Source organism: Alosa alosa, chromosome 15 (assembly GCF_017589495.1).
Source record: "Alosa alosa isolate M-15738 ecotype Scorff River chromosome 15, AALO_Geno_1.1, whole genome shotgun sequence".
NCBI classification, from domain to species: Eukaryota; Metazoa; Chordata; class Actinopteri; order Clupeiformes; family Clupeidae; genus Alosa; species Alosa alosa.
This window is the reverse complement of record NC_063203.1, coordinates 2,203,119-2,275,207: the sequence shown is the minus strand read 5'-3', so window position 1 is coordinate 2,275,207 and position 72,089 is coordinate 2,203,119. Positions and strand designations below refer to the sequence as shown.

The 72,089-nt window shown below is 41.7% G+C and overlaps 1 protein-coding gene and 2 long non-coding RNA genes across 4 annotated transcripts; all 3 read left to right on the top strand.

Annotated features, from left to right (window-relative positions):
- The first annotated feature begins 707 nt into the window (after positions 1-707).
- On the top strand, positions 708-2,011 carry LOC125308043. The gene is made up of 3 exons (XR_007195820.1): positions 708-825; positions 1,304-1,370; positions 1,968-2,011. It is a non-coding gene; the product is annotated as an uncharacterized LOC125308043 (long non-coding RNA).
- Positions 2,012-2,021: 10 nt separating this feature from the next.
- Positions 2,022-2,680, top strand: LOC125308042. The gene is made up of 2 exons (XR_007195819.1): positions 2,022-2,053; positions 2,563-2,680. It is a non-coding gene; the product is annotated as an uncharacterized LOC125308042 (long non-coding RNA).
- A 14,134-nt stretch (positions 2,681-16,814) lies between these two features.
- On the top strand, positions 16,815-42,419 carry zmp:0000000529 (WD repeat-containing protein 20). 2 transcript variants are annotated; one of them, XM_048264196.1, is made up of 4 exons: positions 16,815-17,271; positions 36,372-36,554; positions 38,686-40,065; positions 40,764-42,419. In XM_048264196.1, exons 1-4 carry the CDS (start codon positions 16,891-16,893, stop codon positions 40,821-40,823), a joined length of 2,004 nt encoding a protein of 667 aa, XP_048120153.1. In that variant the 5' UTR covers positions 16,815-16,890; the 3' UTR covers positions 40,824-42,419. The 2 variants fall into 2 exon arrangements, with proteins under 2 accessions (XP_048120153.1, XP_048120154.1); XM_048264197.1 differs by lacking the exon at positions 36,372-36,554.
- The last annotated feature ends 29,670 nt before the right edge of the window (positions 42,420-72,089 follow it).

The window sequence follows — 72,089 nt, the reverse complement described above, 5'->3', positions numbered from 1 at the left end:
AATTAACATGCTAGTTAGCATAACTACAAAAAATCATTAGCTAGGTTAGCTAAGTCACATGGTTAGCATACTTAGCATTTTAAAATTGTTAGCATGCTAGTTAGTATAACTACTAAAAATGATAAGCTAAGTTAGGTAAGTCACATGGTTAGCATAATTAACATGCTAGTTAGCATAGTTAGCATAACTACAAAAAATCATTAGCTAGGTTAGCTAAGTCACATGGTTAGCATACTTAGCATTTTAAAATTGTTAGCATGCTAGTTAGTATAACTACTAAAAATGATAAGCTAAGTTAGGTAAGTCACATGGTTAGCATTGTTAGCATTGTTAGCTAGCATTGTTAGCATAGTTATCATTTTTGACAAAACTTTTAGAAAACATTAGCTAAGTTAGCTAAGTAACATGGTTAGCATAGTTAACATTCTTAGCATTCTAGGTATTTTAGCATAACTGCTATAAATCATTAGTCACATAGTTAGCATTACCCAGCTAACACAGTTACGTGGCGGTTACGTAACTTTATGACCAAACATCCCAGATAGCAGTAGACTCCGGACAGACTCCGCCTTCAAACTGGCAAATCCGTGTAACTGTCACCTCTGTTTTACTGTCGTGATGGAGACATTGACCCGGATCAGACACCAGGGGCGGGAAGCACAGTCACAACTGATCACGACCAGCCGTCGTGAAACGCATGGCGAATTTTTAGTTCTACGATTTCGTCGACTGCCTTACTGCAGCCAGAGCTGAGTTAGACGTTAACGGAGGCGGTTGGTGAACACGAGAGCTAGTGAAAAGAAGAGTTTGTTTGATTTGTTTCAGGTAAGCCTATTTGCTTCAACTATATTAGAATGAAATACATTATTTTTGCTTTCATATAATGTTAATGGATCCTGTTGACGTTTACGCTACTTTAAACTGATCTTGGACAATTAGCTAACGTTAGCTTTTGGGGTAAGCAAGGGTTAATGAAATGTTAATTTTAGCCATGTACAAATTAATTTAGCAACGCTTTTTATCCGAAGCGACTTAATTTGGTCAATTTACTTGTTACTTCAGGGCTAGTCTCCCTTAGAGCAACTTAGGCTGAGATTTTAACTCACAATTTCCAGGCTAGCATGCTAGCCTGATTCCTTAACGCTACCGCATCCTCTGTAAGCCAGAAAATAATTGAGTTGTGTTCTATGTAGTGAGATACGTGTTTGTATGTTAAAATAATGATTTTATACAGTTAGCAGTCTAGGCGTGTATCCAAGTATCAAATGAATCATGCCTTCTCCCTCCGCCCCCGTCTCTTCAGCCCCAGGACTGAGGCGTTCAGGTGGCGTGACTGGCGTGCCCTGTCTGCAATCCTCCCTTTCAGTAAGGTAAGTGATAAGTCTTGTAGCACTGTTTAGCCTATGTTTCTGACATTTAAAATTCAAAAACCAAAATATATTACATAAAGGTGTTATCAGGGATTAAAATTCTCCTTTGTAATGACGGACAATCGTCATTTGGAAATTAATCCCGGTGGTGCACTCAGAATCAAAGATAACGTTCTCTCTAAAAGCTGAACGTGGAACGCTGGATACATATTTCACTCTAGAATCTTTCGCCCTCAGCGTGCGCCATCTTGACTACATAGCGGGAGGGAGCATTTTCAAACTCGTGGTAATCGTGGTTGAGAAAACTGAAGCAGCAGCAATGGAAAACACTTTACAGAGTTACAATCTAGTTATAACATAAACAGTGACAGATTCTTTGTAGTGCTGCAGCGATTAGTCGACTTATTCGACGTATTCCACCATGAAAATTTACAGAGCCGTATAGACCGGTTTCAGGTCCCTAACAATGGAACGAATTGGGATGTTGGCGAGTTATTTATGTTGTGAGATACGTGTTAGTATGTTAAAATAACGATTTTATACTGTCAGACGGGTATCCAAGTATCGAATGAATCATGCCTTCTCCCTCCTCCCCAGTCTCTTCAGCCCCAGGACCGCAGGCGTTGAGGTGGCGTGAATTCTTATAACACTGTGCCCTGTCTGCAATCCTGCCTTTCAGTAAGGTAAGTGTAAGTCTTGTAGCACTGTTTAGCCTATGTTTCTGACATTTAAAACTCAAAAACCAAAATATATTACATAAAGGTGTTATCAGGATTAAAATTCTCGTTCGTATGACGGACAATCGTCATTTGGAAATTCGAGTCCCCGGTGATGCACTCATAATCAAAGATAACTGTCTCTCTAAAAGCTGAATGTGGAACGCTGTTTTTTTGCTTAAATTGTTTGAACAGGGATAGAAATAGACGTTCCACTTTGTCTTCTAATTTGTACCCTCCATTTTCACATTTTTCAAATTTTCTTGTTCCAAGACTAAGACTTGTCATCTTTCTCAAACAAGATTTTTACATTTCCAATCTAGTGGAAGCATTACACACTGCATCACAAATCATTCATTCTCAAATTCAACTCAAATCATTAACTATCTTGATAATGTTGAGTAATGTCATTTTTGTAAAGGAAGCATTAGCCAAGGATTGTCATGTGTGCTGATTTGCCTTTCTTGTCTCAACAGGGGCAGTAAGGACAAGATCCACCCACCACCCAGTGCATGCTACATATGTGTGTGTAATAAATTGAGAGGGAAAGTGTGTGTGATAAATGAAATTTAATAAAGTAAGTAAAATTTTGAATTTGTGCTTCTTTTCTGAAATACATTAGTACAAGGTTTTGATTTTTAGATAATTTATTCCAAGATGTTGATAATTTAACACTCAATATACATGATCAAACTACTGGCTACTGAGTTCAACTAGGGGTATTGGATGTTACTGTTTAAAAAGCTTTATTAGTAATCCTTTATACATTTGACAATCTTAACTTTTTAAAGCTTGAAATTCTGAACAAATACTGTAACTCCTTGATTTGTTAGTGACATTGACTATATAGTACAAATGGGTGCCAGACGTAAAATGAGCTGGTCCGCATTTGGCCCAAATAAGGGCCGCAATCGGCACTATCGAATACTCATCTGATCTGGATCTGGCCCAGATCATTATGATAAAGTGCACATTTGGCCCAAATAAGGGCCGCAATCGCCACTATCGAACACTCATCTGGTCCGGATCTGGCCCAGATCATTATGATAAAGTGCACATTTGGCCCAAATAAGGGCCGCAATCGCCACTATCGAACACTTATCTGGTCCGGATCTGGCCCAGATCATGACGATAATTTGCACATTTGGCCCGGATCCGCCAAATAAAAAACACATCCGGTTCAGAGCCGTCCCAGAGCTGGGCCAGATCATGAAAACGGATGCGGAACGGTATTGGCCCGTTGTGCCAAAAGACACCGGCCCAGGTCCGTTTTGAAGGTGGATCTGGGCCGGATCCGGGCCAAATACATTTTGCTATCTGGGATCCGTTGCCGCAACGTAAGTTCTAACGTTGCCAATATGTGCGGGTGAAAGACGTGATTACGTTGCCGCAACATATCTTGGCAACGTTTCTCGTACGTAACCGTCACGTTGCGGCAACCAAAAGACATACTGGCGACATTGTAGCAACCTTCTTGAAAAAGGTTGCCATAATGTCGCCAGCACGTTAGGGCGGATCTGCATGTGCAGTCCTCATTTGCCCTTTATAGAATCCACAAAATCTAGTTGTCTGAAAATAGACAAGCCACATTCATATACCTGCATTTGGCTAGTGGCTGTTGCTAATGTTGACCCCAAGCCTATTCAAGACAACTGTACTAACAAATATCAATTTATTATGACTGCCACGCAGCGAAGCAGGTGCGGTCAGAGTGAGAGTTCTCATTTGCCCTTAATAGAACCCACAAAATCTAGTTGAGAGAGCCTAGACAAGCCACATTCATGTTTTACCTGCATTTGGACTGATGGCTGTTGCTAATGTTGAGCCTATTCAAAAGAAAAGACTGCTGTACACTAACAAATATTATATTTTATTTAAAAAAAAAATCAATTTTGCGGATGGTCTTCCACCTGCCGTTCCCAGATAGCAGACTTTCTGGCAGCACTTTGGCATACATCTGGCGATTTTGGGCTTTATTTTGGCAGACCAAAACTTTTGGCTTCAATTTGGCATGATTATGGGCAGCCATAACAGATAAGAAGGCGCCAGTAGTGTATGGCTGAATTATGGCATATTTCTGGCCAACCGTAGCGTTAGATTAAGAGCGGGGACAGCATCTGATGACGCATACGGGCTGTTTGGCATGTTTATGGACAGCCAGAAGATGGGCGAACAGCGGGACAGAGTTTTGGCATGTTTCTGGCTAACCAAAAGACAGCAAAGACCGGGAATTTTCAAACTTTCTACTCGGACAAGACCCAGCCTAGCCCCCAGTTCGACCAGCAATCGCAGTTGAGGTATGTATTATGTCTCCATTCATCTTTTAACTTTTAAATTCAGGAAAATGTATTCAATAACCTTGGTCAAGCAACTGTACAGCCTACTTTTTAAACATGTTAAACACATTTACATGTTATTAATTTACTCGTAGTAACATTGGATTTGCTGTTATTGTTGTGAGACAGTTAGAAGCTAACGTTAGCCGTTCCCATGATACTGTTAACGTTAGATGTTCCCACAACGATATTCCTGCAGCTCTTGTAGCCTGTTATGGTTAATAAGGATTAGATAATTAGAACAAGAAATAGCAAATACCTGCCTATTACGAAACAAGATTGTGGTTTAGAGAGGTAATTGAGCCGATAGCCAGGGTTAGCGGGGAGCTCCCAGTTAGCTATATTGCCAGTTTTGTGGGCCTCTTACAGACACAAAATGCAATTGAAATTTCGGTGCAACATGAACAACAAGATGCATTTAACGTTGAGCCCCTAGGGATCAATAAAGTATCTATCTATCTATCTATACTGTATATCTATCTATCTATTTTTATCTCATACATTGCGAAGAAATCGTTTAAATTCAAAGTTTGTACTGTCACCGACCTATGTTCCTATGGTTTCTTCGCAATGTATTCATTGAGTTAAATGTTTCTTCGCAATGTATTCATGAGTTAAAAACGCATCTTGTTGTCACGTAAGGCCCTGTTCATGTTGCACCTCTGTTAAGAGGCACAAAGACACTCCAGATCATGCCCCTAAAACGTTGTTTTTGTACCCCCCTTTCACTGCAGTTAAACTAATCATGGTTTCCGGTTGTTTTCTGTTTTGTTCTTAGTGCAGTCAGCACCCAGCCCCCCAGCCATCCAGCCGCCCAGCACCCAGTTTCACAGCTACCCAGCCATCCAGCACCCCAGCCGCCCAACTGTCCAGCCACAGGCACCAGCCATCCAGCACCCAGATACCCAGCCAGCCACCCAGCTACCCAGCTGTCCAGCCACAGGCACCCAGCCATCCACCACCCCAGCTACCCAGCCATCCAGCACCCAGCTACCCAGCCATCCAGCACCCTACCAAAACATATAATAAAGCATAATGAAATGTATGTAATTTTCCTGTGTTTTTTAACAGATACATACGCATATATAATGTACAACATAATTTAAGTATATAGTGAACCTAGACTAACCATTACATTATCAGCAATTAAGTCACAATTACCAGCAATAAAGTCATACAGACAGCTGAATAAATTAAAATAAATAATACAAATAAATAATAATAAAAAAATAATAATAAATACATAATTTCTATGTAAAAGCAAACATGTGGCACAATTATGGTATCATTTAGGGTCAGTTATGGCTACGTTTTTGGCTGGATTATGGGATTTAGGATTCTTTTTGGGACATTTAAGGCTATAGTTTGGAAATCCAAAATTGGTTTTGGGTGAGCTTTGGCCTACTTTTGGTTGATTTTGGCATGCCAAATTTGGGCCATTTAGGGCCCATACATCCACCCAGAGCTTTACCAAAATGGCAAGCCAGTTTTGGGCCAAATCTGAGCCATAATAATTTTGCTATCTGGGTAACGTTAAGTTAATTTAAGAATTTGCGAACATTATCATATAGAACTACAACGTATAAACGCTAACATTGAAACTAAATAGCTCAACTTAACTTACCTTAGATGACGATGTCAATATAAACACAATAAAATAAACGAACTACAATATATATATATATATATATATATACACACATACACTAAAAATACAAAATATACACTAAAAATATTACAAAATGAAACTTAACTATTAAACTAATAATACACTAATAATAATAATAATAATAATAAACTTAATATCTAATGCTAATACTAATAATAACTCTATCTATCACGCTTCTTCTCTGTCTCTCGTCTCTGTCTCTTCTCCTGTCTCAAAACCCACAAAGGCATCTTCGGTAGTACTGGGTATTTAAACGGGCTATATTGCGCGAGACATGCAATGCCTGGTTCTATAGACCCTTTCATCAATAAAAACAAAAACAATGCTTGAACGTTCTATTTGGGCCCCAATCTACTTCCTCTGCATTAAGATAACATATGGAATGTTAAAAAGGAAGTCTTGTGGGGCCAACTATGATGCTGATAATGGAACTCTCTTGAAAGGGTCCATACACGAATCCGACGAGCGTTCTGTGTAGGCTGCCAACTTATGGCGACGCCATTACTGAGATGTTACTGGTATGTAAACAAACCTCCGTGATAACGCACCCTCGATGACTGCTACAGCCAGGCAGTATGGCTTGTTCCCGCGGTCTTCCTGTTTTAGTGTTTTCCGTAATTATCGCGTATTTTAATACTGTCTTAGCCTAGTTCATGGGCATGCACCGAGTGATTATTTGATTAGCCAACAACGTGTATTTTAATATGTAACGTTTGGGTGGCACTGTTCATGAAAATAAATCTGAACCGTTCAGTTCGCTTGTCTCTATAGAAGCTAGGGGCATGTGTGCATCGTACGCTTTTGACGGTTCATGGCGTAATGTAGCCTCATGCCCATATGTGACCCCTAGACAGTTTTTTCCCCTTTCGCGTGAAAGCGGAGGTGTGGAGTGCTGCGGCTCACGTGAAAAATGGCAAGTGGGAGAGATAATGAAAGGCAGCACGGAGTTGGAGGATGCACCAGCGTCGCATTAGTCTGGTGTATGAACATTTTGGATTTGATTTTACCTATGATGACCGCGGAAAGAAAACTCTAGATAGAACTGCGACTGTGTGCAAGCATTGTGCAACATTCAGTAGCCTATGCTATACAGGCCCGGTGTGGCTAATCGGGAGTTATGGGAGGGTGGGCAGGTCTGAATATCGTGAGCAAATATTGTTTCTGAAGTTCATTTGCGGTGCCCTCACGGCTTAAACACACGTGGGAAAACTGAACAATCCAACCAGCAGACTGTGATAAGAGAGCCAACTATGCTGCTTAATTTTCAATATTTACCAGACAGTGTTACAAATGTATTTTAATGCAAAATTAGTATGAAATGCTGTTCAACTGAAGTCAGGGTAATGTCATGTTTCCAACTTGAAGTTTATTTTTCCTCTTGGTGGGGTATAGCTCAGGTTGTTGGTTGGTCTGAGATACAAATTGTTCAACAAAGGGATGGGCATGTCCTCCTTTAGTGTTGTCAAAGGGGCCAGGAAGTGAAAATAGAGACAGGGTTGTGTGTTGTCCTTTTTGACATCGACAGCTGTAGTAGTACTGAACGATTCAATTGGTCTGGGGAGGATGTGGTCTATGCTGGAGTGGTTGATATCTGTCTCTTGTGAGGGATTTTTTTTACATGTGTTTATAATGGGGTCATAAATTATAACAAAAGAATTACAACAAAACAATAAACAAATACAATAAAACAAACTGGAAATGGAGCCATCGACTTTGTAAGTGCATGCACATAAATGCGCAAAATAAGATTTAGGTAAGCATAGACAATCGTTTCTTAATCTAATGTTACATCGAAAAGGCAAGCTTGCATTAACAATGTTTGCACAGGCTACAGAGGGCAGCATGGAGGTTACTTAGTCACTCCTCACATCTGGTGCAGCTGTGAGCTACAGGCATAAAAACAATACCTATTTGTCAAACCCAGCTAGCTAGACACAATTGTTCTTGTATAGCTTTTTCATTTCGCTTGATATTTTACTCAACTGTTTCTCAGCATATGGTATGTTTGTGTTAACAGAAAGTATTAAGACATTCTTACCTTTTTTTTTTTGTCCTTTTCCAGAGACTGAACTGAAGATGCTGGGATCCACCATTTTGGAGATGACTGGAGGCAAAAGGACATCTTGACAACCCTGACTCAGCTGCAACTGCAAAACCAGCCCCCCTGCGGCTTCAGGACAACTTCAGCTTGATAGAAAACTGGGGGGCAGTTACCTTTTGGGTCTATTAGTGTTTCCCTGTCCCTTGTGCCTTGTGAATCACCGTTTTAAATGGGAGATGCCGACCACCGTCTTTGTCGTTTCAGATAATATTTTAAAATAGCCCCTTACATAGTTCTGTTAATTGGGCAAACTGTCCGTCGTGAGGGTGTGATTAGTAAATTATATACCCATGGCTGTATTTCATTTGTGCTGCACCTCAAGCTTTGTCCATACGGCCACCAGCTTGTTCAATACATCTCTTGTCAGGACATTGTCTATGTTTTGTGTGCGATGCTCCTGCGAAGGCCTTTGTGAAGAATGTAAGGCTTTGCACAGGCTATTATGGGTGTGACTGAAGAGAATTGTCTTAAGAACATAAATGCCCCCTGTCAATGGTAGCACCCCGCTTTTAGATTTGCCCATAAACATGATCAGAGCATTTCCCAATGATTACATGCACGTAGCAGTGTGGCTATGAACATTCTTGTAAGTCCAGCATTGGTCGAGCAACACTGGAGATATGCTGCTGTTCTCCTCAGATTTTTTGTTGAGAGAGGCCGAGAACTTTATGGTAACCAGTGTCTTGTCTACAGCGTCCACTCAATGTTGCACATTACGGAGGATGCCGTGACTTTTGTAGGATTGGACAATTGTAGCGTTTTCAAATTTGAGAATTGTCTTAAATGCCCCCTGTCAATGGTAGCACCCCGCTTTTGGATTTGCCCATAAACATAATCACAGCATTTCCCATCGATTACATGCACGTAGCAGTGTGGAGACAGGGAAGGAGGACAAAGGGAAGCGGATCATAGTTAAACCCAAAAAGTTTACTCACAACGGTATGTATTTCAGAAGACATGCAGCTACTGGCCACTCAATAACCCCACACATAGGTCAAATGAAAGAGTCCTACATGACCCCAAGACATGGCTTAAAAGGCCAGTCTGAATATTTTCCTCGTCCGGTGTGTTAATGGGCGGCAAAAACATCCTTGTGACCTGCAGTAACTTAGGGCCTCCATACACTATAGTAGGCTACTTTTGCAGTCTGACACTAATTTCCATATATAGTCATACTGAAGTCTTACTGGAGTCACTGCATGTTTCAGCCTTTTTGCAGTTGTACAGTGTAAGGTAGCAGTTGTGGCTATCTGACCAGTTTTAAGATTGTCTTTTCCTAGTCTTGACTAGGGATGCACCGAATCCAGATTTTTGGGGTTCGGCCGAATACCGAATCCACTGGTTAGGATTCTGCCGAAACCGAATAACGAATCCTACTCCATCCTCAGTCCATTAACACTGCTGCATTTTGGCTGCTGTCTGTAGATTCCTTCATGCACAACGCGTATTCTTTCCTGTCCTTTTCCTGGACTCCTGGAGTGTTAAAAGTGCATGCAGCAATTCTAAACAATTTGTAAACATGTAACACTGTTATTTACATTCCAATATGATTCTGTTCAGTTGGGAAAAAAACAGAAAAAAAAGAGAAGAAACAAGTTCAACATTCGAAGACTTCCCTTCCTCCAGCACCCCAGACAGGACTATCCACTCCACGGCCTAGTAGTTCATATCTAAGTTCACAGCCTAGCCCACAGCACCCCCCTCAACAATACGCTTCACGACCTGCGACTGATGACGGTAAAGTTATGCAAGGGAGTGATGGTGAAAAACAAATACCAATAATTGTATAGAAGTCAAGACTACTAAGGTTCGAAACAAAAACAAATAACCTAAATTCTTATCTTGTACTTTCTGTAGATGACTCGCTTCCATCTTCACCTTGTGACCTGGAATAACTTAGGGCCTCCATACACTATATTACTTTCGCAGTGTGACACTAATTTCCATATATAGTCATACTGAAATCTTGGGAGTCTTACTGGAGTCGCTGCATGTTTCAGCCTTTTTGCAGTTGTACAGTGTAAGGTAGCAGTTGTGGCCATCTGACCAGTTTTAAGATGGTCTTGACCTTGTGACACACATCCCTTCCAGCTTCGCTCGCAGACCGAGAGATCCTAAAGAGCTGGAGAGATGGAAGGCAACGGAATATAGGCAATTTATGTTGTATACAGGAAAGATTGTGCTGAAGGGGGTCCTTAAAGATGATATTTTTTTTCAGCCACTTCATGACATTCAGTGTGGCGATGAACGTTCTCGTAAGCCCAGCATTGGTAGAGAAACACTGGAGATATATACTGATTTTTTGTTTAGAGAGGCCGAGACCTTTATGGTAACCAGTACTGAAATTCAAGATCAATGACACTGTTTTGAAGTGGATCCCAAAAGACAACCTGAATTAAAGTGCAATCAAGATTCCTGTTAGGGAAAAAAGTATCTCCATGGCCATTCTTCATGACATTGCAGTATGTTGTCATTTGTGCTCTCATCAGAGTATTATCATTGCAATTGTATTATCTAATGCAGACACAATAATTCTTTACTGTATCAAATTAACGTCTGTTTTTGTAGGTATATGTATACTATTGTGGAGTTTTTGGGAGAAAAGACTTGGTATTGTTGCCAGTAATTTGATAACGAGGGAGATCTAAGTCAAAATTGCGCTAGACAGCATTAACATTAGTTTGGATTGGATTCTGATTAGCAGTCACTGTTGTAGTACTCTACACCTCAGGCTCTCCAAGGCCTTCATGCTCTGTACTGGTTGACCAATGCCTACCCTGCAATGTGGTTTGTTAGTACACATCACTTGAATCTGAAACGCATGAAATGTACTTCAAATGTTTGAATAGAAAGAATTTGGTCGTTTCGGATAATATTTTGAAATAGCCCCTTACGTAGTTCTGTTAATTGGGCAAAATGTCCAGCGTGAGAGTGATTAGTAAATGATATACCCATGGCTGTATTTAATTTGTGCTGCACCTCAAGCCTTGTCCATACAGCCACCAGCTTGTTCAACGCATTTCTTGTAAGGCTATTATTCCTAGTCTACCTGTTCAAGTGGAGGCATTTGATGGGTTAACTTACTTTCTATGCAGTGCTACTCTGCTACTGTGTGTTTTGTTGGAGGTTCTGTGGAAAATTGTGTAAAAGGCTTAGCTTGACCTACTGTAGGTCAGCAGGCTATCGCCTTGGACCATGGAGAGTTTTAGGGTGTACAAGTATGTTTATGCTGTGTAGTCATCTTTTTTTGGTGGTCTTGGTTCTTTGTAAAATAGAAACTTTTTTTTTTATTTTGCCCTCTGTGTGGGCTTGTTGAATGACCAGTAGCTGTCCTCTGAAATGACCAGAACAAAACAAAAAAAACTCACAACAGCATTGGTGTTTTGCAGAACTTGCATAGAATTTGTGACATGATTGACATAAAGGTTTTTAGCATGTATTCAACATTAGTCGGAGTACTAAAATTCAAGATCATGGCATTTTGTTTCAGCCACCTCAAGACAGTCAATCAAGATGGGGAAAATAATCTTCATGGCCATTCTTCATGACATTGCAGTATGTTGTCATTTGTGCGCTCATCAGTGTATTATTGCAATTCTTTTATACAGACACAATAATTCTTTACTGTATCAAATTAACTTGCAACATTGTACCATAACGGTAACCCTGGGAAAGCTACTGTGGAGTTACAGCAAGCACAAACTCAGGCCGAACTGAAACAACTTGAAGAGTGCCTTAAAAACAGACCAACCAAAAAAAAATGGTAAATGTGCAAATAATAGTGAAGTAACGTTAGGATTGAGGAATGCGCCAATGGAGTATGGTAAGCAGAAGTCAAATTGTTCTAATTTTGAATCGCCGCGAATGCTGTGAGGTCTTCATGACATTGCAGTATGTTGTCATGTGTGCCAGGGTTCCTACGCAGTATGGAAAAATATGGAATTTGATTTTAGTAATTTCCAGGTCTGGATAAGTATGGAAAAAAGAAACAAGGGTTTGGAGAAATATTTGTGTTTCCAGACTATTGCATTTGCAGTACTAATCACTTCACTCAGGTCATAATGAACCATTCCTACTGTTGTGTAGCTTAACTGTCAGTCCCCATCGTCAAGATACAACTATGATGCAACTAAAAATGACCAAGCTAAATGAACGAATATTAAGTTTTATTTTTTTAATTCACTTCAGTTGTCCATACCTTTTGTTTTCACCGAGTTATCCCAAACCAGAAGTGGCCGCAATGTCGAGAATATGGTCAGAAAAATCTAACGAGAAGTTTGGAAATTTGAGTATGGAATTTTGAAATGGAAAATGTGTAGGAACCCTGTTTGTGCTCTCAACAGAGTTATCATTGCAATTCTAATGGACAAAATAATTCTTTACTGTATCAAATTAACTTCTATGTTTTTGATTGTATTTGAATGTATAGTATTTGTATAGTTTTTGGCAGTCACTGTTTTAGCTACTCTCCACCTCATGCTCTGTACTGGTTGACCAATGCCTACCCTGCAATGTAGTTTGACACATCACTTGAATATGTGAAATGCATGAATTTTACTTCAAATGTTTTAATAGAAAGAATTGTCATTGTGATTTATTTATGTGGTTCCTGTATATGCATTTAAAATAAATGCTTCATCAATTCAGTATATAAATTTGTCATTGCTATTTTTTTCAACTGGGTCAGTTTGTGGAACTGAGAATTGTTATGTAGTTTTGGATTAATCCTACAGTAGTTGAGCACAAATATTTTCTGTGGGAATTGAGTCATCTCTAGGTAGTGAATAAACAACACAGTGGGTAATTGTTTTTGGCTGGAAGATAGTTTGACTTAGAAAAAAATCTGTTTATAGCATGTTAACCTGGTTTTCCTGTGCTGTCTGAAGGTGGGCCCTTTATTGTCACTATGGAAATATAAATTCTACACTAGAAATTGTCATACATATCTTGCATAGCATTCAAACTAATATTTGTGCTGGACACGGAAACAGCCTTTCTTACTTGTATGGTGTAATTCTGAAGTTTGACGTATCGCGGTAAGTAAATGACCACAACCTGTCGCCGCAACATTGCGCAAGTGGCAATGTTAGCAAATTACCAAGCCACTACGTTGCGGCAACGTAATTTGTTTACTTAATGGCAACTTCCTGTAGGCAACGTTGTGGAAACGTCACTTACACTACCAAAAGGCAACGTTATCAAAATTACCAAGCCACTACGTTGCGGCAACGTAATTTGTTTACTTAATGGCAACTTCCTGCCACAACGTTGCCAGAAAGTAATGTCGCCATGACCAAATGGCAACTTATAGGCAACGTTGCCATTTGGTCGTGTGTTAGCTGGGTAGTCACATAGTTAGCATTGTTAACATAGTTAACAGCATTAGCATTATTAACATTTTAAAAAAAAACTGACTGCTAGAAAACATTAGCTAAAATAACTTAGTTAAGTAACTTGGTTAGCATTATTAACTTTGTTAACATAGTTAGCATAACTGCTAGCAAACATTAGAGCCATTCCAACTGTCAGTTATCGTCAACTATCTACCTAAATAATTTAACCATTTAAACTATCCACCTATTTAACTGTTCAGCCATTCCAACTACATTAAACCTCATCTACCTAGCAACCAATTTAGTTTTTTTTTACTCTGTATGATATTTCACATCATATTTTTGCATTTTCATGCACTGTATTTCCTTCAGGAAACGTGCGTTCTGCGTTTAATGCGGCTTCAACCGTTTAATGTAGAAACTTCATTCAAACTGTATTACATAGGTCTTACTTAGGACAGGTGTGGAATGAATTTTTCATATTTGTAACTTTTATACTTTTTGAACTATTAATTAAAAACTATTAAAAATTTCCCCATAGACTTAACATTGGCGATTATGGCATCACAATAGGGCACTTAGAATCCTATGACAAGTGTTCCGGCCAGAGCCATATGGTTCCGGCCACCTCCAGCAACTGTCTGTCTCAGGCTTTAAGCATACAATCTGGCTCTCTTAAGACTACAGATCCTGTTCAACTGTTTCCTCTGCCCACAACTGTTTCAAAATAAAAGTCTCCACTACAATAATTCCCTATTAAATAATTTAACCATTTAAGCTATCCAACTATTTAACTGTTCAACTATTCTAACTGTCAGTTATCATCAACTATGCCTCTAGCCTACAGTACTATATTAAACCACCACCTACCTAGCAACCAATTTAGCAACCATTAAAATTAGGCATCTATGTCAGTTGCCATAGCAACCAACATGATCATACTAGCAAACCACTGTAGTAACTCCTTTATTTCTGATAGTAGCCACCATGGACACCCTAGCAACAACCTAGAAACGACTTCAAGTACCCTAGCAACAGCCTAGCAACCACATTCACAGTTAAAACCTAGCAACCAGCATAGCAACCACCATACTACTCTACTACTCTAGCAACAGTCAGTTGTCATCAACTTTGACTCCCGTCAACTGTTTCCTCTGCTCACAACTGTTTCAAAATAAAACTCCTCACTACAATAATTCCATTTTAAATAATTTAACCATTTTAACTATCCAACTATTGTTCAGCCTTTCAAACTGTCAGTCGTCATCAACTATGACTCCTGCCAACTGTTTCCTCTGCCCACAACTGTTTCAAAATAAAAGTCATCACTACAACAATTCTATATTATTTTTTTTACCATTTTAACTATCCAACTATTTAACTGTTCAGCCTTTCAAACTGTCAGTTGTCATCAACTATGACTCCCGCCAACTGTTTCCTCTGCCCACAACTGTTTCAAAATAAAAGTACTCACTACAATAATTCCCTATTAAATAACCTGACCATTTTCACTATCCAACTATTTAACTGTTCAGCCATTCCAACTGTCAGTCGTCATCAACTACAACTCCCGCCAACTGTTCCCTCTGTCCTCAACTTCAACTTCAAAATAAGTCCTCAATACAATAATTCCCTATTAAATAATTTAACCATTTAAACTATCCAACTTTTTTAATGTTCAACTATTCCAACTGTCAGTTGTCCTCAACTACAACTCCCCACCAAACTTTTTTCTCTATCTGACCTCCATCTTTTTACTTGGATTAGATTTTAAACAATATTCAACAATATTTTATTCAGCAGCCATTTTTCCATTTTCATGCACTCGTAATTCCCAGGAATTACATTCTCTAGTTCTATTTGTCCTGCATACAGTAGGCTACACTTATTCTTACTACACTTACTGTATACAGTAATGTTACTGTTACCACACTGCACATAGCTATACTGTAGGCATATCTGTCTATGGTTAATACTAAATATCCATATTTTTGTTTTTCTTATAATATATTCTGTTAATACACTGCATATATCTATATTGTTCTTACTGTACTACTCTTATAATGTTACTGATACTACACTGCACATATCTGTAGGCTACATGTTGTTCATAAGACATAGCCATATTTATAGTCTACTACATAGGCCTAGTAATAATAGAAGCACTTTTATTTGCACTGCAAAAAGGCTCACCAGAAGTTGTCCGTTATGGACGTTTATACCTGGTTGCTACAGTTACATTTACACCTGGAATGGCCAGACTGGTATTTCAGGAATAATGTGGGATCTATTGGAATAAAACTGCATATTTGGGGCAGCCGTGGCCCACTGGTTAGCACTCTGGACTTGTAACCGGAGGGTTGCCGGTTCGAGCCCTGACCAGTGGGCCGCGACGAGCCCCGACGCAGTGAAGTGCACTTGAGCAAGGCACCCAACCCCTCGCTGCTCCCCGAGCGCCGCCGTCTTAGCAGGCAGCTCACTGCGCCGGGATTAGTGTGTGCTTCACCTCACTGTGTGTTCACTGTGTGTTCACTGTGTGCTGTTTCACTAATTCACCGATTGGGTTAAATGCAGAGACCAAATTTCCCTCACGGGATCAAAAAAGTATATATACTATACTTATTTGTTAACATGTACATTATTGTAATGGAGAATAGTAGGGGAAAATTTCATGATGATGTCATTGACCCCAAAATGGCTCCACGTTTGAAATTAAACCTTATCTGTCGATTATATGTGGAAACTTTTATGCTTTATATTAGTCATAAAATGCACAATTGTTATGCTTATCAGCCGCAGCATGATGAGAGCAAAAATGATGATGTCCTTCTAGGCTAAGCCTATTGGCTAATGGTCCAACTCCACAGTAGGCCTACCATAGACATGTCTATGAGGCCTACCACACAGCCACCCAATTCGTCTCCTATTGAAAAACATGTTTTAAGTTTAAAGCTCGCCTGTTCACAAGAAAACACGGAAAATAAACTAACCTGCAAAGTAGGTCCAGACTCAGCCCAGTATCTTTTGACTGATCCTCGAGTTGGCGATCATCTGACCAGCATAATGATGTGCAGCAGTTAGTGAAAAGTGGGCGTTGTACGCCTGCTAGTGGTCACGGGAAACACGATTCAGCATCTTGTACGTGAAGCTCAGATCAATCAGTGCACGGATTCCACTATGGAATCAGAAAACCACAGAATTAATGCGAAACAATCAAATGAACTGCGAACAAATTGCTCGTGACAGTCAGCGTCGCCGCTTTTGTCTCCAGACGGATCCCAAAAGCTCCATTTCCATTGTAGTTTTTAATAATTATTTCCAGGTCAGAGGATCGGAGTTTCCTGTGCGGCTTGTTTGTACTGAAGATGGCCGGTGATGGAGGCGCACTTAAGGATATCAATGAGATTAAATCGCAATTCAGGACCAGAGAGGGCTTTTACAAACTGCTAACTCTTTCAGATTCCCAACAAAGGGGCGGTCTACCTCGGGGTCCAACAGCAAGTGCCACGGTGGGCCCTGGGTCAGGACCGGGTTCAATACCCGGTGGTGGTGTTGGACTAGTGCAGGGGCCCGGGGCTGCCTCTTCTTCCAATGCCGCAGCCAACTCCTCTCCAGCGGGTTTCCTTCCTCCTGTGCGGGTCTCTATGGTGAAGCTTCAGCCTGAAGACCCTAGCGAAGATTCAGAGCGTGTGTGTTTCAATATCGGCAGGGAACTTTATTTTTACACTTACACAAACATCAAAAAGGTGAGATGATGAATGAGCATCTATTATGCATGTTTACTAGGAAGCCTATTCGTGTCATGGAGGCTAAACAGCTTGCTAACTAGCCAGCTAGCACTAGCGTTATCGTCCTCAGCTATTATTTAACCACCGGACTCTATGTTTTGCCAGTTGTTTTGCCTTTATTACTACTAAAAAAAAAATACTTTAAGTGGAATGATCTGATCACGGATTCCCTACTTCCACCATCCCTGCAACCTTTGTCAGCTGCACCTGCTGATGCTGTAATGTTAATAAGCCTAGCCAAGATACTGTGCAAGCCTGATGCTGTGCAAGAACACAATTAGTAATGCATTAACTTCTAATCTGGAATAAGCCAAACCCATTAAACACAGCAAAGCATAGCAACCAGAAAATATTTGATGAGCTAGGTTGTCAGATGATGTATGGTCTGGATTTCGTATCTTATCTAAGATCTTATGTTAATAGGGGTACAGCACACTGCTTGGACTTTTCCTTTTGAATTTTAACCTATTGTGTTATTGTGAGGAAAAGCTTGAGAGCAAGGAAGAGTTAGCCTATATGGTTGAGTGTTGTGGATTCATTAAAATCCCTGAATCCATTTCACGCATCCCTCCCACACAGGGCTGCCAACTTTGACCAACTGTTCAGCCACTCCCACCCCAGAGAGAGAGAGAGATATAGATAGATGGAACTATAGACTAGCAAAGACATATTAACAAGGAGTGTATTGTGATGGGGCTGGGTATACAGTAGCATATACCACTGTCACACAATGTGCGTAGTGTTGGTGGTAAGTTTCCCATAATAATACATTATGCAGAAAACTTCTCACTCAACAACTCGAGAACAGTCTGAACTCTGCTAAGGGCACCCGAATGCCCAGCAGCAGCCCTGAACCTCAGGACCTACTGTCTGAGTCAAATCTTTTTGTGTTTCACTTGAGAAGACTCCAAATTCTCTCTCTCCTCTTCCTTTCTCTCTGCCCTCATTGGATGGCCCAACTCATGTTAAACTGCCTATTCCTCTCCCTCTGCTGCCTCCCTTCTAGGGCTGAACGATTTTGGAAAATAATCTAATTGCAATTGCACAGTTCAATACGCATGCATGCAAATTAACTATTTTGTTCTTATCACGACAAAGTCAATTGCAAAGACAAAACTCTTTAAACAGGCAAAGTTATCAGCAGTTAGCAGCATGCATGCAATGTGTAGGTTCATTTACCTGTCATGTCACAGTTAATGTAAAATTCATTAACTGTGACATGAAATGTTTTCGCTGCCAACCCCCTTCGATATCACAAATGTCCCCTCTGTCACTGCACTCTAGTAAACAAAGTTACCAGCACAGGTGAATGGCTGCTGTGTAGCGTAAACAGTTGTGAGAATTTTAAATAGTTTTAATAGTCAGCTGATGATGTTAACAAAGTTTCCAGCGAGAGTTGCAGGGGAATTAAGAGAAAGAAATGAACTAGAATCAGGGACATGGCAGGTACAGCAAAAAAGTAATGAAGAGGTTTATTTTCAACCGAAGTAGCTCTGCTTAGACCTTTCTTGACACTTAGCTGATCCTCATGTTTAAGGTTTTTGCTTCATCAGCGGTGAACAGAGTCGGTGGCGCATCGGTAAGCACAAGTATAAATGCGCTTTGGTGACATCACATATTGTGCAATGTAATCGCAGCCTCTACAGTTAGAAAATCATGTTTCATCATATCTCGATATTACCTCAAATGCAATTAATTGTTCAGCCCTACTCCCTTCTGAATAACAAGTCTAAATAGCAAGTTCATCAGTTACAGTATAATAGGCTATGTTGGGTTATGTTGATGAAAAAGCCTAATCAATTCTTTACTAATTCAAAGAGTATGCTAGACAAATCCCTCAGATTGTCTTCTCATGCGGCATGGACTATTTAATGCGGTGGCAGGGGAAAATGGACTGCATATTAAGAAAACATGCAAATAGAAAAAGCAACTTAAGAAAACATCTTCACTGATTTGACAATCGATGAAAACATAGCTTAGAAAACGCGTTGCAAATTCACAACACAAACACATTGGAAGTGTTTCCAGAGGATACTTAAAAGTGACACACATCTGGACACGCTAACCTATTTAACCCTGTGGTTGTTGTGAGAACTCCTTTTGATGCCAATCTGTAAGCAGTCACGTTAGACCTAGCTTCATACCATAGTGCAGCAGTTCTGTAGTCTGAATTCTTGCTGTTAGCAGAGGGATAACAACCGAAAGCCGAATGCTGACATTTTCCCGTATTTTGAGTTAGAAACCTGGGAAATCTCTCTTATTTTCAAAGCTCAATGTTGACAGGTATGGAAGATGAAAATTAAGTTGCATGTGTTTCCTTTATAAGCAGCCTGTTTGCCCTTGTCTGCCACAGTAATTTGGCCATGTGTATGCACTAGCATTACAGTAGTCAAAACTTTTACAGAACAAAACTTTTTTAGAATATCAGAATACTTTGTGGAAATATGCTTGATTTTCAAAAATACACATTTCATCTCATCATTTGATCATATGGACAGTTAACAGACATTTGGTGTTGTTGCTGAGCTTCTTTATTGGCATACACTACCATTCAAAAGTTTGGAGTCACTTCCAAATGTCCTTGTTTTCATCATTAATGTTGTAAATGACTGTTCTAGAAAGAAATGGCTGATCTTTAATGCAATATCTACATAAATATACAGATGCCCATTATCAGCAACCATTCATCCAATGTTCCAAAGGCACATTCTGTTTACTAATCTGATATAATTTTAAAAGGCTAACTTTTGTTGCATTTCTCAAATCATTTATAACGTTTGCACAACAGTGCATTTCTCAAACTTTACCACATAGTGGGTTACCTGCAAAAGTGTGTGTCTTGCACTAAATGCTTAGTTTATGTCTCAAAAGCAAGTGTCAATGAAACTGTGCAATCAGAATGACAAATCAGGTTTCGAGGCCCAGTATACTTGTGTATGCAAGGAATTTGGTCTCTGCATTTATCCCATCCGTGAATTAGTGAACACACAGAGCACACGGTGAACACACAGTGAGGTGAAGCACACACTAACCTGGAGCAGTGAGCTGCCTTGCTACAGCGACGCTCGGGGAGCAGTGAGGGATTAGGTGCAGACCAGTGGGCCACGGTGAGGGTTACTAGGGTGTCGCTAGGGCAGTGTTTCTCAAACTTTTTTTTCTGGGGACCCACTTTTTAAAAATGACACTCCTTAGAGCAGTGGTTCTCAAACGTTTTCTTTCATTCCCCACTTTGATCAAGGGGGCATTCTCGAGCCCCACCTGTCCCTCATCGCTCTAAGAAAGTGTGTGAAACTGTGAAACTGTTTGGGAAATATTTTTGAAATAAACTTTGCAGGGATGTGATGTAGGCCTACTGTTTAATACATGGGATCACAAGAGTGGCTCCAGCGATTTAAACTCAGAAATCTCAAAGGCATAATACTGTCGCGATCGAGCCCTGTCCCATACCTCAAGTTTTTTTGGTGAATGCAGTAATCTTATTTGCTAGGTGAGGTAGGTGCTTGTCTTTGCCTTGTAACTGGACATTTAACTCATGTATCGCTAAGATGTATCAAATATATCGCTAAGATAGGCCAGCTTCATCAAGAAATGTTTATTAGTGAACGTGCTTCCAGATTCAAACATGCGCTCTTCCTCCAAGAAGAGGCGACTCAGAGCTCAAACATGCGCGACAGCACTTTACCTCGGGAAAGCCACCTTGCCTCGCTGTGAAACAGTACAGCTTTTTGGTCAGCTACCATCTCTTCGCAAAGTGCGGAGAATAGACGCGCTTTTAAGGGCCGGGTTTTGATGAAATTCATCACTCTCACAACAACGTTCAAAATCTCATGTAGGTCTAACTAAGCTGCCTTGACACGAGCACTTCCCTATGAATAACACAGTGCGTCCATTGTGCATCGGGTGCTACCCGGGCCTAGGCTACAAATACGTCACGTCAGTTCGCAGACCCACCTGACATGTCTCCATGTGATCCACAGAGAAACGCTGCACTAGGGTAATTAGGATGGTTGCTAGGGTACATATGGTGGTTGCTATGCCAAATAAAGCAGTTGCTATGCTGGTTGTTAGGGTAATCATGTTGGTTGCTATGGTGGTTGCTAGGTTGTTGCTAGAGAAATTAAGATGGTTGTAGGGTACAAATGGTGGTTGCTATGCTAAATAACATGGAAGCTATGGTGATTGTTAGGGTTAAAGCCAAACCAGGTCATGTAAAAAGTGAAGCGCTGTCACATCTTTTTTTAAAGCCAATCCTTGCCAATCCATGTTTATACCGGTGTGTACATGGTCTACTGTGGATCTTCAAAGATTCGCTTTGGGCTGTGAATCTCTATATTAATTGTGTTTATTGTGTGTTTCCAAGGGCATGGAACTCTGCTTCATCCAAGGATTCCAACGGTACCTCATTTTTGAAAATCGGACACACAAGTCAAAAGCACACACCTTCACAGACAGACAGCCCATCCCAGCCCATCTTCATAATTGACCTTTTACGAAGTCCCGCCCCCCTTAGTTACTGTTGCTAAGTCTGACAGCCTCATACCAGAGTAGACTAGTACTTCAATGGTAGTTGTAAGCCTGTCTGTAAAAGTTACAACCCAAGAGGCTCTTTTACAGAGCCACAGACCTGATTTCATTTAGAATCCGTTTAACAACTCCATTATGACATGGAGACGCATGTATAAAAATTAATATCTAGTTTTTTTGGGTGACAAACTTAGATGGGGGGGCCAGTGGGACTCACTGATATAGCTAGCTGTGCTAGATAGACTTGCATGCATATTACAAGGACACTGGGTCATGTCATGTAAGGTACTGAAAATAAATGGAAACATAGTCTACATTGTAGAGCGACTTAAATTTACTTAATTTATGGTGAATAAATGTTACACTACTGTGCATAGCCCCATGCTTTTCTGACGAGGCGATGCTAGCACTTTAGTAGCGGTTAGCTAACTATGTTAGTCTCCTCTAAGTGACAATCATATTATACACAGTGCTGAGAACAATAAACATCCTTGTTTATCTTACTTACATTGAGTTGACTGTGACTTAATCCACAGATTAGAGGTCTGCGCCGGATTGATTTTTCAGTCCCGCACCCGCCCGCTCCTGCAATATTCTGTCCCGCTCCCGCATTAATGTGTCATTTTTAGTCCCGCTCCCGCCCGCTAAAGCCCGCATGCAGGAGGGATAGCCTATTCAGTTTTTCTTTCTGTCACGAAAGGAGCACACACACCTGAGAAAGACTCCAGATGTCAGTTTCTTGGTTCTTAATGTAGGCTGACAACTGAAGTAGGCCTAGTCTGGTGCCCTCTTCCTGTCATGCTTTCGATTTCGAGTTTTGACAATGAGCAGCAGGAACAAATTGAACCCACGTAAACGACAATATAGGCCTGCTATCCGTCAGTTATGCTTAAACCCCGTTTTTTAATGCTGCCTAACAGAACATCCAGCTGAACTATAGTTATGAACACTACTTTAATCATTTCCATATTTAATTTGGAGTGCAGTGAATCATCGATTTGTCCCGCAAACGCACCTCTCTTATCCTGCCCGCTCCCGCAAAGAGCTTTCAAAAGCTCTTTTGCGTCGGGACCCGTGGGTCCCGCGGGTCTACTGCGGGAGTGCAGACCTCTACCACAGATGTGGTGGAACACTTTCATTATGGTTTGCTAAGGAGTAACCCTTTTCTTAAAATAGGGGAGAGCTGAGAGGAGAGAATTTAATCTAATTTAACATATCAAAAAAGAGCATAATCAAGATTGAAAGCCATTATTCTGTGTATCGGTGTTGCGTTAATCCCACACATGTCGTTTGGCCTTCCTTTTTCGCGTACATCACTATACAATCCCATAAAACCGAAAAAAAAATCATGGCTCCCAATGCTATTCTATGGAGCCGGTGAAGCTGTCGGAGTTTGTCTGCATGTACTGTCAGCTACTGGACTACCATTGGCTCATCCACGTTCGATGGGCGGGACCTGCGATAGGTCAATTAGGCAGCTGCCAGATGGCTTAGAATTCTGCCAGGTGTTCGCAATCAAGACTTTTGCAGAGTGGTGATGTCATAATGGCGCCAGCATTCCGCCATTGATTTCAATGGGGCCAAAAAACGAAAAACGAAAAATCCACAACGCAAGTCCACTAACAATAAACAAATAAAGTAAGCCTAAGAAGAACAATAGTGGGCTTGCTTGATCAAGTCCACTAACAAGCGATTCAGTTTAAAAGGAAGCCGACTTGTTCAATTTGTTGTACTACTTTTTTGGTCCCGTCCATGATAATGGTGGCAGTTAGCTTTTTTACAGAAAGAAAACAAAGGTGTGGGAGCCATTAGCTATTGTTGATGTTGTGGTGGTGGTCTACACTAGAGGGCAGTGTGCTTGTGTTACAGTAGCTAGGTCATAGGTCACGGTGGCACAGGCGCACCAGGTAATTAATTCACAGGTGTAGCGGGTGGGTAATGATGCTAGGGTGGCGGGGAGATCGCACGGTTTTTAACGCTGGCACGCCACAGCTAGATTAGCCCTCACATTTGCATATCTGAACTGTGTAATCTACATTCGCTATTAAATGGGAACACCACCCAAAGGATTCTAAACGTTGTGGACTTCAACTTTATTCGAAGTGGACAGGCCTATAGCGCGTCAGAAACAGGATCTAGCCCTCACCCTGCCGAGTGTCTGATTTGTGTTAAGACAGTCACTAAAAAAGGCTTTTACAGCATTGTGCAAAGGAAAATTGACAGTAAAATGTACAGTAACACATAGGAATCACCTATTGCAGCGGTCCCCAACCACCGGGCCGTAGCCTACGACATGAGTTTTTAAAAAATGCATGCAAACTAAACTCAATTTAATTTGCAATAATGTAACGTTTTTACATGGCATAGGCCTATATGCAGTTGTTTGTTTGCACGCATGTTTGCATTTTGCAAGGTCTATGTTCTTACGTCTGTCTGTCTCGCCTTCAACACTTTGCCTTCAGCGCTGCGCAGCCTCAGGTGAGCTCACTTCACTTGATTAGTTCTTGGCGAACGGTAGTGTCACACGAAGTTAGCTAAACTGCTATAATAAGCAACAAAAAACAAGCATCTTTAGCAGGTCACTGGCCATAGTGTTCGAGAGCCGCTGCAGAGATTTCTTACAGAAAAAAAGTCACCGTTAGCTGCACATTTTAGTGATGAGGACTGGGTGTCAAAACTCGCTTACCTGTGTGACATATTCGGGTCGCTGCATTTAAAGCCAAGCTTGATCTGTGGGGATGAATGGGGACGGGGTGTATTTGATATGTTCCAAACAGTAGTGGGGGTTTTGGGAGAGACTGAGGCAGGGCCCTTTCTCTACGCAGCTGGTGCTGATCACCTTGTTGCGCTTTCAAATGAGTTTGAGCGTTAGGCTACTTCCCATCCTCCAAAGATCCACGGCAAACCAATGAGTGGGTCCGCAACCCATTTGTCAATATCCCGAATAGTCCTAACTTGTCAGCGCAGGAGGAAGAGCAGTTGATCGAAATTGCAAATGACGGTGGTCTTAAGAGTGTGTATGAGGAAACCTCTCTGGTGGGTTTTTGGATCAAAACCAAAGCAGAATATCCCGAGATAGCCGTAAAAGCGCTGAAAACGTTTCTACCATTTCCCACCACGTATCTATGCGAGGCAGGGTTTTCTGCAATGACTGCAACTAAGACCAAATTGCGCAATCGACTGGACATTTCAAACATACTGAGGGTGTCACTGTCTTCCATCACCCCCAGATGGAACCTTCTTGTTGCAGGGAAACAAGCACAGGGCTCCCACTGATTATATTCGTAATGCACATTTAGTTCCCATGTTTGTTCCCATATTTTGTTAAGCATGTTCACACTTGATAGATGTAGCTTCAAGTTGTTCAATTTTCATAGTTCATATTGTTCAATTTTCACTTCTTCAAGTTCACGTTTTTTTTACATTTTTAAGAGTTCGTTACCGAAGATATGGCGTGCTGCGGAGTCACGTGACTGATTCATGGCGGTGCAGACGTGAATTTTGTGTGCTCCACTTACTACTCGTTACTTTCAGTTTATTAGAAAGCAAATTATGTTGAATTACGTCAAAACCTCTAAAATGTCGGTATCACATAATACTGGTGCGACTAAGGAAACCAAACTTTCCCCTGTCAAGAAGAAATTCAAGGAATCCGACTAGCATCTCCAAAGCAGACCTGGACAGCGCCATCTTAGCAGGAGTTAAGCAGGCCTTAGCGGAACAGAGGTCAGAGCTAAATGACATTGTCACTGCTGCGGTAAAAGCTGCTTTAGATGATGTGCTTCTCCCGCAAATATTGGACCTTAGACTTGAACTGAAGAATGCCACTGACACTATAACGACAGCCGCTGGCCAGACAGCTGGAGAAATCCGTTCAACGACTTCAGTCAAGGTGCGATTCTACGGAAGCAGCAGCTAGACATGATAGAGACCAGGTCAATGCTATGAAGCTGAAAATTGACGAGCTGAGTTCCAAGGTGGCAGATATGGAAGACCGAAGTAGAAGATCCAACCTACGGTTAGTTGGCCTGAGTGAAGGAGTGGAGGGTGACAACTGCATCGCCTTTTTAAAGGCGAATCTACCTACATGGATCCCACCGGAGAACCGAAGCTCTGAGATGGATGTACATCAGATGGATACAGCAGAGCATCAGCCTACACTGGCCACTGCAAGCAACATCGCAAACTAGCATGTTCAATATTTCAGTTTGGGACTGGACTTTTCTCTTGATGCTGTCATATGGGTGAAGTATGATTTTTGTGGTTTCATTTTAGTTGAGACTATCTCTACGCTTAGCGTAACATAGGCATGTCATCTCTCGCTTGCGTTATAGGCTAGCATAGACTGCACGAGCACCTAGTCTATGTTATTCTTTGGGTCGATAGCTGAGGCTTTATTTCACTGTTTTTGTCTGCAGCTATAACCAGTACTTATGTATTTATTCATTTTTTGTTTTTTCTTAACGAAGGTACATATTATCATATTGCTTCATTTTCAGGCGAATATGCATCACTGTAACGAGTGGGGTGGGGGAGTTTGCATCGTTAGGAGGAGCCACGTCTCTTACAATCTCTAACTTTATACTAGCCAAAGGGGCTCTCTTGAACTCCTTGCGGCCTGTAAAGTATGTTTTGTATATAGTTTGGAATGTTATTATTTTGCTGGTAGCCGTTAACTTTATTGCGACTCTTTTTTGGCCATGGCGTTTTGCTCTAAGGGCACCAAACGGTTTATTGCTGAAGTTGTTTCCCGGAAAGTTTTTTTCCAATCCTGCTGTACTGCTACCAATCAGTAGACTAACCAACTAACCAATCAGTAGACTGATCTAAACATTATATCCCGGAATGTACGTGGCCTGAATGCACCGATTAAGCGGACCCGTTGTTTAGAATTTTTACATCGCAAAGCAATAGCTATAGCTTTAGTTCAAAAATTGCACTTGAAAAGAGAGCATGTGTCCCGCTTCCAAAATAAAAATGACAAGTTACTGGCATACTCGTGCGCCCCTAATAAATCCAAAGGTGTGCTTATACTTGCAAAGAGGTCGCTACATTTATCCATAGACTTACTGGGAGGAGATGACCTTGGCGTTTTTATGTGCGGCTGTAACACTAAATCATTCCAAACTCCTGCTGGTATCCATCTACGCTCCAAACGAGCCTGATCAACATTTTCTGAATAATATCTGTGGAAAACTTCTACAATTTAGTGATCTTGATGTCGTCATAGGAGGAGCTTTCAATGCCTCAATTCATCCTCAACTTGATCGCTCATCTAGTTGTAACCCCTCTAGTACAATGTCCTCATCCTTTCTAAATAGGTTCATTACAGAATTAAATCTAATTGACCCATGGCGCATACACAATCCCCATACGAAGGACTACACATTCTATTCTCCTAGGCACAAATCCTTTTCAAGAATTGATTATATCCTGGTTAGTGCCCCCTTGCTTCAGTATATATCCAATATTGTTATATTGCCTATCTTGATTTCAGATCACTCTCTACAGCTACACCCTGCTACAGCTCATGCTAAGTCCCGTAGATGGCGCTTTAACGACTCCCTGTTGTATGATACTACATTTATGGACCAACTCAGATCTGGGCTTACAGAATCTTTGGAAATTAATACGGATCATTGCTCAAACCCACAGGTGTTATGGGAAGTTACTAAATGCTATCTACGAGGGAACTGCATTGCCTTTTCCTCAAAGACCAAGCGTCTTAAAAATAAGCGCTTTGATTATCTTGAACAAGAAATAAGGTCTTTGGAACATCAGCAGACGCAGTCTTTCTCAGAAGAGGCTGCTCAGAATTTGTTATTGCTGAAAAAAGAATACAATAGTCTGTCAATGTCCAAAGCCGAGTTCATCATTCACAGAACTAAGCAAAAGTATTATTTTCATTCAGATAGAACTAGCCATCTGCTTGCATTGAGGTTAAAGGAAACCGAGTCCAAAGCAAACATTGATATGTTACGAAACAGTGAAGGCAAAATAATTACAGATCCTAGGGCTATTAATAACAGCTTTAAAGCATTTTATTCCTCAATATATTCTTCAGAGGCATAGACATGCCTTGACAGACATGCAAACATTTTTTAGAGAACTTGAACCTGCCTATCTTACCAGAAGAGGACAGAGACCTTCTAGAAGAACCTCTTGGAGAAATTTCATAATGCGGCCAAATCTCTTAAAAAAGGGAAATCCCCCGGTCCCGACGGAATTCCCCCGGAGCTCTACCTGGCTGTTTGGGATGTTGTTGGGCCCTTAATCTTGAATTCTATGAATTATGGTATTAAACATGGTATACCATTCAAACCCTTTATAGTAACCCAACAGCTTCTATTTCAACAGGAACTTATCAGTCTCTACCCTTTACATTACAGAGGGGTTGTCGTCAAGGCTGTCCCCTATCACCACTTATTTTTGCACTTTCACTAGAACCCTTAGCCCAAGCCCTCAGACAAAGCCAAGCTATTGCACCAATTACTTTACTTGGTTCTCAACATTATATATAGTTGTATGCGGATGACATCATTTTGTACCTCTCAGACAGAAAATTCAATACCTAAACTCTTAAAGTTATTCCGCCACTTCAGTATCATGTCTGGATACATGATAAATTGGGATAAATACTCCTTAATGGCCCTTAGCAATATCTCTCAAAACATTCCCCTTCCTAACAATATTGTGTTCACTAAATCATTCACATACCTAGGAATCAAAATAACGGATTCTCTGTCAAGTATCATCCAGTTAAATTTCAGTGAATTCAGCCAGAAAATAAAACTTGATCTTCAAAGATGGACTAACCTTCAGATTTCAATGTAAGCCAGAATCAGTACAGTCAAGATGAATATTCTACCACGCCTGAACTTCTTGTTCTTTATGATCCCATTCACACCACCTCCCAAATATTTTAAAGAGTTAAACTCTGCTGTATCTAGATTTGTGTGGAACGGCAGAAAACCCAGAATAAGCTTTTCTATTTTGCAGCGAACAAAATTAGAAGGTGGCCTTGCCCTCCCTAATTTTCAGATATATTACTGGGCATTCCAGATCAGAGCTATGCGAACATGGACGGATAAAGACAGTAAAGTGCCATGGAGAAGCATAGAATCAGCTATTGTATATCCCCATTAACTTCAAGATCTGCCCTTCACAGGTATAGGACGTCGCAACTCGCACCATAAATTTGGTCATGTTATTTCATCCACTTTAGCTGGATGGTACAGTGCTGGAAAAGCAATAGGCCATTCAAAGAAATTCTCTCAGCAATCTCCTCTATGGAACAATGCTCACTTCTTATTTGATCAACGACCTTTTGTTTATCCTTTGTGGTCATCTAAAGGGGTTTTTACTTTTTCCAATATATTTTTGACGGGACTGGCTTGCGTACATTCCAGGATATCCAAGCAGAATACAACCTACCTGGCTTCTCTTTTTTCTTGTACCTGAGGTTGTGATCTGCTATGAAAGCTTATGGCGTGCCATGGAATTCTGTTTTGAGTGACCACCCAATGTTTAGCTGGATTGATCCTGCCAAAGATCCTAAAGGGGCGGTCACCGTAATCTACAATTCTTTACTCAGTAGTGTTCATAAGCCTTTAAAGATACTATCAACGTGGGATTTGGAACTTTCTTGGTTAGGATTCCACCCGGACAGGGAAACAGTGTGGTCAAACCTTTGCCTTACTTCTAAAAACCTTAGTCATGTACTTATTCATTTTAAGACTATCCATCGTTTCTACTACACACCTTACAAGCGATATCGCATGAAACTCATACCCAATCCATACTGCAGTTTCTGTAACACTGACGCCACTGGTACATTTCTACATATGTTTTGGGACTGTCCAGTGATTCATCTATTCTGGAAGTATGTGATTGTTATGTTACATGATCTTACAGATCTATATTTGGATTTGGACCCCTGTTTACTATTATTGAATGATGATTCAAAGTACCAATTTTCTTTACGTGACAAAAAAGTGTTGATGGCAGGGTTCTGCGAAAAAAGCTATTTTACAGCAGTGGATAACCCCAGATACAAACTTGAAGCAATTCTGGATAGTCTCATTTCATTACATAGTTTGCCTTGCGTGTACAACTGCAAAGATTAAGGCAAAGACAACCACTGTAAACACCTGGATGAATATAGCCTCTGCCCTCAAAGAGCTTCTTTAAATATTTTAGTCAATATGAGTTTGCTGCCAGTATTTGTTAAGTGTGTTGTGTTCTGTGTGTGTTTTTATTTTACTTTATTTCATTTAAATGTTATTTTTATTCTCATCCGAATGCTCTCTCTGTATGATATGTGTTGTTTATTGATTGAAAATAAAAAATCATAATCACAAAAAAAAGAGTTTGTTACCTTCACTGTTCATACATAACTGGAGCTAGTTCTTTTCAAGTAGGCTAATGCATGCACAACACATATGGAACATGGAACCCCCGAACCCCCAAACCGGTCCATGGTACAAGGTTGGGGACCCCTGACCTATTGGATTGAGCTGAGCACCACCACCACTTAGGGCAGCCGTGGCCTACTGGTTAGCGCTTCGGACTTGTACCCGGGGGGTTGCAAGTTCGAACCCCGACCAGTAGGCACGGCTGAAGTGCCCTTGAGCAAGGCACCTAACCCCTCACTGCTTCCCGAGCGCCGCTGTTGTTGCAGGCAGCTCACTGCGCCGGGATTAGTGTGTGCTTCACCTCACTGTGTGTTCACTGTGTGCTGAGTGTGTTTCAATAATTCACGGATTGGGATAAATGCAGAGACCAAATTTCCCTCACGGGATCAAAAGAGTATATATACTTATACTTATACTCCGTAAACCAGATTTACTGTATAGGTAAATCTTTATATACATCATGACATTCCTGTCTGTCAGACCATGTACACTGCTCAAAAAAATTAAAGGAACACTTTGAAAAAACATCAGATCTCAATGGGGAAAAAACTCATGCTGGATATCTATGCTAATATGGACTGGGTAATAGGGGTGGGCGATATATATCGTCTGCGATAATATCATGACTGTTGTTTTAACGATGTGCAATTTGACATTATCGAGTATTTAAATTACTTATGGGGAAAAAACACTCGAAATCACGCATTGAAGACTCATACATTCCCAGGAGGTGTATGGGGAGAAGCCCCTGGCTGCAGCAGAGCAAGTGATCACAACGGTCACAACATTGTCCCACGCACGCCGAATGTTTATTTTGTGCAGCGAGAGTAGCCTACTTGGGATTTTTATGTGGCTACTTTTGTCAAGTATCTGTTCAAGTAGCATTGATAGACAGTCACGTTTTTTCCTACACGGTATTATATGGAGAGAAAACATTAGCCTTTGAGTATTTTAATAGTCAGTTGTAAACAAAGAACTATTCTCAAGTAACTCTTTTGTAAATGGACTGAAGTTCGCTGAAAATATCTACGTTTACCGATTATGCTAACCGTTAGCATCTCTATGGGATTTTCTCATATACATTAGCCATAAGCTAACGCATTAGTTTCTATTCTGTAACTTGGAATGCTAGCCTCTTGGAAGGCTAGTGCTCTTAAACAAAACATAGAAGGAAATAACTGATATGTACTCTGGTCTGCTTAGTTTTATAGTGAATCCTATGTAAAGGTTTAAAAGGAACTTCAGCCTCAGACTTTCTCCTGGGAAACTGTTAGGCCTATTCATCTTCTCTAATGTAGCTGGCTAGACCATGTCATTGCCACACACCCAAGTGGGGGCAGAATTGGAAATGTGTCATAGAGTGACAATGCATTGGTTGATTTGGTTAAAAAGTCACAGGTTAGGTTATTGGTTATTATTGTAATGATGCTATTCTTAAATAATTAGCGGTAAAATAACTCAGACTTTAACAAAAGATCGAGATATTATTTTTTGTCCATATCGCCCACCCCTACTGGGTAATGTGTACTGGGTAAAGGATGGCACATTATTTTTTGGTAATGAAAATGGTCAACCTACAGAGGGCCGAATTCAAAGACCCCCACAAAAATCAATGAAAAAAGTGAAACAATTATGCGACAAGCTAGTCCATTTTGCCTAAATTTCATTGCAGCAACTCAAAATGGTACTCAGTAGTTCGTATGGACCCCACATGCTTGACAATGAGACGGCAGATGGTGTCCTGGGGGTCTTCTTCCAGATGTGGACACGGCCATTATTGAGCTCCTTGACAGTCTGTGGTGCAACCTGCCGGTGTTGGATGGACCAAAACATAATGTCCAAGAGGTGTTCTACTGGATTTAAGTCAGGGGAGTGTGGGGGACAGTCAATGGTATCAATTCCTTCATCCTCCAGGAACTGCCTGCACACTCTCGCCACATGTGGCCGGCCATTGTTGTGTGCCAGAGGAAACCCAGGGGCCTCTGCACCAGTACAGGGTCAGACAATGGGTCTGAAGATTCATCCCGATACCTAAGAGCAGTGAGGGTGCCGTTGTTTTGCCCATAGAGGTCTGTGCGTCCCTCCAAGGATATGCCTCCCCAGACCATCACTGACCCACCACCAAATCGGTGTTGCAGGCAGCATAACATAATCTCCAGACCCTTTCACGTCTGTCACATGTGCTCAGGGTGAACCTGCTCTCATCTGTGAAAAGCTTAGGGCGCCAATGGCGGACCTGCCAATTTTGTATTCTATGGCAAAAGGCAATTGAGCTCCACAGTGCTGGGCAGTGAGCACAGGTCCCTCTAGAGGCCATCGGGCCCTCAGGCCACCCTCATGAAGTCTGTTTCTGACACTGTGGTCAGAGACATTCACACCAGTGGCCTGCTGGAGGTCATTTTGTAGGGCTCTGGCACAAAGGAGCAGATACTGGTCCTGCTGCTGGGTAAAGGATCTTCTACCACACTGCCAAGCTCTCTTAAAGCAACTGCCTGTCTCCAGGAATCTCCTTTTGAGACTGCGCTGGGAGACACAGAAGTCCTGGCAATGGAACGTATTGGTGTGCCATTCTGGAGGAGTTGGACTACCTGTGCACCTGTGCAACATTTGTAGGCTCCAGGTACTGATTATGCTACCAGTAGTGACACTGACCCTACCCAAATGCGAAACTGAAGATGGAAAAATTATCAGTTGCCACCACCTGTAAAACCATTCCTGTTTTGGGGGTTGTCTCATTGTTGCCCCTCTAGAGCACCTGTTGTTAACTTTGATGACACCAAAGCAGATGAAACTGATTCACAACCCCCTCTGTTACGTAACTGGCCAGACCAATAGCTTACAAGTTTGATAACCTTGATGCTATACACCTATGAAAAAGTGTTCCCTTATTTATTTTGAGCAGTGTATTTCCATCCAAATAAAATATGCTTGACAGTTTATGCCACTTTTGCATGTAATGACTCAAAATAAAAAAATAAAGTCTATTTGTTTTATGGGGTAGGACTATTTAGCATGGAACCAGTAAAGTGCATTCTGACCAACGTAACAAGCAGTTGAAAATGTAAAAAAACAACAGACTTTGTACAAAATCAGTTGCATGGATGTAAAGTACTAAAACATTTGATGTTTGTTCAAGATTGGGATAAATTGATTTGGTAACACTCCATAAAAAGGTGCCATAATAAATAGCAAACTAGTAATTACCTATTTACCTAATTATTTGGTAATAGTTAACTAAATGTCTTTTTGGCACTAATTAACAGTTATTTTTACATCATTTAAATGTTAAATGTTTATTTACTATATGCTAATATAACAGTAATATGCTAATATAACAGTTAATGACATATTATTTATCAAGCTTTTCTGATTAGCTTTGTGGAGAATTTATGGAATTTATGGTTTATGGTCTTGTGGGGTGTATAAGGCACCCTACTGCCAGTGGTTGGTTGTGTGAGAGTTTGCGCACCTCTTCTTCCACTTCATCCTTATTGGATACCTTTGTGGTTGGCTGTCCTGTAATTGGTGACCCTCTGTCTAGTGTTTGAAAGTAGTGTACTCATTGCCTTTGGAAGTACTACTTGGTTGCTGCTCGAATTTGGTGAAATTCAGGGGAGGTGGGTGTAACAGAGTTAGAAATGTAGTTTAGTGATTTTCGCTAGCCTGGCGGGCCATCCTGTGGTGTATAGTCTGGAATCGAACCATTCACCTTGCTTAATCCAAGGGGCGGGCAGAGAATTGTCTTTCAAACTGCCTAGGCATGCAATAGGCCAGCGCTACGACCATATCCGTATCCGGTCGGCAAAACGGCAAATACATGGCAAATACAAATGACTTAAGTGCATTGTGTTGCTCAACTTTCAAAGAAAAGCTCAAGTCCAACTCCTCCAAAGTTGATGCCAACGCCGATTCAAACAACCACTCTTCGTTCGCCATAGCCACCTTCCTTGTTGTTCACCGTCGCAGGACTGTCGTTATCCTGTTAAGCCCGCTTTAAGACTCTCTAACAAAATAGAGCGCTGTGATTGGATGACGTCCACGTTTAGTGAGTGTCAGAATATTAATTAACTGTCGTTCTGTGCACCTGAACATTCCATGTCGCATGTCTCCCTTGCTGACAGTGCTGACAGTGATGGTATAGGAATGATGCATGTATAGCCCATTCAACTACTTTTTATTTTGCTTGTGCAGATGCTGTTTTATGTATGCCAGTGCCTGAAGGCATGTTTTGTTTTAACTTTTCCTAAAGGAATGAATGTGATAAGCCAGTTTTGGTCTCAGTCCCTTCACTGTCTGACTAATAGTTATATACTACTAATATATTAATAAAGCTTAACCAACTTTATTATAAGGGGCTTCATGCTTATAGCTATATACTACTAATATATTAATTAAGCTTAACCAACTTTATTGCAAGCGGTTCCAGCGCCGACGAGTGGCAGCATGTCAAGGTAGCTCTGTGTTTTTTTCATGAATTTCCCCTTGGGGATCAATAAAGTATCTATCTATCTATTGTAAGGGTCCTATGGGGAGTGGTTCATATTGGGATGGGCAGAAGCACAGTTTAATAACAATTAGTTAAAGGGACACCAGGCAACGTTTTCGTGTTAATTAATCATCTTCGTAAGTCGGTATATGGTTAAATTACTCATTACGGGGCGAATGAAGGCTCTCTCCCGCCCCTACTGCCTGTAGGAAGAATGTCCCACTTGCAAGTTCGGTGTATCCTACCCGCCGACCGAAGCAGGATCAGTTTACAGCACAGAGGCAGGCTAACAAAACGTTAGAGATTGTTGCAAACGTGTGTATAATGGCAGAGCCGGCTACGAAGCAGCGAAAACCCTTGACGGAAGACGCAAAGAAAAGGAAAAGAGCTTCAGACCGAGCGAGGGGGAGTTTCATAGAGAAAAAGCATCAGGCTTGCCTGGTGTCCCTTTAAATAATAATAAGTCATTAACTGTTTTATTAACATATAGTTTGTAAATAAACATTTAACATTTAAATGATGTAAGAAATAGCTGTTCATTAGTGCCAAAAAGACATTTAGTTAACTATTAACACATATTAATACAATATTAGTTAATAGATTTGTTAAAACATTAACATACCGATTTTATGCAAACAACTAATATTAAACGTAACGTAATGATGAAAAAAGTATTAACTTGTGCCAAATAGATATTTTAGAAACAATTAACAAATATTAACAAAGGGTTCGGTAATTACTAGTTTGCTATTTATTATGGCACCTTATTATGGAGTGTTACCATTGATTTTATTATGAGTACAAGTGATATGATGATATGGTGTTTGAACAAGCAGCTTTGAGAATTAAAACATTTCAGAAAAAAATCTGATCTGAGAAATGCACCAAAGTGATTGATAACTGTAATTCTCATTTATCCCTGTGCCCTCTTCAGGCTCTGTGCAGTAAGTGCATGGGCAGTGCAGACCTGGTGTTATTAGGTATAGAATTTTTTTTTTTTTTTTAAATCCTGTCAACAAGGGAACTTGGCAATAACTCCATATTTTTTTACAGATCACCTTCGGATACACAAGGAAGAATGGTGAAATAAAATAAAAATAACAAATCCTGTTAACTGTCTAGTGGTCAAATGAGGAGATGAAAGCAGTTCTTTTTCAAAATCAAGCATATTTGGAGAAAAAAAATAATTCTGACACCTCTGTCAGAATTGACATAAGATGTATCTGATCTGATAACATTTTTTAAATCTACAGAACATTGTTGTCCAAGTCACAAAGTTTCAAAGCTGTGCGTGCCATATCAAATGTGCCATGAATGTTGGAAGGTGGGAAAAAAGGCATGTTAGCCAAAAATGCTTAAAATGACTCCTTCAAAGGGCTTAAAAATTGTTGAAACGATACAGAGATGGTATTTTGAATTTCTAACAGTGACCTGTGAGCCTCTGGGTGATTTGACATTGATTAACCCATAGGTGTCATGCTCACTGCATTTGAGTTGGCAGCACTGCTCCCACATGACTGGAATCAACAGCTTCTCAAATTGTCAAACCTGTTTTTTTAAAGGAACATTGCCTCTTCTCTTTCTTTCTCTTTCCCCTTTCCTTTATTGCATCCCACTCTGTATTTTCATCATAGGCTGTTGACCTCAGCAAGCCCATTGACAAACGCATCTACAAGGGTACCCAACCCACCTGTCATGACTTCAACCAGTACTCTGCCACAACAGACAGTGTGGCCCTCATTGTGGGGTTTTCTGCTGGCCAGGTGCAATACCTGGATCCCATCAAAAAAGAGACCAGCAAGCTCTTCAATGAGGAGGTTGGTGAATGTAGATGCATAGGGATAAGAATGCAACAGTAGTGATCTCATTAAATCAGTGGTGGTCTGTTATCTCATGTGAGGTTCTTATTCTGATAATATTGAAGTTATTCAATGTATTTCTTGGAGAACAGGTACAAATTAATTAGGACCCATATTCACAAAACATTTACACTACTAGCTAGGCTAACTCTTGAAAGAAGTCAAATGATATTATGAGAAAGTGCTAGGTAAGTCTCTTTTATACAGAAAACAATACCAATTTAATTTTTTTGATCTTGATATAAGATTAATAACACTTGGTTAGAGTTTATTAAATACAGTGATTGCAGTGTGAAACCAACTTTTAGTAAGAAAAAAAAAGATACAGATGAGATGCATTTCTTGAAAGTCCCAAAACTCTCACAAGAACATAGAACATTTGGTAACTCATTGGTAATTTCATTATGTAAAATAAAAAGACTCTTTTAAGCCATTAACTAGGCTCAAAAAGTCATTACACATCTATGCTACTATGGTGAGGGTCTCTGAAGACAAACGTAAATATTTTTCCTTTGTAAGTGTAAAGAAAGGGTAAGACTGTTTGTTTAGTTAGTGCATTACCTTGCTCTTCTTCAGGTTGCTGCCATCTTGTGAGGAGAAAATCTGTACAAGTTGATTACTGAACTCCTCCTTTCATATCCATTGACAGTAGCCTGTGCCACATTTGGTAATCGACTTGTATGGACTCTCCATATGAGATGGCGGCAACCGGAAGAAGAGCAAGGTAATGCATGAATTGTTCAGAGATTTGATTTTATTAGCCCTTTCCTCCCCCTATGTCAGTGCAACACCGTTGGTTTCTTTTCAATCAAAGCTGTCTGTTTTCACCTAAAAGGGCCGGGATGTGTCACAATTCATGTTTGACTGTCACATCCACATGTTGATTTGTGAACCACTCTGTAATTGATCTCTGCCATAACCTAATCTTTACTTTTTCCTTGCTGTCTTCTCCATGTTCCCATAGCATTCTCCAAGCAAAGAAACTCAAAATTCTGATTTAACTAAGGGGTTTATTCCCATCCCCCATTAAAGACCTTGAAAATAATATAATATTATCGTTGATCAAAGTTGCGAGGGACCTATGTCATTCATGCCTGACATACCCACACAAGTGAGCAGGCGACAGAAAGCATACACTAGTAACAGGGCTTCTCATGCAGTTGTAGTGTTGACAGCGTAGTTCTTGGTTTACAACTATGCACAGATACAGTACTTTAGATTATAATGAAAACCATGAACAGACTGTTGCCCACATTACAAGGATCAATTCTAGACCAAACATGAATATGTGACATTCATACCATACATTTACAGAAAATTTGGGAATCCAAAAAACAGTCTCTCTTTGGTGATTTTGGTGACACTACACTGCATAATTGTGAAGTTATTGAATATTAAATGCAGTTGTCATGTTTAATGTCACATGGTTACAGTTTCTTTTCATGAACGCCAGTCAGACTATCATGTTCTATGTTTCTTCTGATTACTTAACATCCACAGCCAGTTACAAATCCGAAAGGTTTGCAAAATATATTACACAATGGAACTACCTGTCATACAGCAGGCCTATAATTTGTTTAAAAATCATAGAGAAAACCATTAAGTCTCCCCATTTGATGAGAGTTACCTATGGCTGTCTCTGACATTGTTGCTAAAGTTGAGTTTCCAAAGTTCCAGAGATGTCAGTTCATATGTGTCTAGTATAATAATGTTTAGTTAAGTTTAGTTTAGCTTCACTGATTTATTCTACTGGTAAAACTCAATTATTTGGCAATTTCCTTCTGGCAGTTGCCTGTTTGCCAATGTAAGATTGTGAGATTGAGAAAGTGGTGTTTTCCTGTGCATGTAAGGGTTAACTGCCTTATTCAGAAAATGTAACTTTGAGTGTCAGGCCCAGGGGTTTGTTCTGCATTTTAATTTCTGAAGTAGTAGTAGTAGTATTTTTTTGGTCTGACTTTATAAAATATTGTTAACATTTCTAACAGCATTCTGTTTCACAAATATACTGTCCTCTGCTCTGTGATCTGTTCTCCTCTGTTCTGTTTTCTTTCACACTGATATCCCGGTGTTCCTGTCTCTATCTCTCCAGCGGCTGATTGATAAGACCAAGGTGACCTGCCTGAAGTGGTTGCCCAAATCAGAGAACCTGTTCCTGGCCTCTCACGCCAGCGGGCACCTGTATCTGTACAATGTAGAGCATCCATGTGGCACTACAGCTCCCCAGTATTCCTTGCTGCGCCAAGGTGAGGGTTTCGCTGTCTACGCCTGCAAGAGCAAGACGCCCCGCAACCCACTGCTTCGTTGGGCGGTCGGGGAGGGAGGGCTCAATGAGTTTGCCTTCTCTCCAGATGGTGTGCATGTAGCCTGTGTAGGCCAGGATGGATGCTTACGTGTCTTCCATTTCGATTCTATGGAGTTGCAAGGTGTGATGAAGAGCTACTTTGGGGGGCTTCTGTGTGTCTCCTGGAGCCCTGATGGTAAATACCTGGCCACAGGCGGTGAGGACGACCTGGTCACCGTGTGGTCATTCTCCGAAAGTCGCGTGGTGGCCCGTGGACATGGGCACAAGTCATGGGTGAACGTGGTGGCCTTTGACCCTTTTACCACAAGCTTAGAGGAGGAGGAGCCGGGTGAGCAGAGTGGGAGTGAGGAGGACCTGCACCAACCGGGTGGAGGAGGAGGGCTGCATTTTGGGAGAGTGCGCACCAGCAGCACACTCTCCCGCCTCTCACGGCACAGCTCTAAGGGCAGCCGAGCCCCGTCGGTCACATACCGATTTGGCTCGGTGGGGCAGGACACCCAGTTCTGTCTGTGGGACTTGACTGATGATGTGCTATATCCTCGGCTGCCCCTCTCACGTGCCATCACCAACACATTTGGGTCGGGGGTGCCCTCCTCTGGCAGCAGCAGCATCAACAACACAGGGGGCACTGTAGGGGTAGAGGGACACCATCATCCCACCACCAACCCACACCAGCCTCCTACACTTCCTCTCCCACGCTCACTGTCTCGCTCCAACTCCCTGCCCCACCCAGCGGTAGCTAACACTTCCAAAGGTCAGAGTGGTGGGGATGGTGGCAGTGGGGGAAGTGGAGGGGGCGGTGCTGGGGGCAGCGGCGGCTCTGCATTTAGCATTGGTCGCTTTGCCACACTTTCCCTGCAGGAACGCAAGTCAGACAAGTCAAGCGGGGGTGGCAGTGAGAAGGAGCACAAACGCTACCATAGCCTAGGCAACATCAGCAAGAGCAATGACAAGATCAACATGGCTCCCCGCAGCAGCCGCTTGGACGCGGCTAAAGTGCTTGGCACCACACTGTGCCCACGCATGAATGAAGTACCCCTGTTGGAGCCCCTCGTCTGCAAAAAGATCGCTCATGAGAGGCTCACGGTGCTGGTGTTCATGGATGACTGCATCATCACTGCCTGTCAAGAGGGGCTTATCTGCACCTGGGCACGGCCTGGCAAAGCGGTAAGGCTCCATGCATGGTTATTGCAAAAAAGTTAGTTGAAAAATAATCATCACCATCTCAGATTCCCTGTAATTCTGCATTTAAGAATGAGTTACCATTAGTTTTGTCACAGAATTCTGTAATTCCACATTATGGAAATCTCTTGTTCCGAACATTAAAGTGTAATTCCAGCGAAAACTGGCCCAAGGGTGTTTTTCTGCATTAAAACACATCAAATAAGCCGTGGAGACTGTAATTTTCGTTGATCAACCACTACAGAGCTTGGCCTTGTATTTAACAGTCTTCTATAATAAACACTGCGTTCGCTAACTAGGTTGTTTATGTTTCGTTTTATGTGTAGAGACCCTAAGCAAGCTACTGACGAGGTTTAGTGCCGTTTTGAACAATATTACTGGTTAAAAAAATGCTATTTGGGAAGCGTTTAGCTTACTGCCTATAGCTACTCCACTGTTTGCGATTTGGGGCTATAGCATATACCAGGCCAAGCTCTGTAGTGGTTTATCAACAAAAAAACAAAAATGACTGTCTCCACGGCTTATTAGATGTGTTTTGATGCAGAAAAACACCCTTGGGTCAATTTTCGTTGGAATTACACTTTGTGTAACGTTTTTTTTTTTTTTTTTTTTTTAAATAAGATTGAACCCATTGATCTGTTTCTCTAACAATGCCCCCCCTCCCCTTTTGTGGGTGTTAACAGCACCCTATCCAGTCATTGGGAGCACAGAATGGGAACTCACCCAGTGGCACAGTGGTATAGCTGGGAGAGGAATATTGCACTGCTGCAACTCAACTCAACCCAGGCACACCTTTCCTGTCTTTCTCCTGAGCTCACACGTTGGCCAGAATGGCAACATAAAAGGATTGCACCAACATGTGGTCAAGCATCCATCAAACAGATTCACATACAATCAACTCGTACGACAGACCATCACTTGATTTTCTCTCTTACCTTTCCTTCTTTTCATTAATATCAACAGCTCTCTCACTTATGCCATTGTCCTTAAGACCCTTAACCTCTAAGAAAGGCTTCTGGAGCAAAATTGGATAGTACTTTTCAGCGATCTGTTCACTAAACAGTGTGTAATGCCATGGCCATTGTACTTTATTTATTTTACCATGAGACTACTAATTTATAATGTATATATTGAGAATATTAATGGAAGAGGACTATGTGTAACATCATCATAAAATAAAAAAACAGATCAAATTAATATATGAAGATCCTATATTGTACATATTGACACACTTAAATTGAATGTTTGAAATCTAGGGAATGATGTAGTGTTCTTGTGTGCTAGAGTTCTTGGAAAAGAACCCCCTCCCCCCACACACACCCCAAACCCCAAAGGTGCATTAAGGTTTTCACAGAATTTAAACACTGACATTCTTTGCAGTGGCTGTTGTGCTCCGATAGTAGGCTGGTTTATGCTCTATTGCAAGTGTACCCCCAAAACAGACACTACACACAGCTGTAGAGCACACATTTAGACTGAATAGTGTAGCATCCAGTAAGCTCCATTCCTTGTACACCTGCAATGCCTCTTGCAAAATTTTGCACATTTTACAGTTTAAATCAACGCCCACTATTGTGGCATTAGATGCAGAGGTTTCAATGTTACTAGTTTTTCTTAATTTTCTGTTTGGTCTTTTTATGTTTCATTTTATTTGCTGAAGCTGTATTGTCAGAATAGGCCAAGTTAGTAAACAGAGGTATGTTTATTTTGATCAATCACGTCTGTAATTTCCATGTTTTTCTACATTTGTCAGGAAACGTTTGTCATGCTGTGTTGTGAAATTAGTTACGAAACCAGATGTTTTTATTTGCTAATGCTGTCTGTTCACCCTGTGTTAATATGCTACCTGTCATATCAGAATTGTGGAATTTGAATCATTTTTGTTGGCTGTAGACTTATTGTTCTCATTAATTTAGCAGACCATGTGTTTTATTGGATAGTGCTGCAGCTTGTGGGAAAGCAAGGAACCTTAATATTACCATCAGTCATTAGTAGTGATTTAAAGTCCAACTATACCCTGGACACCCCAAGTTCCACTCCTGCTAACCTAGCTTAGTGAAACATTATTCCACACTGCAGGAATGGACCATTCCATACCACTTGGGTCATTATCTGAAGGAGGGAGGCAGGCAATGATTCCATCTTATTTATTTTTTTTGTATTCAGCAGTTTACAGTTTCTGTAGCATGTTAATGTTTTATTTGTTTTTATTTTTATTCTAATTATATGCATTAAATCCACAACTACATACATGTCTGAGGTGTTGAAGTGATGAGACTTACCACAATATGACGTTAAAATATGGAGATCTGTTATTAAAAGTCTTTCCCTCAAACAGACCATCTCTTCTCTGAACTCTTTAGTTAAATTGCAGTAGTGTCTTGGTTTGTATTACCTGCTGTAATTATATTGTTTGTGACTTTTTTCTTCTTCGTGCCTATGCTGTCACTGTCTCATTGCAGTACAATTAATGCCGGCCTTACTTTGTACAATTTTCGTGTGATTTCACAGTCGGCGACTAAATTTCCAAAGTCGGACAGAAATCATAGGAGTTGTAGCTTGATTTTATACACCTGTGGCAAGGGACCTGATGAAACCCATGAATATGATAATTTGTTATTTAGTTTCTTATAAATTATTAGTCGGCTATTATTCCATGTGACAGAACAACTCTATATCGGTCACACATTAAACAATGCTACATAAATATGACTTTGATATGAGTAGGCTTTCGTTTGAGTTCCTCTTGATATCTAGTGCACGATGGGAAATAATTTAAAGGAATTAGTTACAATCTTGTAATCAGTGACCCTGCAAGATTTCTAGTTGTTGCAAAATCTTGTCTGTGACTTCAAAACTCGATGACTTGTCTTTTGATGTGAGCGGGTCTGAGACTAGTCTTTCAATTTCTTTTCCAAATCTTTGCAAAGTCTTTCAGTGTAAGGAGGGCTTTACAAGTAAAGATGGCTCGTTTAACTTTGCTGTGCAACTCGAAATGACACATTTGCCATCTTCACGCTCATAAGTAATTTGATATTTAGCAAATCATTTGCCACAATATTTTAACAATAGTATAATTTATTGGCTGGATACCCTTAAAACAAGCATACAATAAGGATAGAATTAGGATAAAATGAACCAATTGTCTCTCACACACTTTCCTAATCATGGCGAAATGCGCACACTTTTGGAAAGACGAGGAGACAAACTTGTGTCTTGGAATTGTGCAAATGTCATGGAGTTCATTGACGGGAAAAAATGTCAAAACAGTTCATTTCCGGCATGAAAACGTTCTGAATATCTATTTAAATCTGAAATATGAGCAAGACAAATGTATTTGTATAGTGCGCTTAATGGGCAAGTACTTCAATACAACAAATTACTGGGACCCAGAAATGGAGATAGGCCTGAAGAGAGTGACAGACTTACACCCATTCTGTGTAAATTCCAATGGCTGTAAAAAACAGTCTAGATGAGGCTAACATGTGAGTCACTAGTCCCAGACAGCTAATTGAAAATCACCCAGCACTAGAAATTGCAAGTCTTCAGCACCATGCCATCTGAGCCCATCCTGGACATGGACGGGCATGACCAGTGTGTAGCCTGCCTCGGAGCGGACCACGCTCAGGCGGCTCTCTGCTCCCCTGATCACTCCAGGCACTGTGCAACGATGGCCTTGTACGCTGTAGTGTACTTGCTGGTCTTTGAGTCTGTGTCCAAGCATTCTCAGCTCTCTGACTTTGATGTGTGCATGTGATGCAAGGGTGTGGGTTTGGCCTCAACTTTGGTGGAAACACATTTCAGTCAAAAAATAATTACCTGAAAAATACACTTGTTGAATGATTGCAATGCATCTTTACTAAAAGTGTCTGTGTTGTGTCCTGTTAATAACTGTTAGTGAACGGTGCCACTCTTGCTACTAGTGTGGATCCACCAATCACCTAGTAAATAAAGCTGCATGCCCTGCTGCTAAAGTGACATGCAATTCATGTGGCAAAGTGGGACATTTTTCCAAAATCTGTCGATCTGGACAAAAGGATGTGCATGAAATAGTGAAATAGACTGTGCTTTACATGACTGATACTATGCAAGATAAAATTCTCTGTACTGTGCAAGTGAATGCAAATGGACATTGTCATGACGTTGAGCTAATAGTAGACACAGGTTCATCAGTTTCTATTATTCCAGAGAGCACTTACCAGACTCTCTTTTCCTGAGCCTGCAGTGAACCTGTTCACATATCCAAGAGAGAAAATACCTATTAAAGGGTGTATGCATGCCACAGTTACTCATTATGTATTCGTAGTGGTAAAGTTAGGCACTGCTGTATTAGGGCTAGATTTAGTTGTGGCATTGCACATGCATAATGGCACAAAAGTTGTTACAGCTGTCAGCTCTGATGATCCTACTGCACCTACTGTACCAAGGACAATACCACAGATTGCACCCGAGATCAAGGGATTTGTGCACAAAATTTAACCCAAACCAGAGGATGTGCCAATACAACAAAAACTCAGAAGAGTTCCCTTCTCGATGAGGCAAGTCGTGAGTAGGGCTGTCACTTTACGTTCGAAAATCGATTGCACAATCGATTGGACCAACCAACACAAGTTTCGAAAACTAAAATAGGGAATCGATTTTAACCAAATATGTACACTATTCATTTTAAAAGAATTAAACAAATAAAAAAGATACATGTAACAAAACTCAAAAACAAGTAGAAAGAGAACATAAAAAAATCCGAAAGTGCAGTAGGCATTTGCGAAAGCTAAAAAGAAAATTCCCATCAATTTTACGCACCGGAAACAGTCAATCAATCGGCTGCTGTACTGCTGGTGTTTTGCCAAAAAATGGAGGGCAACGCAATCAACCTGTGTGACATGAGAGAGACAAGTGACAAGCCCTAATAACTTGAGGAGTTCGATATGGAAGCACTTCGGGTTTTGGGGTAGATCAAACTATGGAGAAGGACAAAGTGGTATGCAAACTGTGCAGTCATGAGTTCCTATGTAGCCTAGGCGAAATTTGTTTGACATTTCTAATCGTAAACACAGCCACGTTGAAGCCTGCAGTAATGTTGTGCACGATACTTCACACCAATAAATCATCAGAAATATTGGCTGGGTGGTGCGTCTTCAAGCGCCCTCTTTACATTCGTCCTAATGCCTGTTAGTTGTCCGTGGATTGGCCTGTATTTGCCGTTGAAAATGGAAACGTCTTTAGACATGGAAAAACATTTTTACAATCGATTCAATGAACACTTATGTCTCAAAAATCAAACAGGATTTTTTCACAAAAGTGACAGCCCTAGTCGTGAGTGATGAGCTCAAAGACTTACAGGAAAAGGGATAGAGTGTAGATAGATGCGTTATAGAACAACAGCCGTGGCCCACTGGTTAGCACTCTGGACTTGTAACCGGAGGGTTGCCGGTTTGAGCCCCGACCAGTGGGCCGCGGCTGAAGTGCCCTTGAGCAAGGCACCTAACCCTTCACTGCTCCCCGAGCGCCGCCGTTGAAGCAGGCAGCTCACTGCGCTGGGATTAGTGTGTGCTTCACCTCACTGTGTGTTGTTTGTGTTTCACTAATTCACCGATTGGGTTAAAGAGACCAAATTTCCCTCACGGGATCAAAAAAGTATATATACTATACTATACTACATTGATGCTTCTCCATGGGTCTCTCTGATAGTTGTGATATGGAGGAAAACTGCGCATGTGTGTTCACCTCAGGGAACCTAACAAAGTACTGGTTAGCGCTTCGGACTTGTTACTGGAGGGTTGCCGGAACCCCGACCAGTAGGCATGGCTGAAGTGCCCTTGAGCTAGGCACCTAACCCCTCACTGCTCCCCAAGCGCCGCTGTTGTTGCAGCTGTTGTTGCTCACTGCACCGGGATTAGTCTGTGTGCTGAGTGTGTTTCACTAATTCACAGATTGGGATAAATGCAGAGACCAAATGTCCCTCACAGGATCAAAATATAGAGGGAGAGCAGATAGCTAACAAACATTCAGAAAAAGTCCTGTTGGCAAATTTGAGGAAAAGTCAGGAAAGGGGCTATTTCACACAATTTGAGGGTGCTGAATTTAAATATTTTGTTTACCAAGCTCAATTTTGAGTTTTAAGCTTGCTAATTAGCATAATTAGCATAATTCACATAGTTTTTGGTTTTGCCATCAGATATTATAGGAATTGAAAAAAATAAGGCATTAATATACTCTTTATGTATCAGATATGTTGTAGGACAGGACAGGAATTACCCCAATGATAGCCTGACGAGCCAGACCCACATTAAAATGTAGGGTCTGGGCACTCACCGTTCGCAGTGCTCAGTCCGAGGGGCGGGATAATCAGTTGTCTTTCAAATTCCCACGCAATAGGACAGCGGCAGCGCTATGAGTCCCATGCGTTTCCCACCAGCGGAGCTAGTTGGCTAGTTCAAACGTTTGCCAACTTAATAAAAGCTTAACTCGTGTCACACGGTTCGCCAACAGCAACATCCATCTTATTTGTTTTCAAGTAACAGGGAATTCAAGCCAAACCATTGCAACTCTGCCATCAATCATTATGTTAAGCCCACCTAACGACTCTATACACAATTTCATTGGCCTGATTGAGTTTCGATTTCTGGAGCTCACAAGCCAACGGAGAGTTGCTAGACTAGCCCTGGCAGCAAATGTAATTTGATGCCGCTAGGGGCGCGTCTAGATTTCTAGGCTACCCCAATGACCCTCAAGTAGCAAATGAAAATAAGCTAAAGCATTAAAATATAAATTGAAATAATAGCTAAAATTCAGTATGACGTTTAGAAACAAAATAGATTCCTTGATAATAAATTGATAGAATAGTAGGTGTCTACTCATTTTTCTGTAGAAAGTATTTTGTCACTAACTATTATGAACAGTTGTCAGTCTTTAAAGAGGATTTACACTATTTTTTTTACTGTAAAGGCTTCTGTGCTTGCCTAGTTAAAACATCTCACTGGTGCTCTTTCTTATCATTCAAATTCCAGCCATGCAGAAAAATGGAAGAGTGTGCATGTTTGAGGAGTGCTGAAGAGTGCTATGGAGATTATTTGCAAAACACTTAGACAAGATATCCTTTATAGTGCAACAAAAAGAAACATTCTCCAGTGCATCATTACTGATGCTGAAAGGGAAGTGGACCTAGGACAAATCCTCAGCTATGAACTGATTATTGTCCCTGTACTGTAGCTATTGCAGATAGCGATGGTTATTTGTAAAGTGGAAATGAGTCATCCTCACTCAAGTGTTGTCTAGCAATGTGGAATGTCCAGTAGTGATCACTGCAAAAACTGCTCATTCAACACTGGTAATAGATGCTCAAGATCTAGTTATGTCTTTAGGACACCCATCTGACTGCAGCACATTTAAGAAGTATGCTTAAAAGTTTGTAAGAAACTTTTGTATTGTTATTTGTTATGTGGTAGCAAATGATGTTAACTATCAAAGAAATAGACCTAATGTAGGAATGCACACAGATATTGCAACAGATAATGTTGTAGGCCTCTGATTAAGACCTGAGTGGTTGAAACATACTTATTAAATTACACTGGGAGCAAAGAAGACTATCTTCACTCTTTTCCCTTTGCAACTGTCAAAGAAATCCCATAAACACGGGAAGGCCTAGGGTAGCCTACATCAGATGGCCTAAAGATTAGGCTCTTCTGCATAGCATTAAGTGATTTGCATGCAGTGATTTGAACACTGACCTTGATCTAGCCTACTTTGGCTATTTAAAGGTAATTTATTGCCAATACACCACACAATATAAATGAGCTATCACAAACAATAAAGGAATTAATCACACACAAACTACTATTTTACTGACTACAAAAATAACTAGATGTACCGCATAGCGGTACAAAATATGACCTCAGTCCTATACATCCGTTCCGCGATAATAAATCACACTTCAATTTGTCTCCATCTTTTACTCCATCCCCCACTCTTGAAAGTTTTGTGTATGCTTGTTTGGCATGCCTGTGTGTGTGTGTGTGCGGCTGCACAGAAAGTAGCCTACTGGCGCTGAAAAGGTGAATAGATTGTAAAATAGCCAAAGAAGTTGTAGCATTGTTATAAAACCTTTAAAATCTCTAAACAATCACAAGTAGGGCAGTTCATTACAGTTCATCCATTGCAACTGGATTGATGAAAGGTCACTTACACCTGTAGGCTACATTGTATTTGGGAAAAGCAAAAGGTATCAGCATAATGTTATATTTTTATTTATTTATTTATTTATTTATTTATTTATTTATTTATTTATTTATTTATTAACAAAAACATCTCTGTCAGTTCCATGCCGTTTTCAACAGCTATCAAAAACAAAGGTCATTTTTGGATGGATGGATTTTTTGTGAATGTTTCTTCTTCTACATAAGATTTTAGTCATCTTTAGTTCATGTGATACTTTATTGTCAATGCACAAATTAAGTAACAGTAGTCTGAAACGTTATTGTCAATGCACAAATTAAGTAACAGTAGTCTGAAACGAAATTTTGTTTTACATCTAACCAGTGGTGCAAATAACTGACATGTCCAAATGGGCCTTGATGAAATGCGTTGCTAGACTGTTCATACACATTTTAACGGGCCAAATTTGAAGAGCTGTTGTCCGTTATTGTTTGTGCAAATATAGGCTGATTCATGTTCCCTTGCATTGTGTAACTGAGGTTCATGGCTAGTCTGGCTTTCACCAGACCAAGCTCAATCTTTTAAGAAATCAAAAAATAAATAGTGGGCAGATCAGGCTGGGTTCACCCCATCAGGGAGTTATGACAAAACTGTAACTAACAAACTAGATCCTAATAGAAAGCTGTTAGCTTCCCTAAGCTACAGGTAGGCCTATTTACAGCATAAATTGTCAATAGGCTATGCTGGCGACACAAATAAAATCTCCTTTGGAAACCAATGGCTTACGCCTTACAGTATCAAGCAGACTTAAACCGCCATATCGTGGCGAAAAGTTCCAATAAAATTCACGCATCTCCATGAGTCAAGAAAAGCGAGAATGAAGTAGCGAGAATGTAAATGGGACCCACTATACAGTACCTTAAGGTGTGTTTCTAAAGCAGCCATAATGAAATGAAGGTGTCATTGTTTGGATACTTCACACACATGCTTTTTAATCTCACAGACTACAACTACCAAGCTGAAATCAAAGCACATAGATTCCCCTCTCACACCCTGCACGCACTTAAAACAAAATAAACAGGCATCTCAGTCTCACGCATGTATAGGCAAAACTGTATCAGACCGGTGTAACGTTGGTAAATCTTCCATTGCACAGAGTGATTTTTGTAGCACGTGCAACAAATGACAGTCGAAAGATACAATTACAGTGCTGCTATCAATTTGCTTGGTATAACCGCATTTATAGTTTTCTACAAATGCAATCAAATTGGCCTCTATCACTCAACCAACGCTAACGGTAACATTATTGTACCTAGGTCCTTATTGATAAGATTAACGTACCTGCAGTAAAAACCAAGCATGTCCGATAAACATTCTCAGATTTATTTAGGCTTCAAGAAGAAATGGGAATTACATTTCATGTGAACATCGTCCTATCCTTATTAGACGTTCTCTGCGGTAAACTACAGTCCTTATAGGAAGCGTCTATTGTTTTTCCAACCCCCTTTTAACTTCCAACAAAATTACGTCTCACTGCAACGATGCGCCATCTAGTGGACTACGTATCGCCAATTCAGGAAATGCAGCCATGATGATGATGATGGATATTTGGCTTTCTTTTAATCCTACTGAATTTGTATTTATGTATCGGCCGTTCTAATACCGATAGTATCTGCGTGCCTGTGTGTGTGTGCATGTGTATATGTGTGCACCGCTATCTACAGGCCAATGAGTGTACAGCCACTAAATGTACACATAACCTACATTTTTTTAGACCCCCCCCCATGGATGAAATTCTACGAAACTTGGCATACCCCCAGAGAATTCCAGGTCAATCATACACATAAAATTTGGTGCAGTTCTGAATATCTTAACTGAAGATATGGGCGATTAAAGCAGAATGATATTGCATTTTCATTTTTTACCGGGGGCGGTGCAAATCACAAATGAGTGATTATGGGCCAGGTTGATGTGGGCCCTTGAGACCAACATACCATAAAAGATTCTTCATCCTCAGTGCCACGGTTCAGGTAGTTATTTAGGAAAAATTGCTTTTTTTGCGGTTCGGGGGGCCCAGCTCGGGGGGCCCAGCACGGGGGGGGCCCCAGGGACGAAACAAATTTTTAGTGTTTAAATTTGACGAAACAAATTTTTAAAGTGTAGTGGGGCTACATACCCATCAAATTTCATGTGCACCGGTGTTTCGGTGTCCCGGGTATCGTTGACCAAAAATTCAGGAAGTAGATGACGGGGAAAAAACCCAAAAAATAATAATTATGTAGGAAGTTTAGAAGTTTAAAACGTGCACCAAAAGTGCACCAAATTCAACACAAATGACTCAATACACTTGGAGGAGGCCTGCGTCCTTTCTTTTCCAGATATTTTAGGATTTGGATACCGTTTCAGTATCGAGTATCAAGATATTTATGGCAGGTATTGTATCAAAGTCACAATTTTGGTATCGTGACAATACTATGCCAGAGCCAGTCTGTTTTCTAGATGTTGAGGATCGGAGGCTCTACCACCAACAAGTGATGCTGCTCAATGGTATATTAGAAGAGCACATTATCAAGCTCTAGTATGGAGGCAAGCACACATACCAAATCCAGTGTTACTAGAAGTAAAATGTTTTTTACTTGTCGGTTGTTGCTGACGGTAGATGCAGTTCTGCATTAGGCTTATTCCCGCTATCTAAGTTCATATGTACTGTAGGATATATTCTGAGTTGAAGGTTATCTGTGCAACTTGTTATTGTGATGAAATGCATTAAACACCACATGAGTGACTCACCATGTTAGCAATAAAAATATGGTTGTGTTTTGATTAAAATTTCTGAGTTTATTACATGTTAACTGTAATCATGTTCCTATTAAATGCGTTAATAAACTATAGTATGGTTTCTTTAATGCTCAAACATGAGCCCTGCTCTAGCACTATACAACCCTGAACTGCCTATGTGACTACTGATGCCTCTGATTACGGACTATGGGGTGGAAATATTCCACCATTGAACGTGAAGTGCTGGCATGTGTTTGTGCAGTAGAAAGGTGGAGAACCTATCTGTAGGAACATGACTTTTTGCAACACACAGATCATCAAGCGATTACTACCCTGCTCACATCCATGGGTACTGGCCGTGCTGGACTGTGAATTGCGAGGTGGTCAGCATGACTACTTTGCTTTACATAATGATGTTACTTACCGCCCTGAGAAACCGAATGTGACTGCCGACCGTCTGTCCAGGCTTCCACTGCCCAATACAGGAGAAGCTGAAGTGGAACCGGACATAGTGGCTACTGTTTTCATGGAGTCTTTACATGCCATGTCTTTGTCAGAGTTCACCGCCGCATGTGACACTTGTCCTGAATTAACTCAATTGCGACAGCAAATACAGAAAGGCTGGCCAAAATCTCACAAAATCTCATCATACAAGCAAGTAAAAGAAACTGTGAGACAAAATCAACAAAAGAGTAAGGTGTATTCAGACAGAAAGAGAGGAACAAAAGTGCCCCATGTGAATGATGCTGTGCGATTTCGGAGACCGGAAGATGTCTACAAGGGGTCATCCAAAGACACAGACCCTCTGACAGTTGTAAAGAAGGTCGGACTAAGTACTTACCTTCCCAGCAATGGTCGGAAATTAAATGCCTCAAAGCTGGCGCATTTCTCAAAGGAGGCTCTAGCTTGCATCAGTGAGAACAATGAGACTACACTTGATGGACTCACTGTGACCAAGAATGTGCATATTGGGTGAGAACCAAGCCCTAGACGCATTCCCCAGAGTCAGAAACCCACCTCAGTGGTTAACAGACTTTGAGAGATGAATATGATACAGGTCAATGTGTGAACTGCGCAAATTATATATATATATATATATATATATATATATATATACTGTTTTATATTTTTTACTCTGTAAAATTATATATATATATATATATGAAGAGTTCAGATGCAAAACCCTCTAAATCCGTCTGACCACTTTTCTTTTAAATGAGCATTTAAATTCAGTCTCCTATAGGTTTTTGCCTATAAATCGATATTTCAGACCAGGAAAGGAGTGGTATTTAGTGGGTTTAGAAGTTAAATTATTTGATTAAGCGATACTATGTGTGGAGAGCATCCCCACCATCTTTATCTCATTTTGACATAGGTGGCATTTAGAGGGTTTTGCATCTGAACTCTTCATATACGGTTTTATATTTTTACTCTCTCTCTCTCTCTCTATATATATATATATATGTATACTGTTTTGTTATGTGAAAAAAATGTCATACTGTTTTGAGGTCTGAGTTATAGCTATATATATATATATATATAGCTAAGACAAGAATAACCTAATTTCATGTCAAATTTAAATTTAGGTTTCCAGGTACTTAATGAAAGGGTTATTTTACAGTGGTTGAGGGTACCATGTTTAAGTGACTTATTCCTTTAAGAAAAGGGGAAATGTTGTGTCCTGTTCATAACCGTTAGTGAGCGCTGAGGGCGCTAGAGTGCACAGTGAGGATACAGGTGAATGGTATGTGCGTAGATGAAGGGAGAAGAATAAAGTTGGAAGTGGTGTGATACATGTCTCTCGACTCTTACCTAAAATACTTTTACAAAACACCACTGTCTGGTTTGCCCATTTAAGAGACACATTCACAATTGATGATTACTTGGGATTACTTGATTACAGAGGCATGCATTATAGTCTATCCTCGCATTCTGTAAGGTCTGCTGTTTATTGTGATATATAGGCACGGCTCGCCAAGAGTGAGTAAAGAGTTTGTGAGATTTTTCACCAAGAGTAATGGGTGTGCAGATCCATATGCAGAATGTAAATATGATTAAATGTCATAGCCTAAGTTCAAGGTTAATTTTCTTGCAAACCGTTTATCACACCGTTTAGCTGCTAATATAGACTATTTGGAAAGCTTAGGTTTTGCAGTTTCACGTGACGCGCTGTGATGTGATATATACAGGCCAAAACCTACAACGATCTGATTAAGGTCACTGCAAAAATTATTTAATACTAGTACTTTTTTCGCATAGAATCCATTTCTACTCAGGACATTTTTGGATCATGCATAGTTAATAAGATAATTTGCATATTTGAAGAAATTAGCAGATATGAATATCTCAAAGACATGTGTTGATAATTTGACTGTAGGTAGACAGAGCCATGTCTTCTGGCCTCAATATATTCAAATCTTATCACATGGTTATACAAAATGATGCGTTTTCATGTAATACTGCCGATACAGTATGCAAATTAGGAAAATCTAAATGTTTATTGTCAATGAATGAGTTATTCTTTATAAGTAGATCATATCAATATTTATCATGTCAGAAAAGATAATTTAAACACTACATTTCAAAATACTAGTATTTAAGCTATTATTTACAAGTATAAAAAATATCCCATATTTTTGTCATTTTTTATGACTAGGACTACTTAACGCTCTACATCTCAAAATAAGATCTGGCGACTTTAGCCAGGTTCTCATGGGCGGGGTCACATATCTTACATTTCTTCCTTTATGTTTTCACAGATCCTTGCTCCTGATATCCTGATGTATGGGTTGCATTTCATTATATGACTACAATAGAACACCTACAGAAAGGAGAGTGGTGTCCTGCTACAAACAACAAGAGAGCCAGCATGTAAACAAGGCCTTGTTTGTCCTTGTTTGACTGTTCGTTTGTCTGCTTCCTGAAGAGGCTGAAGCATGCTGGCCTTGACACCTCAGTCCTTGCTTCCATTTACAGCTGTGTTGAGGAGCGCATCCTCACATCCTATGGTCTACTGCAGCGGGTGGGTACAGATGACAATTGGCAGGTATTTTACATCTACTTTTACATTACTTTTACTGTGGTTTTGGTAGATATGGTTGTTGCAATGCAAAATATAGGCCCATATATTGTAGATCAAGAAACCAACTGTACAGCTGATACATTTTGGCCTGGCTGAATTGACCACCTAAACCATATATTTTCTGAAAGACCATAGCCTCCAGATGTCAATTAATATGAATTAAGACATGTCCCATTTTCCTCTCACATTATAATATTATTTGTTTCTTTGAGTCTGGGTAACTCATGGCACAAGACAAGTATTGTAAGTCTAAAAGACGTTGACAAATATGTGATAATTAGGTAAATAAATCATTGTTGATGACACGATACGGTTCAATTATCGAAATGAGTGCGATGGTACAATCCTGCTAAACATATTAGGTGTTTTTTTTACATTAAATTGTCTAGTTTTGTCAGTCTCACGTTATAAGCCATTGTTTCTTTGAGTCTGGGTAACTCATGGGACAAAACATGCTGTTATAGGCTACTTTATGAAATACAAAGCAATACAACAGCATTTCTGTGTCCAAAATATTGTATTTCTGCAGTGTACTACGAAATAATGATAATTGACATAATTGGGAAGCATTTTTTCTTTACCATAATGTCAGATGAGGTCAGTGCAATTGCAAGTTACAAGGTGAATAACGTTTGCAGGTTGCCCAGGTTGTTCAGGCCTTGCTGTGATATGGACCACCCTGGTCATTGTGGACTCCACTATTAAGGGACAGGTAAATCAACCACCTAAAGCATATATCTAAATAAAAGCATATATTTAAAAATATGTCCCATGTGTGTGGTGCTGCCCCTTTGCTTCGTTCGAATTCCAAAAATATATAATTTAACGTGACCGCTTGGAGAAAAGTTTTTTGGAGTTGCATTGCGCACAGATTAGCAGAGAGCGAACTTTGACTGGTGAGTTTTGTGACTTATTTAGCAACTCATTTTGAACTTATTCAACTTTTGCAAAGTTTTGTAAACATGTTCGGGGGAAACAACAGGTTTACAGCGGATGAGGTAGCTGATGTATTGCCTAAACTGCCTGACCCTGAAGAGTCGTATTCCGAAAGCGGTGTATCTAACGTTATGGATTCTGAAGATGAGGAGGATTATCGCACTGGAAGGGACCCTGATCTTGAAATGTGAGTATATACATTACATATTAATTATTTAATCAGAATGTATTTAGTATAGACATTATTTGAGTAGTTAGGGACCGCTCGTTATTTATAAACGGGGCCACCGGAGGAAAATAGGGGAGGGTCAGGTCTTTTTATTCTTTGTTGAGGGGAGGGTCACCTAACTTTTTTTTGTCTAGGAGGGGGGGGGGTCACCCATCTTTTGTATTAATGAATACAGCAAAAAATCAAAGTGGCTTGTTTGATTGTTGATTTCTGTCGCCATATAACGTTCTCTTTCGTTCCATAGCTCTGTCATCATTGAACAATGAAAATAAGGGAGATTTCCCAGGTTTCTCACGCAAAATACGGAAAATGTCAACATCTGTCCCCACGTTGGAAGGGTTTGAGCAACAAAGTAGCCTACTTTATTCACGCCTAACAGCCTATATCCATTTGGTCAACTTTATACAGCCCTAAAAAAGCTAAATTTAACTTTGGTTTACTTAGTTTACTGTGTAGCCTAGCCTAACTTTAAACAGTGTGCATGCTTATAAAGCATACTTGTGCTTCATTCATCCACACATCCAGCTCCTAACGTTTTGACAAGCATTTCTACCAATTGACCTTGTTCCTGCCCATCTCTAGCTTTGCTGTCTCCATCCTTTCTGTTTTTGTTGTTTGCAAAAAAATATATAGTAGGCCCTATTTATTGGTAACCAGCAACAAGTGCAATTTGTTAATCGCTGTCATTCTCTCTCCTGCCAACAAAAATGTGTTACGTTCCAAGTAGTGTGTAATTCTGCTTCATACAGTTGAACAAATACATTGGTCATATAAATAGCCAGTTTATGGTCTACAGTGTAGAGTTGGTAAGTTATGGTAGGCCAACTTGGAGTGAATATACAGGGGGATTTCTTTGGCTCTTAGCCTGGCAGGTGCTTACATAGACATAGCCTCTGGCCCGAACACTGCAAGCCAATGAATCGTGCTCTCACGACAACCACGTCGTTAACTTAAATAGGCCTACTGTAGGTTAACATCACTCTGAGTTTGCATTTAAGCAAGCAAAACGATGATTTGAATACATCTGTTTCTCTGGAAGGGCAAGGGGTAACAACAGGACAACACACAGGCCAGAATGCAGGACTAATGTTATGAGAGTATTACAGTAATATGGGATATTCTACGGGAAAATATTAAAACGGCAAGACAGCGGGGAAAAGTTAAAATGATAGGCCTAAACCCGGAAAAAAATTGGCATGTTAGGTATTTTTCGGTCCCTGTGATTATTTGTGAAATTGTGCATTGTCATATTTGTGAAATTGTTTCAAGTCATTTGAGAAAGAAGGAGTGTAGTCAAGCTCCCAAATTGACGCTCGTCTGAGAAATTGAGTTTTGAACAATGTTCAGCTTCGGCAGCTTTACAATGACTGAGGAAGCCTAGAGACGAGTCCATAGCAACAAGTTCATGTGTTGAATTTGTTATTACCCAGTGTGCTTTGTTGAATGGTCTCAATGTTTTATTGTTTTATTTCATGTGAATACTTACTAGAGGAGTAACTTATTTCAAGTAGGTATGCAGTTGCAGGAAGTGTGCATTTAGATTCCATGCTTATTGTGTTTCCACAACAATGTTAGTGAGTAAATCTACTATCTTGGTGAAGTGTGCTGTGTAAGATCAGAAAGCAGAGGGTGAGTTTAGAAAGATTGCTTAAGTCGATGTCTTTTCATAGCGCTTTACAGCGTGGGCGGAAGATATCGACAATTGGCCGGGGAGGGTCATGTCTTTTTTAAAAAGACTGCTGGAGGGTTGTTGAAAATTTTCTTGCAGGCTGGGGAGGGTCATGCAACTTTTGATTGAAGCACTCAAAATCCCTCCGGTGACCCCGTTTACAAATAACGAACGGTCCCTTATTATGTGTGAGGACAGACGTCGCTCTGAGTTTGTAAACAAGGGGAAAGGGTGCTGCTTTGAGTGTATGTGTAGGGTCGAGGAGTGTAATGAGGGGCTAGGCAGTGGGCTTATTCTGGTGGGGGAGGGGATGCTTATCTGTATTGGTAGTGGGCTTATTCTGGTGGGGGAGGGGATGTTACTGTGCGTGTGTGTGTAGGGTGGAGGTGTGTAATGAGGGGCTGGACAGTGGGCTTATTTTGGTGGGGGAGGGGATGCTTACCTGTAATGGCAGTGGGCTTATTCTGGTGGGGGAGGGGATGCTACTGTGTGTGTGTGTGTGTGTGTGTGTGTGTGTGTGTGTGTGTGTGTGTGTGTGTGTGTGTGTGTGTAGAGGGAGGTGTGTGGATTGTGTGTGATAGAGAGAGGGGTTGCGGGGGAGGGTCGTGTGAAGGATGATCTCATCATTGCATTTTGTGTGTTTCAGAGAGCCAGAGAAGTCGGACCCAGATTGGCAGCCGGAGTCAAAGAGGCCCAGGAGGACCCCGAGGCCTCCTGATGAGGAGGATGATGAAGAGAAGGAGGAGGATGACAAAGAGGAGCTGGAACCCCAACCCTCTACCTCCACACAGCCTGCAAGACAGGGGAGGGGAAGAGCAAGAGGAAGAGCGAGAGGTGGATCAAGAGGAAGAGCCAGTGGGAGAGCAAGGGGTAGAGCAGGAGGAAGAGGCACTCCAGTGCAGAGTTCTGCATCTAAAGGTGCATGGCAAGGCACTGATGTGGAGGATATCATGCCTGAATGGTCATCCTTCCGCACAGCACCTACACCCGGTGGCCAGCTTATGGGTGGTTCACAATACTCTTTATTACAATTATTTACATTATTTATGACAAATCATATACTTCAAAATATTGTGAATAATTCTAACAAATTTGGAGAAGCTGACCATCCACAAACCTTTCAAAGGATCACTATGCCAGAGATGATGTCGTTCTTGGCCATGATTATTTACATGGGAATAATCAATACCCCGAACCTCACTGACTATTGGAGAAGATCTGAACTATATGCCTTTTCCTTTCCATCAAGTGTGATGTCAGGGCGCAGGTTCAAGGCCATCTCGCGCGCCATCAACATCAGTGACCCTGATGACAATGCTGCCAATAACCTGAGGAGAGGCACCGCCGGGTACGACAAGCTTTGTAAAATTAAGCCAATGTACAATGACGTTAGACAGGTATGCATGGCAAATTACCACCCCCACCAGTGTATTGCCATTGACGAGAGGATAGTTGCATCCAAAGCCCGCAGTGGATTCCGCCAGTATATGAAAAATAAGCCTGTGAAGTGGGGTTATAAGCTGTTTGTGCTGGCAGATTCCACCAACGGTTACACCTGGGATTTCTTTGTGTATGAAGGCAAAGGGTCCCCAATTCAGCTACGACACCGCAATGCGGCTCATAAATACAAGAGTGATGGGTACCGGGTATAAGTTATTTGTCCATAACTTTTACACCAGCCCAGATCTCTTTCGGGACCTGCTGGCAAAGAAGATCTGGGCCTGCGGAACCATTCGCCAACAGCGAATTGGGTTCCCCAAAAACTGGCTAGACGGGCTTGAGAGGCAGGCCTCCAGGGCCACTATCCGTTGGATCCGCGAGGGGCCCGTGGTGTTTGTTCAGTGGAGAGATACCAGAGATGTGCTGATGTGCTCCACAATCCACACAGCACATGGAGAAAGAGTCAAGGGGACAGATGGGCAGTGGTCTGTGCAGGAGGTCTCCATCCCACCGGCCATCAAGGACTGATATCATGTCAATGTGTCAATATCAGTGTAATGTAACTTTGGCTATGTTTCTTTTCCTATATTTTTTCTCTACACAGGTGCATGGGTGGTGTGGACCTGTCAGATGCCCTGATAGGCTACTACACCATCCTCCACAAGACCAAAAAGTGGTACCGGTCTTTCTTCTTTCACTTTGTTGATATCGCCATTGTCAACGACACCTTCATTCTTTACAAGGAGATGGCCAGTGCAAGGCAGGAGACCGCAATGCCACAGAAGGGCTTTCGTGAGAGCACCAGGGCTGGAGCTGAAAGCTGTGGGGTCTGCCACCACAGCCCCTCCTGCCCCCCTGCCTGTGTTTCACTATACACAGGGACTGTTATAATGCATGGCACACCCTGAACCCCCTGAACAATTTGTAATTCCTTATTGTATATATTTATGTAAATAGTTATTTAAAGTTTTTTGTGTGATTGATGTGTGTGTTTGTGTATTTGACAAGTTTACTATTTTGCACTTTTTTGTTCTTTAGCTTTCCGTTTTACTTAAATATTACTCAGGTTCTTCCATTGATGTAAATAGTTTTTGTGTTTGTGTGTGTTTTGTATTTTGCACAGTTCAGTTTTACACAGTTCACTTTTCTAATATTTAAATATAAAAAAGTTTGCCAGTGCACTTTGTTTGCCCTTTTTCTTTCAAAATCTCTTAGGCGGAATAGAAGAAAATGTGGGTTTTGTATGGTGATGCTTATGTCATGCTGTGCCGAAATGACTGACATGAAATAGATAGATAGATACTTTATTGACCCCCAAGGGGAATCCAAATACCTTACAAGATACAGATCAGAGTGTTAGCTTTCATTTAAGATCAATATTATGTTTCTAGACAATGGGGTTCTCAAGTTATAAGCACAGCTTTACACAGTTTTGCATAAGGTCGATCATGTCACAATAATGATCAACCTTATGCAAGTTCATCCTCACTGGATATGGACTCCACAAGCACTTTTTTAGGAGGTGGGGATGGATCCCGCATAAGAAAAAAGAAAAAAACAGGAGGTGTAGACGTGGAAAACAAGCGACTCCCCCCAAGAAGCAGACGGAATCTCAGGAACAAAATGTGATCAATTTGTCCAGTAAGCCTATATCTCATACAACTAGTACAGCTTTGAGCAGAGGCCTTTCATTTGTGCCAACCACTGGATGTAATGATTTTGATACTGTTATTGACTTGCAGAAATTCTACCACAACCTGAGACTAAGAGAGTGGTTCAAAAATCCTCCCACACCCGATACAAGAAACGGAGGAAGATCCTACGTTAAATAATGTTGAAGACCTCACCGAGACGACCACCGCTAGAAAAACTACCACCCAGTTCAAAGGTTAATCTACCTTCATTCCACCAAAATACAGGAACTCATCTCTTGATACATATTGTAGGTTGGTGGAAAGGGATGTAGCTACAATATTAAATCGATCGAGAGATACAAAGACAATTGGATAATACAACTTTTTATCAACAATCGAACGGTAACCCAACTAAGGAATTTAAGAAGCGTATCCATAGCTGTTTGAATAGCTTATTGGAACAGAGCATGATTACCAAACAGGAACACACTTTTATGATGGTTGAGTTTCCTATCACTCCAGTGTTTTATATCTTACCCAAGATCCATAAAACATTTACGGATTTCCCTCCAGGGAGACCCATTATCTCCGCCATTGGGTCACTGACAGAAAAGATATCTGCTTTCGTGGACTATTTCTTACAGCCGTTGGTTATGGCGTTACCTTCATATACAAAAGACTCCATGGATTTCATTGAGGTGATCAAGTCAATTGGAAAGGTGGAGGAGTCCCACCTATTAGTGACAATGGATATTGAATCCCTCTACACCAATGTGCCTTTTGAGGATGGGATACGAGCTACACAAACATTTATAAATAACAGATCTGAGGCTTATCCAAGCACCCAATGTTTATTGGATCTGACTAAGGAGGTGCTGACTTCAAATGCCTTTCTATATGACAATGATTTTTTTCTTCAAATCTCAGGTGTCGCCATGGGTTCCAAAATGTCACCCAGCTTTGCCTCCCTATATGTTGGACTATTTGATTAAGAACACATCATTTGACGGGCAGCCGTGGCCTACTGGTTAGCACTTTGGACTTGTAGACGGAGGGTTGACGGTTCGAACCCCTACCAGTAGGAACGGCTGAAGTGCCCTTGAGCAGGCACCTAACCCCTCACTGCTCCCAGAGCGCCGCTGTTGATGCAGGCAGCTCACTGCGCTGGGATTAGTGTGTGCTTCACCTCACTGTGTGTTCACTGTGTGCTGAGTGTGTTTTACTAATTCACGGATTGGGATAAATGCAGAGACCAAATTTCCCTCACGGGATCAAAAGAGTATATATACTTATATACATCAGGTTCCTAGGTTACAGTTACAGAGACACAGTTTTCGTGTTATTCTCTTAGTCCTTTTTACTGCTTCCAAGTCGGCTGATGTCGTTAATGTTTGTCCATTGGGAGCTTGCTATGGCTAGCTTTTGCCCTGGGCCTCTGACATCCTTCCCATCCATCTGTGAGCCGGTGCTGCACTTCACTGTCTGGTCGAGGGGATTTCTCGGGACAGCAGCTGGAGCTACTCTGCGAAAGATCTGCCGAGGCCGCCGAGCTGTTTCTGACTGGTGCACTGCCATGCCAACTGCCTGGAGTCTGGATTGAGCAGACTAACGTTAACGTTAACGTTGAAGAACTCTGCATCACGGACCAACAAACTGTAACAAACTGCACAGTTTGTCTTAGAATGTTTTTTATTGGTTACGCACCAAAACACACGAACGCATAATGCCGGGCCAGACCTGGCCTTTATGCTCCAGCACTAAACATCTATGTGAGGCTGTATCTACAACACACACTAGTTAGGCCCGGTTATAACACTGTAACCAACTATAAACATAAACACGACAGTCAGGACTCACAACATTGGTAACTTGCATGGTTAACATTAACATTCAACATAACACATCAACCGAACAGCATCATGGGAGCACAGTCATGAACAGCTAGGCTCAGATCATTACACAGCCCCCGAGACTTAGTCCATGTCCCTTGACTCAAGTCTTACCCTCGTCAGTCCATGAGCCTGGCTGGGGCCTTGGCGGCTTTGGCGTTATTGGTGCCCGCTGTCATGGGCGGTGACTTCCGGTGAAGGCTGCCGCGGTGACGGTGTTAGAGCCACAGCTCCATTGTCACCAAGTTCCACAGAGTCAGTGTCAAAGTCTCCACGACCCCCAGCTGAGGCCAGGGGTCGATCTGAGGCCAGTCGATCCGCGGTGGAGAGCCACAACTCTCCGACGCTTCATCAGTCTCACACGATAGACCACATCAGACAGCTTCTCTAAGACATCGCACGGCCCGACGTTGTGCGTCAATCGATGCAGCGGGCTGGCGACTGTAGCAAAGTCCCGAATGAAGCGCCGGTAATATGGCGCCAGGCCCAGGAAGCTCCGCCCAGCTCAGCACCATCGGCGTGGAACAGGCCAACGTCTCCAGCGTCTCCACCTTAGCTGGGTCGGTGGCCACTCCGGCCCCCCGCGACATGGCCTAGGAATCGGTTTGCCTCGGAACAGGTGGCACTTTTGGGTGCAGTTTGAGCCCAGCACCCGTGTGGCGTCGAACACCTTTTCCGATGTCCTATGGCACCAGTGAAGTCTGTTGCATGACACAGGATGTCGTCCAGGTAAACCACGCAGCATCGACCAGGACACGCTCCATCAGCCGCTCAAAGTTCGCTGGCCTGTTGCATAGGCCAAATGGAAGTACCCGGAACTGCCACAGCCCTTGCCCGATGGTAAACGCTGTCTTCGGCCGAGCTTCCGGGGCTAGCTCAATCTGCCAGTAGCCACTGCGCAGTGGTGGGTAGTAACGCGTTACAAGTAACGCAAATGAGTAAAAAAGTACTTTTTTTGGGTAACGAATACTTTCCACGTTCCTTTTTTAAGGCTGTAATTTTACTCTTACTCGAGTAAATATTTGAACTAGAATTGTACTCTTTACTCAATTACATTTCCCATTGGGCCTTCATTAAAATGAGTATTTCGATAGAAGTAGGCTACACATATCTTCATTGACTGGAATACAAGCATACAGTTAGCGACCCTCCCTAGGTTGCAACATTGTTGCGATTACACAGCAGAGTAGACGAGTCGGCTGTTAGGTTGGTACTGAGGACTAGAAACGCCATGGATGCAGAGATGAACGCTAGTAGCCTACTACCAAAAAGCAGCCCCCACTCCCATGGTCAGCGTCTGGCCACATCTGCAACACTGTTCCGTCCCATGCGAAGGAAGGGAGACAACCGATAATGAAAGGAATGTGTCAGCCTAAGCATAACAATATCAGCCTTCAAAATGTTGAGGTAAATCATCATTATTTTCTATCAGTGGTTCTCGTAGTGCTACTTAGCGAGCTAGTCCTAGCTGTAGCAGCTATTCGACTGAAACAAAGGCTATTTCTTGACATAACTCAGGGGTCTCCAAAAGCGGTGCCCTTGAGAGCACCATGTAGCCTCTTGGGATGCCTTTACGGAGTCCACAGCGCACTTTCTAAAAATAGCCAACAAATTAAGCCTGCAGATCACGCTCTAAAACATCCTCCATTGTGGATTTTTAAATAGATATTGAATTGTAGACCATACATCTGTAATATTGGCTATATTAGCTTGCTCATCTGGTGTAGCCAATGCAAGCATATCTCTGCAAAAGTTCTGTTGCTATTCCGTGTCCATACGGTTCATGCATGATTGTTCAAGGACTGAAAAACAATTGCTTTAGGTCACGGGCCCTTTCTCCTCCGTAGACTACTGGTGTAGCAATAGCGTTGAAAATCTTGTGGCATGCATACCAATAGGACTGTCAGATCATGGAGAGATTTCAGATGTGCAATAAGGCGTCTTCATAAGTTAGTCTGGTGTTGGTGATTGCTATTGAATGTCACAACCAGTGGTGGAATGTAACGAAGTACAAATACTTCGTTACTGTACTTAAGTAAATTTTACACGTATTTGTACTTTACTTAAGTAAAATGTATAGTGCATATTTTTGACTTTTATTTCGTTACATTTTACAGCAATTATCTGTACTTTTACTCCGCTACATTTCTACAACACCATCGTTCCTTTTACTATACATTTTATGATCAGTTTTTTTTTCTCTCTGACAAACACGTTTGTTTTACCAGGGGGCGGGGTTGCTACCAAAGATTCTGGAGCGCTACGTGCATTCTTAGAAACATAAGCTTTTAGTCTAGACCAGGCAAAGCGTGAGCTTGTATCTGCATTCGGTAGGCTATATTCACCAGACCCATGGCGACACTGTACATGCAACTGTGTTCTGTGCCTTTCTCTGTCTGTTATCTGCAGCGTTAGGGCCTCCTCTCCGATGAGATTGCTATCCGCGGATCAGCGAAGTTACAGTCTATGCCCATTCTTCTGTCACACGTCTGATCATTTGCGGCACAAATGAATGGTAGCCTAGACTATTAATGAACCGGTGGCCGGAAAAAACGTAACATTTTCCAGATTAGGAAATATTCCTTAATTGTGTGATCAAATAAAGATGCATAGCCTACAATTGGGAGGTAGTAATGTGAGCGCTCATTCAATGTCTATGCGTCTGCGCAAGTGAAACTGAACCTAATCATAAAGACACCTTTCTCAGCAACTTTTCTGTTCAATCAGCATAATTGGCATTACGATCCACCCGACGTTTCCCTTGTCTACCCCGTTAAACTTCAGGCTCTCGTGTTTTGCTGAATGATATTACTCAGCAGAGTAACCAGAATTACAGTCTTGTAGGTCAGAATGTAAACTGGGCCACTAGCTTAATTAAAATGCCACAGCCCATACTGATTTTTCCTTTTAGAATATAGATATTAAGAGAATAAATCATTATGCAAATACTTTTACTTTTAATACTTAAAGTACATTTAAAAGCAGGTACTTTTTACTTTTACTTAAGTAGGGTTGTCATTGTGGTACTTTTACTTTTACTAAAGTAAATATTTCTCTGTGTAGTTGTACTTTTACTTAAGTACTGAGTTTCAGTACTTCCTCCACCACTGGTCACAACCGAATTGTTCAATGAAATCAGAACTTAAACAACCTCTGAATTATGAATGGTGGGCATGCTATTTGTAATCTACATTATTAATTGCATTAAAGATGGCTTTTTTCGTTTAAAAAATTAGATCAGATTCCTCATGGAAACTTTGAATTGAACTAACTGAACAAAAACGGTCAGTGTTGCATATTGATATTGATGTATTGAAGAATCAGATGAAAATACAGTTGCTTAATATATAAAGGCTCATAGGCCTACATAATATTGATAACTTAAATGTAAAAATCACATAGGTCTATTATTTAGGAGGATCACCCTCGCAAAAAAGGAGTGAGGGTCTGTTTGTTTCAAATGAGTAGCCCTATGATTTTTTGGATTCTTCAGGTAGCCCTCAATCCCAAAAGGTTGGAGACCCTGGTATAACTAGTAGAATGTATGCTTCAGGAAGGGTTGACAACACAATGTAACTTGCTGATTATATGCAGCAATTATTGTATGGGATTTTGTAGATTGCTTAACCAAAATGTAATAGTTGGTAACTTGTTCCAGCTATCATCTCCCTCTACCATTCTCTCTCTCTCTCTCTCTCTCTCTCTCCTTTGGTAGTTGTGTTTCAATTTGATTCCTTGAAATGCGCCACTGACTATCAAAATACAGATGCGCTGTTTGAAGTTGCAGTGCTTGCTTCTAAAGGGAATGACAGGTGTCATTCTGATTGGTTTAAGCACCAGGCGCCTGGTTTTGCACCAGGCCTGGCGTTGATAACAAAACCACCAGTGTGGACTGGACAAACCCCTAAATGTATTTAAGCTATCCGCAAGTGACCATGTGTTTTAGATCACCAAAATAGGGCCTGTTATGTCTTTTTCACTGATCCAACCACATCAATACAAAAATGAAAAGTAACTTGTAATTTGAGTAGTTTCATAACCAAGTACTTTTTTACTTTTACCCGAGTAGGTTTGTCCAATTTGAATATTTACTTTTACTCAAGTAGATTTTGAAGGAAGTAAATGTACTTGTACTTGAGTATAGATTTTCAGTACTCTACCCACCACTGCCACTGTGTAAGTCCAGCGAGCTAAACCAGCAGGAGCCGGCAATGCTGTCCAGCGCATCGTCAATGCGGGGGAGCGGGTAGGAGTCTTTCCGGGTTACCTGGTTGAGGCGCCTGTAGTCAACACAGAACCGCCACGAGCCGTCCTTCTTCGGACCAGTCTACAGCCGGCGCAGCCCAGGGACTACTGCTTGGCTCTATCACTCCTGCCGCGCCATTTCCTTGATCTTTTCTTCAGCTGCTTGTCGTTTGGCTTAACGGTAAGCGATGAGGCTGAAGTCGGATGGGCCGAGCATTTCCGGTGTCGATATCGTGTTGGACCAGGCTCGTTCGGGTGCAGTCCTCATCTCTTGCAGTGAAGATGTCGGGCATGCGCTGCTAGTAGTCTCCGCACCTGGCTACCCTGTGCTTCCTCAGCCCCTCACAGCTCACGAGTGCAGAGTTCATTTACGGCTTGCCTTGTCTCTAAAGGGGCAGCTCTCTGGCGGAGAAGTGGTGTTTGCTCAACCCGCTCTCTTGGCTCCTCCCTGGTGGCGTGAGCTGAGCAGTGGCGGCCTCAGCGGCGGACCTGGATGAGACCTGTTGTTTTTGCGGGCTTGAGTTTCGCGGGCTTGTGTGGGGAGGGGCGGAGTCTGGTATGACGAGTACTCTTTGCGAGTTCGCTTCCTGTGGACTTGTGTGGAGCGAGTTGGAGAGTTATTCGTCGCGCCAGTTCTCCGCACTTCATGCTCTGTTTTTTTTCCCCGCCCGTGTGCAACACTCGCTGCTCGTCCCCAAGTGTAGTGTGAACCGGAAATATCCACCACAGCCCCCATTTCTCTAGCACGTCCAGGCCGAGAATGCAATCATCCTGAATGCTAGCCAACCAAAGCCGGCGGCTCGCCGTCTCACCGTTGATGCACACGCACACCACTTTTTGTCCATACAGTTCCGCTCGCTCTCCGGTAACTGTTGTGATGCGCGTTTTTGTCTTTTCCCAGCCTCTGGGTCTGGCTACCAGCGTGCCAGCGTGTACCGAGTCCCATCTAGTGTGCAGTCCACATACAGTCCTCTGGTTTGGCCGAGCCGGCCCAGCCGTATGCAATCCATAGCCCCTCCCGCCGTGCCACCTTCTTTTAGTAACTGGGGCGCGAGCGTGAGGGGTGCCGGGGCTGGGCAGTACCACGCGATGTGTCCCGGCTAGCCACACCGGTGGCATCCGTCTCCGCTGGCCTCTTTCACTCGTGTGGGCGGCGTTGTGGTGGCTGTGCCGTGGTCTGCCGCGTCACCTCCAGTTCCTCCCCGTCTTCCTCCATCGATTGTCTGGCGTGCGCCAATGCCTGCGACTCTGTTGTGCGGAAGATGTTTTCCACCCGTTCGGCTTCCGCGAGGGCCGCAGACAGCGAGCTGGGGGCGCTCAGGCGAAGGTGTTCTTTTAGCCGCTCTGGGTGGATGCCTCGCACGAACGCTTCCAGTGCCATCTCTTCATGTAGACCCTGGCTGTACGTTGGGTAGCCCGCCGGTATATACAGCTGCAGGTCAGCCGCCAAACTTGCCTAGTCTCTCGTCCTTGTGCGCCGTCTGGAAGCGAGTTGTTCTCTGGCATCGCTGATGAAGATTCTCTGGCCGAATCGTCGTTGCAGAGCTGCTTCGATTGCGGTCCAGCTTACTTGCTCCGCCAGTGGCAGGTCTTCTAATACTTGTAGCGCTTCCCCCTCCAGAGCCAACGCCACCTGTACGCCCGTTCTCTCCGCCAACCAGCCATTCAGCTCGGCTGCCAGCCGGACCTGTACCAGGTATGTCGCCAGTGGCCTTTCGCCATTGTAGTGGGGCAACTTTACGCTGGGGCGCCCTTCTACCGCTGCTGTCGCACCGGGGACCGGCCGGTTTCCATCGCTCCCGTGTGGAGCGGGTTCAAGTGGCGGGATGCTGCCATCAGCCCGGTTCGTTCCCTCCTGTGGCCGGGGGCAGGTCTCTTCGTCACGGTCACGCTGCAGGCTGGCTCCGTCTGCTGGGCCTGACAGGTGGCCATGGGCGAGCGTGCTGTCGAAGAGCCGTCTTGGCAGGAAACTCATCATCGCCAGGGCATCAGTTGCAGCTTTCTACTCCCGACAAGTAGGGGTCGTCATCCCACTTCTGACACCAATGTAACAAACTGCACAGTTTGTCTTAGAATGGTTTTTTTATTAGTTCTGGCCAAAACACCGAACGCATAATGCCGGGCCAGACCTGGCCCTTATGCTCCAGCACTAAACATCTATGTGAGGCTGTATCTACAACACACACTAGTTAGGCCCGGTTATGAACACTGTAACCAACTATAAACATAAACACGACAGTCAGGACGGCCTTTAACATTGGTAACTTGCATGGTTAACATTAACATTCAACATAACACATCAACCGAACAGCATCATGGGAGCACAGTCATGAACAGCTAGGCTCAGATCATTACAAAACTGTCGCTGTTAAAAGTCCACTGAGTTGCTTATCTACAAGATTGCCCACAACTTCGGACTGTTATGCTTCCAGTGATCTCCAGACTAACAACGCCTAACGTTAACGTTATCTCCAGACTGACAGTGAGTTCACCGGGTCAGTTGTAAAGAACTTTGTTGGCGTTGCATCGGTTGTGGAGACACAGCTGTGCGCAGTTTTACGCGAGTCATCATTGCCCTTGGACATTTTCAGCCGGTTGGATATTGGACTAATTTTATTTTTAATTTTTATTTATTTTATTTATGAACTTGTTTGCTGTCTGTCTTGTATGTCTTGGTGTCATGGGAACGCTGGTCGACTACGCCGCTCCGTCCGGCATCTATTGTCTTTGTTAGTCTATGTGTCAATGACAATGTCTTATATGTGGAGCGCTTTGGGTTGCACTCTGTGCATGTTAAATGCGCTATACAAATAAAACTGACTGAATGAATTTCCTGGATATTCTGATAATTAAGGAGAACAATATGTTGATGTTAAGTTATCCTACCGATAGGAACTCTATATTACATGGTGAATCATACCATCCAATACAAAAAAGGAATCTTCCTATCTCTCAATTTAACAGGATTAAACGTATTTGTAGCTCCAATGATGACGTCACTCGACAAAGTTTGGATTTGGAAAACCGTTTTAGAGAAAGGGGATATAAGGAATTAATGATTAATGATGCAGCAACACGTTTTGTGAATATGTCACAGATGGACTGCCTCAAAAACTAAAAAAAAAAAAAGGGATGATAAGAGAATAGTGTGTGCCATCGAGTACTCTCCGGTAGCTAAAGCTATAGAGGGTGCTATACTGGTACATCTGGTACTGCTACAAACTTGCTTCCAAAATCCCCCTCGAGTGGTATTCAAAAAAACACCTAATCTACGCAACAATCTATTGAGAGCAGATGTACCTTCTAAAGTGGCCCCTCATTTCCTTAACTTCATACAGGGAACGCACACGCCAGCGAGATACACAGAGGACAAGTTTCGGTGCGCAACACAAGAAACAGTCCTTTTTAATAAACTATCTGTACACTTACAAAGTTATCAATGCCTCTATTTATATGTAAGGGCCCTCATTGTAGCCTACAGTACTACCAAAGAAGCGTCGGGCTACTTTGAGACTTGTTAAATGGATTTCTATTTAAGCCAACAGCAGCACTACTAACAGCTTTTTGAAAACATTGGCCAGAACGTTCAAACTCGTTACCATGCTAAGCATAAGCAAAACACATTTAACACCGGATTTCCCCATTAAAGGTATTCTGAACGATGGCGTGCATTTTAGGCTAAAACATTTTATCACTTATTACAAACATCACCTAACCAACCGCTAGCTGTCTGTGTACTGAATAGTGAATACACTGTAAAAAAATGTGATCTCTGTGGACAGTAGGCTACAGGCTCCAAAAACGGCAACACAAACAACCTTGGCAAACCTAGCCCATGAAAACATAACAAACTGTTCCAGCAAATCACAGACGAGATGCGCTTTTCAGGAGAGTTTCAATTGCACGGGAGCAGCGTGGGAGGAAGGGGGAGGAAGTAGCGAGCTAGCTCTCTGTTTTGTTTGAAAGTCAACGGAAGTGACATTATCCAGCATCGCTTAGAGTGCCTTTAAGTAAGCCATAATTAATGAAACAATAAAGTAGTTTTGGCTGGTCAATAGTTCATGGACACAAGTAGATTCGACCTGTATGCCTAGATCTTGACTGACTTCGCAGGGTCCATCAGCATCAGCTGCTCTGCCACTCACCATGCTCTGCTTCTCCTTTACACTCGCCAGGTACCTTCATATATTCATCTGGTCAAATTTCACTCTGTGATCTGTAATCTCTTTTGTCAATTTCCCTTATTTCTTACGCAGAGTGCCAAGTTGCCGACCCTTCAGAAAATGTAACGTTAACGTGACCCCTCACCCCTAGGCCCTCCCGCCAGTGCTCTCAGAAACAATATCCAAATTAAAGACAACTTCTAATTGTATTAGTATTTATTTCAACTCATAGTCTGGCTTATTATTATGTTAAAGGGAAACTTGGCAGGATTTCCCCCTCTGTAATAGAATGATCACACGTAAATGAGGTGCCAGGATGTTATACGTCATCATGTGATACGGACATGCGTATATGTGAACCTGAAGTTGACTGAGTAAAGACGTGAGTTAACGTGGAGCCCAAAGTGTGGACATGTTTTATTACTAGTTACTAAACACATTACATGATGTCAGAAGCGGTTCGAGCCAACGATGCCGAAGTTTAATCCACCAGACAGTTTCTGCTTCGAGAGACCTGCAGAATGGAATGACTGGAAGAAACGCTTCATGCGTTACCGTACAGCTATGAAATTGGATCAGGAGGATGGTAGCGTTCAGGTTAGCACCCTTATCTACGCCTTAGGCGGGGAAGCCGAGAACATATTCGGGTCTTTTCATTTCGATGAAGATGAGGACAGTGATTTTGAAGTAGTAATGGACAAATTTGATGCTTACTTTATACCGAAACGGAATGTCATACACAAGAGGGCTTGCTTTTGTCAACGTGTACAGCGTGCAGGGGAGAAGGTGGAGATTTTTATCGGCGCTCTTTATGAACTTTCTGAGCACTGCGATTTCGGAGTTACTCGTGAGGAGCACATACGGGACTGAATTGTGGTGGGCATCAGGGACAAAGAACTCTCCTGAAAACTGCAGCTTCTCCCGAATCTCACGTTAGAGATGACCGTTCAGGAGGCTCGTCAACAGGAGGAGGTGAAAGCTCAAGTTAGCCAGCAAGGTGAGGCTACTGCGTGCGCTGTAGAGGAGGTCGCGTGGGGCTTTAGCAAATTCAAAATGGATGAACGGAAATACAACGAAAATGCAACACAGCACAGCAATACAACACAGGCGCAGCGAACGGGGAAAGACATGTAGCAGATGTGAGAAGATGATGCACAAGATTCAAGAACATTGTCCAGCAATGAAGTCCGCATGCAACAAGTGCAAGAAGATTGGGCACTGGGAAAGAATGTGCAAAAGTAAAATGATAGTTAGCGAAGTCAGCGAGCATGAAGAAAATGTAGCTTACTTTCTAGGCTCAGTAAAAAGCACATCCTCAAGCAGTGGTGGGCAATGGACAGTAAAGCTGAACATCTGCCATACGCCAGTTAGTTTCAAAATAGACACTGGCGCGGATGTGTGCATTATGAGTGAAGATACTTTCAAAAATCTCAGTTAAGTGAACTTTTCCCATCAAAGACCGTGCTGTGCAGTCCAGGCGGGCGACTGAACTGTATTGGCCAATTCACAGCGAACGTGTGGCACAAGAACAAGAAGCACTCATTCAGAGTCTACGTAGTTAGAGGAGAGAGTGTGAGTAACCTGCTTAGCAGAGCGGTGGCGCAGACAATGGGGCTCGTGAAGAGGATTCATGAGGTTTGTGACTCCGGAGAAGAGTTTGGCCTGCTAAAAACACAGCCATTGCGAATAGTGCTCCAGAAGGATGCCCAACCCTATGCCGTCCACACTGCCCACAGAGTCCCCATTCCCCTCATGAAGCCTTTTAAGCTGGAGCTGGACAGGATGGAGACTAA

Coding starts and splice junctions, on each gene's coding strand:
- zmp:0000000529 (XM_048264196.1), top strand. CDS start 16,891: ATGGCCGGTGATGGAGGCGCACTTAAGGATATCAATGAGATTAAATCG. Junction 17,272..36,371: donor CTTACACAAACATCAAAAAG/GTGAGATGATGA, acceptor TTTTCATCATAG/GCTGTTGACCTCAGCAAGCC. Junction 40,066..40,763: donor GGGCACGGCCTGGCAAAGCG/GTAAGGCTCCAT, acceptor GGGTGTTAACAG/CACCCTATCCAGTCATTGGG.